Here is a 72089-nt window from a genome sequence, read left to right as displayed (position 1 = left end):
TCAAACCTAAAATTCCTCAACAGCATCCTTCTGGCAAGTCCCACGGCTTCAACACACCAAATTAGGTGTGAACTACACATCATTCCTATTCTTATAGGGTTAAAAAAAATTAGCAAAACAATTCTTATACTCACTGAAGCATTTGGGCAAAGTAACATTACATTATTAAGACAGCTACTAATATCATTAGCAAGTTAGTTTAGAAATGTCACAATGTACTTTTTAAGTCCCACACTTGAGTACTCCACAACTCATTCAGAGTAAAAAAATTGCATGTTTCATCTCTAATGCTCTAGCATTAGATTATGAGAATGGCAGAATCGTTGAGAGAGAATTTTGATGTGAGTTGCTACAAAATGTACTTTTTAAGTCCCACACTAGAGTACTCCACAACTCATTCAGAGTAAAAAAAAATTGCATGTTTCATCTCTAATGCTCTAGTATTAGATTATGAGAATCGCAGAAAATATGAGAGAATTTTGATGTGAGTTGCTACAAAATATCAGGAGAAGTTCTTGAGCTAGAAACCAATGATAGAAGCCCGCAACTCACCTTCACCATGGCCTAAACGAAAGAAACAATAAAAAATAGGCTCCACAGATTCCCTCAATATTTGACACCGATAGTAACTCAAAAATCTGAATTTGCAGTTTTAGGCTATGCCATGAACCTGGAGTTGTGTTTGTATCAGGCATTACACATGAGGATTTCTTGGTGAGATGGGATTGGATTTGTCAAATTTCATACGGCTAATTGTGTCCAATACAACTATCTTTGTATTGTTGTTAGCTGGTCATCTCAACCGCTCTTGAATGAAATTTTTACTAATAAAAAAAGATATTTTGACGTGAGTCCATTAGCATTCAAAGCTTGACATTGCCTTTAAAGGTGTTTCTGTTCCGCCAAAATGGACCGAGTAAGAAAATTTCTCTCTTAGCATCTAGAGCTTCAGGTCAATCAATGATGAGAAACACCAATACGAAGAACCCCAACTAACACCAATGAAGAAACCCAACCAAAAAGGAAAAACCCCTAGAAAATAGCTAACAATTTCCAAAATAAAAATAAATAAACAAATAAAAATTCAACACTTGAAAATATAAGTGAGAGGTGAAAACATGGTTATAAAGTAGTGAGATGGGATAGCGAGATGACTCGTCTCGGTACCGTTTGTGAAGAGAAGCAAGATTTAAAACCATGGTAAAAAGCATTTACTGGTTCATAGAAAAAGATCAAGTGCAGCAGCACTGTCATGATTGTGTACACAGAATTTTTTAACAAGGATGAAGGCTGGGCATCCACGAAGCAGATAGAATTGACTGCTAAACCAGGGACCTTATGAACTTATTCCAACATGAAACTGTCAAAACCCAATAAGAGATATCTGCTCATCTGTAAATAAAACGATTCATGCATCATAGATTGATCATCCAAGGGAATATCAAATATAATTATAAAATGCAAGATAGAGAAATATCTACTAATCCGTTTCTATCTCTCCGCAATCACTACAAAATTGAACGTAACATCTACACCTCCTGTAGATCTCTCAAAAGCCACCACTCCATTTCGAAAAGAGAAAATATGACATAAATGAACAAGAAGAGTGTTCAGACTCCCATTCCATGGATCTGTGATCAAAGAATTCGTGGATTTAAAAAAAAAAAAAATTTAATTTAAAATTTAAAATTAAAGGAAGGGGTACGGTTACCTGTAAGATCAGACGGAGGACAATAGTAGATGAATGGAGAACAGCGAAAGAAGGTCAATGATTGAGAATGATGAACAGTGGTCAGTGAAACGAACATCAGATTTCAGGTAGAGAAGAAGATGGATAAGATTTTTTTTTCCAGAGAAAGAGGAGAGAGAGTTTATCATGCACATTCATTCCATCATTCCTAGTGCAAAAATGATGGATACGGTTTCGCACAAGAATTGTGAGAAACAACCTCATGACCATTTCTGATTTTAGACAATTTTGATGCCTGATTATGAACAGCCAGCTACAGAATCAGAAACATTCATTGGATTTTAAAGTCCAATTCTTGCCCAAAATCGGATTCTAGAATCTGAACCATACACCCCTAGACCATTGAGAACAGTAACTAAAAGGTTTTGTCACACAGTTGCATCCAAAAATTCAGAGGTGGTAACATTCCTTTTTTTATGTGTATATAACGTGAACATTTACCATATATTTGCATATTTATGAGCATGATACATATGGGTATGCATATACAACGTGTTAAAAAATGTGGCGTGAGGAGAGGTGTAAGCTTCAAGGCTGAAGGCAGTACTAAGTGTAAGCCTTATTTAGAAAACAAAACAATTCTACAAATCATGAAAAATTCAAATAAAAGAATCAACAGTAAATATAAAGAAAGAAATAAGAGTTATGATCTCTTCCTCTATGATTTACCATAAAAATCACACATCTCAAGTGCGGGAATCAATCTCTTGCGACCCTTATCCATCGTCCACACGTCTCCTTAGGATTCATGCAACATCTATCTGTGTTGTTACACCTTGGCCGTCAACCATTCCAATGCTTTGCTCTTTCTCTCTTTCACTACCAAACTGCCCCTTCGAATCAAAGCCCTAACAACTTCCAAGAAATTATGGCCAGCTGAGACCTAGATGTTGAGGTCCTCCCAATTTCCACCTAACCATGAACAACTTTCCCTAAGAGCTATGAGTATCTCAGATCAAGCCGCCCCGGCTTACAACCACCTCAGATTATTCAATATTTTTTATATGCAAGCGGGTTAGTGGTCAGACATTAGTAGGTGAAGGTGGGTTTTGATCCCAAGTCGTGGTCTCAACACTCACAAACTTTAACCAACTCAGCACATTGGCACCTTCACCTTGGATTCTTAAACTTGCCTCCTCATAAATCCAAGGTATGAGCTTGTACTTACGAATACATTCAGAAGCAAGAAAACTTGGATCTGGATGCACACCCATGAACAATGTAGCTTGGATCTGTGATTTATTTCAATGCAAATCTTGAGGCATCACATCTCAAAGCTTAGAGATTTGCACCTCCCCATCCATGTTGTCATTTGACATGATGCTTGGCTAGTGGGAAGTTACCTAATTGGGATGCTACGAAGTGGGGAGCATGATGGGAGGGCAGTTACGAATCAAAGCGTAATGGTCCTCCATCATAACTAAAGACCTTCAGTCCCTCACTATAAGTCTATAATAATAGGTCTTCCCCAACTAAAGGAGTGAAAATCCATTCTCTCACTCTAGAAAACTTTTGCAACTCTTTCTCTGAATAACCATCTAACTTAATCATTGGTGTCTGTGGCAGGCGCCATTGGTAGCATAGTGGCATCATTATTAGCATAGAAGAATAGATTTTTCAGAGAAGACCTAATGAAACATCTTACTAAAAAAACAAATCTCGAGGAGTGTAAAACCAAAAATGTGCGGGGAGGGGACTGCACGTGCCCCGAGGATTAGTCGGGTGCTCTAAGAGGCCCGACGAATCCTTGAGGCATGTGCAGTCCCCTCCCCCCACACGCACTAGGTAATTTCTTGGATAAATCCTTGAGGGTGACCCCTAATAGGGGACTCAAATTCAAGACCGTTACTTGAGGCATGGTCTTGGCCACCTCACCACACCACGACAGCATAATGTGTTCATGAAGTAATAACTCTCCTTTTCCATCTAAAGATTTTTACCTGTTCTCGTAGCATATTTATTATTTATGAACTTCCAATTGAGTATATAATATACCAATATTGTATTGATCCTCGATTGGTTTGACCCAACAAGTAGACAAGGTAAAATTTTAGCAAACATAATGATGTTGTCAATCATGAAATTGATGACTTATTTTAGAGTTCATTGTGTCAATCTCAAAATCTTCATCCGTATCACAAACGCGCGTGTTTTTCAAAAAATTGGTGTTACAAAATTTTTGGTCTCTCCACAACAATACACGATTCCATTGGAAAATGCTTGTAACCACCCAAACCATACATGTCGAATTTACTAATGTTAACGAGAAGAAAAAGATTATTCAAACTTACTTCATCAACTTACGTTGGGCATAAAAGCAATAGGACAACTATTTTGGTGAAACCAAAGAGAAATTTTCAATATATATCTACATATGATCATCCAAAGCATTTGCCCGTGGAGTCTTGAGAAAGACATACGCCTTTATAAACAAGTAGAGACTTAAACCTCGAGATCAAGATTAAATGCCTCGGCTAAAGGTGTTAACCTCACAAGTCTAAGGTGGGATTTTTTAAAAATTGTGCGTTTATAACAAAACACATATGCATCAAGTAACTTGCATGAATTGTTACCACAAACCCTAAAGCCAAAAACAAAAGAGCAAGACAAAAGCAAATAAACAACAAAAACCACCCCACTAAACAAGGTGCCAACTAAGAACAAAGATCATCCCATCTAAACACAAAATTTTCGAAGAACACCCCATCAAACTCTTTATTCAACTTGCACCAAAAGTAGAGAAGGCCCGTAATATCCAATGTCACATCTCGGGTCAGCTCCTCCTTTTCAAATATGTCTTTACATGAAAAATACTCTTTATCTAGCAATGGCAAAAGGAATGATGGCCCAGAGATACCTCTTCCTGCTAGAAAAGATATTGAAATTCCACCCCCAAAAAAAGAGATTCCACATTCAAAGAAAACACTCCAACGATCTAGATAAGAGAGAGAAAGTGAACCCAAGTTTTACAGGCAAAGACACAATGAATGAAAATGTGATTACCCGATTCTCTGCTAGATTTGCAAAGGATGCAAAGATTTGGAACATAGAAACTCATTTTCCTAAGGGAGGCCCACCAAGTAAAGAAAGAAATCTTGTTAGAAACTAAGGACAACCAAATTGTGGAGACCGGTTATAGTAGAAGAAAGCAAGACAACACGATGGAATACTTTCACAGAGAATTTTTTGTACTTATTTCCACCCCACTCCCTCATATCTTCTTCATTGACATTCAGATGATGAGAATTGAGAAGCTCTAGGAGATAAGCTACTTCGACAATCTCTCAATCATTAAAATTTCTCTTGAATCCAAGTTCTAGCCGAGATCAATCCCATTGCAAGTCATACACTCCTTAACAGTCTGGGACTGCTTCAAAGAAGCTGCATACAACAAAGAGAATTGCACGGATAAAGGAGCATCCCCACACCAACCATGTTCCCAAGAGCAGATCTTATCCCCCTTACCAACCTTAAATCTGACCTCTCTAGTGAACTGTTGAGACAACTTCAAAATACCTTTCCACACCCCATAATCGTAAGAACCTTTCACCTCTCCACTCTCCCACCCACCATTCTTCTCCCCATACTTCGATTCAATCACTTTTCTCCATAAACTCCCTCTCTTCTCCGAACCTCCATAACCACTCCCCTAACCGAGCCTTATTGGTTATTTTTAATCCCCTGATTCCCAACACTTCATTTTTCTTAGGAGAAAAGATTAGTTTCCACTTGACCAGGTGAAACTTCCTATTGCTCTCCTAATCATTCCAAAGAAAGTCCCTCATTAAATTCTCAATCCTCCCTTCCACTAACCTCTAACCTAGGGATAGAGAAAAATGACAAAAAGTAAGTTGGAATACTCGCCAAGGTGCTCTTAAGAAAAACTAACTTCCCCCCTTTTAAAAGATACTTGGCCTTCTAGTTGCTCAATCTTTTTTCAACCCTTTCAACCACCTCATCCCAAATCCTAGAGGAGTTGTAGGGGGCTCCTAAGGGAAGGCCCAAATACAAAGACAGAAGACTCCCAATCTAACACCCCAACATCACATAAAACCTTTGAATCTCAGGCACATCTCCCTCTCCATATAAGATCTTTCTTGAACCAACAATTTAATATGCACTTATTTTTATATTCCTTTACAAAAAATCTTTCTCAAGCACATAGACCTCTCGAATAAATTAGTTGAAAAGCAGCAACTAACTTATTGGGTCAAAGAAAATAGGTTTGGGGGATTCTAAGTGGTGTTCCGAAAAAGAGTGGAATGTGCACCAATTGCTCTTAAACTAGCTAAAGAGGTCATTAGCTTCTAAAGACCGGATTGATTACTTAAGGTAGGGATTTTCATTCCGTCGCCCTTCACTAATCCATAGTATGCTAGCTTCTCATTTGAGTGTCAAAGTGTCATTATAGTTCCATTAATGGAGACTCTTGGAGATCAATGCTGAAGAGAAACGCATTAGAGACATAACTTGAGAAGTATAGTTAAGATATTAGTAGTCGATTTATATAAGAATTTCTCACTTTTTGGCAATCCAGACTTGTATATGACCTATATGAAGATAAGTTGATTGGTTCAATGATCATTTTTTTTATGGGTAAGTTGACCTCAAAGTTGTTATGCAATGAGTCAAACCAACTGTGCTACGCGTCTAAGCCCAGTTCAGTGATCATTTTTTATGTGCCACCTACTGGATAGACTATAAAAAGAAATTCAAAATGGTCTACATTACATTTATGGTTCAAATGGTGCTTCCTTCACTAGCATCTAGTAACGGATTCCCCACTTTCTGGCAATCCAAACTCACAAATGACCTATATAAAGATAACTCGATTGGTTTAATGATTTAATGATCATTTGATGAGCCACCAATTTGAACAGGCTACAATTAGAAATTCCATACTCCACATTACATTTAAAGTTTGAATGGTGCTTCCTTCGCTAGTATCTAGTAAAAGTAAGTTCAAGGTCCTATTCTGGATTGTTTTTAACAATAATAGTACGATAGCCTGTACCATTGACAGTAAAGCTAGAATAGTAACTTGGGTTGGTGATCATTAGTGCCATGGGTTGTCTGTTTTTTTTTTTTTTGGTGTAAGGTTTATAAGGAATTTAAAGGGGTGTTTTTCTAGGATTTCTTATTAAGGTTGGATTGTGTAGTTTCTGAAATATTGCAGGTCTTGGGTGGCTTCCGGTTGCTTTTGGGTCTCCAATATGTGTCTTAAATGTTTTTTTTTTAAATATTTTTTTTACCTAATCTTTGTCTATACTTTGCTTCCTTTTGCCATTTGTTGGGGGATTTGAAAGGGAAGAAATAGTAGAACTTTTGAGGGAAAGGAACAACATATACATGATCTCATCTTATCCATTTTAGGGCTTTGTTCTCTTGGGGGAAGGTTTTTAAAGTATTAAAAGGGATCTTTTTTGAGGATTTTGTTGTTGGGTGGTGGTTTTTTTTTTAACCTAAAGGTGGCCTAAGGGGGCTTCGTTTTCTATCTTCTTTGTTTAGCTTTCTCATTTTTCAATCAAATTTCAACTTATCAAAAAATAAATCTTTGCCTATACTTTGGGTAGATCGATTGATCTCCTTCCTCTTTGTTTCAAATAAAATTTGTCTACTCATCAAACACAAAAACTGGAAAAAAAAAAAAAAAAAAAGGTAATTTGGTTTGGGCATTGACGGTCTTCTGCCATCCAATGCCTTTTATTTTAGAATCAAGATCCAGAACGGTCTCTCATTCCTATAGAATAGGAATGGTGTCTATGTGGCATGTTTTGGTTGGACTTTAAAACACGTCGGGCTCCTAAACAAGCCATTTTCTACATAGCACATAGCATGCAGCCCAATGTGTTTTTATCTCCAACCAAAAAAATTCCACTTAGAAACCATTTGTTGCCATAGGAATGGGGATACCGTTTCTGGATCGTAACTCTTATTTTAAGTTACTAAAATGCCTCCTCTTCAGAACTTAGTCGATGAAGTGTACATCTAATTTAATTTCTTTCATCTATGAAAATTCAACAAAATCCATGCTACCAAGTTCCAAGAGTCACATTGAAAAAACCCTACGCTACAGATTGGATGTGCTAAGATTTATTGGAAATCAAGGAGAAACTAATCATATAAATAACAGATTAACAAAAATCAAATCAATCAGAAATTATTTCCCACACACTACTTTGAGGTCTGAACCCTCTAACACTAAGAAAATGGAACACACACATGTTTCTCAATCCCATTCAATTTTGGACATTTATGCCTAAAATTCAATCAGCTAAGGTGAAATTATTACTCCTAAAAAATAAAAATAAAATCTCATAGCCCAATCAATGGAGAAATTTTGGAAAAAAACACAACCATACAGCGGTTAAATAGCTTTCATGAACCCTAAAATCTTCAAATATAACTAACGTACCGAAACCGAACAATATTGAACCTAAGAAAGATTTTAGAAAACTTCAGAAGAAGATATCAAATCGTGTTAGGGTTAGTGGGAGATAGTTGGATAGCTTACTTTGAAGGAGGAGCTGCCAGACTTCAGCTCTCCAAACGAAAGTAGAGGAGTTTACAAAGGAGAGAGAGAGAGAGAGAGATTTTCTTGGATAGAGAAACGAGCGTGTTTGACTGGAGGAAAAATACTTCCTTGGGCGAATCATTTGTCACGCAAACGATGTTGAGGCAAGTAATTTTTTTATTATTTATTTAAATATTATTATTATTATTACTTTGATAAGTGTAATATATTGAAAACAAAATAAAAGAGATTACAAAGAGGACGTGAGAGCCTCACGAGGGATAACAAGAAAACGAAAAGTTACAACGTTATTGATTACATAAAAAATTCCATCTAAAAATAAAATCATCAAAAGTAATTTCCGCGAATTCTATGTTCTGTTTAGACCAAAGGTAAAGGAGGCCCAAGATCTCTAAGACACCTGCTTGAGACTTTCTAGTCTTACTATTGAACACCCTGTTATTTCTCTCGTTCTATACCCCTCAAGCAATAATCGAGGGAAGCATAACCCACATGAACCTTTTCCTGGTGTGGAAAACATTACTGGTTCATTCAATTAACAAGGAGGAAAACTTCCGAGGAAAGACCCAATTAATACGGAATAGACCAAGAAAATAAGACCAAATATTATAAGAAAAGGAACAATGCATTAGAATATGATCAACATATTCCCCTTCCCTCAAGCAAAGGGGACAACAATTGGGGGTGATCTAACCCCAGGTAATTAAATTGTCCATCGTTAGAATTCTACCACAGGAAGCCAACCAAATGAAAAAGGATACTTTAGAGGGGACTGACTTGGACCAAATGATTGTACCTGAGAGGGATCGTTCTGCAGTAGGAGTCAACCACTCATGGAAGGACCTGACTGAGAATCTCAAATCCTTCGCCCTTATCCATTCCCACTTATCCTATTCGCTATCGTTGAGATGAAATATTTGCAAAAGATCGAGGAAAGATGTCACGTCAGTTAGCTCCCAGTCATTGAAGTTTCTCCTGAACTCCAAATCCCAAGTAGGGTTGGACTTGTTGCGAATCATACACTGCCGGATAGAGCAATTCTTCTTAATAAAACAAGCGTACAAAGATGGAAATTGAGATGCCAGAGACGATATGTCGCACTAGCTATCTTCCCAAAATCTGATTCTGTCTCCTAAACCAACTTTGAACCTTATCCCTTTCTCAAAATCCTCCCTCACTTTTTGGACTCCTTTCCACACACTACACTCATACGAGTTTCGACTCGCCGCTATACCAACCTAGTCTCCTCTCTCCATACCTAGCCATTATGACCTTTATCCAAAGCCTACCCCTCTCCTTACCCAATCTCCAAAACCAGTTGCTTAGGAGCGCTCTATTAGCTAATCTAAGGCCCCTTATACCCAACCCCCCGTTCTCCTTAGGCATGCAAATCACCTTCCATCTGACCAAATGATACTTCCTTTTTCCACTATTGTCATTCCACAAAAAATTCCTCATGAGCCTTTCTAGTCTAATTTCCACGGGCCTCGGAAGTGTGAATAACGAGAGAAAGTAAATCGGAATACTCGATAAGGTGCTTTTAATTAAAATCACTTTCCCTCCTTTTGATAGATAATTGACCTTCCACATACTCAATCTTTTCTCCAATCTCTCAACAATATCATCTCAAATTTTAATACTCTTGTAGGGAGCTCCCAATGGTACACCCAAATAGGATGTGGGCAAGGTATCATAACAAGGTGTTCAATGGTAAGACTAGAAGCTCTCATGCAGGTGTCTTGGATATCTTGGGCCTCCTTTACCTTTGGTCTAAACATATCATAGAATTCGCAGAAATTACTTTTGATGATTTTATTTTTAGATGGAATTTTTTATGTACTCACTAACACTGTAACTTTTCATTTTCTTGCTATCCCTCGGGAGGCTCTCACATCCTCTTTGTAATCTCTTTTATTTCGTTTTCAATATATTACACTTATCAAAATAATGATAATAATAATAATAATAATAATAATAATAATATTTAAATAAATAATAATAAAAATTACTTGCCTCAACATCGTTTGCGTGACAAATGATTCGCCCAAGGAAGTATTTTCCCTCCAGTCAAACACGCTCGTTTCTCTATCCAAGAAAATCTCTCTCACTCACACTCTCTCTCTCTTCTGTAAACTACTCTACCTTCGTCTAGAGAGCTGAAGCCTGGCAACTCCTTCTTCAAAGTAAGCTATCCAACTATCTCCCACTAACCTTAACCCTAACACGATTTGATATCTTCCTCTGAAGTTTGCTAAAATCTTTCTTAGGTTCAATATTGTTCAGTTTCGGTACGTGAGTTATATTTGAAGATTTTAGGGTTCATGAAAGCTATTTATCTGCTGAATGATTGTATTTGATTTTGTCTCTTCCAAAATTTCTTCATTGATTGAGTTTTGAGAATTTTATTTTATTTTTTAGGAGTAATAATTTCATCTTAGCTGATTGAATTTTAGGCATAAATGTCCAAAATTGAATGGGATTGAGAAACATGTGTGTGTTCCATTTTCTTAGGGTTAGAGGGCTAAGACTTCAAAGTAGTATGTGGGAAGTAATTTCTGATTGATTTAATTTTTGTTAATCTGTTATTTATATGATTAGTTTCTTCTTGATTTCCAATAAATCTTAGCACATCCAATCTGTAGCGTAGGGTTTTTTTCAATGTGACTCTTGGAACTTGGTAGCATGGATTTTGTTGAATTTTCATAGATGAAAGAAATTAAATTAGATGTACACATCATTGACTAAGTTCTGAAGAGGAGGCATTTTAGTAACTTAAAATAAGAGTTACGATTCAATAACGGTGTCCCCATTCCTATGGCAACAAATGGTTTCTATGTGGAAATTTTTGGTTGGAGATAAAACACATTGGGCTGCGTGCTATGTAGAAAATGACTTGTTTAGGAGCCCGACAAGTTTTAAAGTCCAACCAAAATATGCCACGTAGACACCATTCCTATTCTATAGGAACGAGAGACCGTTCTGGATCCTGATTCTAAAATGAAAGGCATTGGATGGTAGAAGACCGTCAAGCGCTAATTTGAATACCCAAACTAAAATACATTTTTTTTTTTTTAAGTTTTTGTGTTTGATGAGTAGACAAATTTTATTTGACATTATTCGTCTAAGAATGGTAGGCTGTTAAATCCATCAATATTGTAATTTATTAATAGAAAGTAGAATTGTTTGTCATAATCTACATTATTTTCAAATCTATCGATAGTACATGAAACTTGTGTTGGACAGAATTCACAAAAATAGGTAAAACTTGTCAATCATATTGGAACTCAACATATAGAATTCACTACAAATAATCTAATATGCTTAAATTGACATAGACTTTAAAAAGTGTTGGCTAGAAATACATCATCATCGAAGTGAAGAATGTAATCTGTTCCTCCGTCATTTTTATCTAGATCCATGTGTGTATATGTGGATTCACCAAGAACGACTCAAGATAAGTACCAATAGGATCTGTATATAAATTTTAACTGTTGGATTTTAGGATCTCATGTTTTTTCTTTAGTCAACTAATTCGACACTATATACATTGATTATCAACTATATTCTATGGGTTAAAAAAACTGTGTATGTGGGGTGGGGGGATTATGTCAAACTTATCATCTATAGAAGAATTGTTTAGGGTGATATGGTGGAAGAATATTTTGGAGCACACACATGACCCCCTCCTTATCTCAATGTGGAATTTTCATTAAAGGAAGGATAATATGTATACCAAACTTTGTTAAATCAGAAACATATTGAGTATCTTATTTTACAAATATATGAAATTGGCTAATTCTGAGAGTTGGGTAGCTAATTTACAAACAGAAAAATTCCAAGTTGATTTTACAAATATATGAAATCATGCCTGTGTGAGTAACATCCACACAAATTCAAACAAAAATTACTAAACAATACAAGCAACAATTCGAACAACAAAACAAGCTTCAGAAAACGCACCTAAAGAACCCAGATGAAGATCAAAGGAACCTAGTCGACCAATTAATCGATCTTTTCAAGGAGAAAAACCGAAACCTTTAGAGAGAGACGTGGAATTACGTCTGACAAACAAAGGGAAAGAAGAAGAAGCAGTGTTATTAGTAACGAGAGAGATCGAGTTAGGTTGCCGAAAACAGAAGTGAGAAGGAAAGAGATCGAGTTAAAAGCGTGTGGGTTCTGTCGACAGAGACGAGAAGAAGAGAAGCTATGCGATTAAGAAACTTGTGCGAGAGAGAGAGAGAGAGAGAGAGCTGTGTGGGTTCTGTCAATGGCGTCAATCGGAGATGCCTGCCGTCGTCAATGACAACCTAGAGGTGTCTGTGGGGTTTAGGTTGAACGAAGACGAGAGAGATCGATTGGGTTCTGTTTTACACAGTCGGACTTACGTTGGAAATATGTTATTAGATGAAGGGTATTTACGTCATTTCACTTCGACGTTTTTTTTTAACTCAGTTGTGAGAAGCTCCTTTCATCCGCTTCTCAAAATTGCGCTTAAAAAACAAACACTAGGGTGCTGTTTGTTAAACTGAAAAAAATAAGTGCTGAATAGCATTAAGCGCTGAAACTCATAAGCGCTGAATTTAAGTGCTGAAAAAGTTGTTTGTTTAGATGCTGAATCATGTTTGTTACACATTGCTGAAACTGATAAATTGTCTTTGTTACCCTTACAATCATATTATACATTGTTTACATGTTTCAAATGCTTATTTATTATCAAACACAATAAAATATATTATTTCTTATAAAATTAAAATATAATTTATTTTTAAATAATAAATAATACTCAAATCTTCAATTTATAAATAATAATTTCTATTTATAAAAGCCCACAAATTTCAAATTAAAAATAATAATGTCATACAAGTCACCAAAATTTGAAATCAATTTTAAAATAACTTAATTTTGGATGAATAATATTCGATGGAAATGAAGGATGTGTAATTATAAAAGCACCCTATGAATTAATAAGGGCAACCCACACTATAGCCATTTTTTGTTTTGTTTTATATGGATTAAAGTTTTTGGAATGAGCAAATTTTTAGTAAGGATGGTTTATATGATATAGAGATCATCCTCACCAAAAATCAGCCTATTTTGAAACTTCTAACTTGTTAAAAATAGTTTTCAAAAAAAAAAATGAACAATTTATGGTTCTTGAACTTGTTTTGATAAGGTTAGAAGTTTTAAGATGTGCTGATTTTTTGTGAGGATAATCTCCTCATTGTAGAGATCATCCTCACCAAAAATCAACTCATTCCAAAACTTTTAACCCATATAAGACAAAATAATTTAGCTATGGTGTGGATTTATTAATTTGTAGGGTGTTTATATACTTATCCATGGGATATAAGAGGTAATATCCTTTTAAGAATAAGGGCATACTTGTCCATGCTCAAAAAAACAAAGGGCATACTTGTCCGTGTTGAAAAAAGAGAAGTGCTTACCGCTTCAGCACTTTTTTTCAGCATCAAAATAGTGCTGAATTTTTTTCACTTATTTTCAGCAATAAGCACGAGTAAACAAACGCGCTATTTTGACAAAAGTGCTGAATTTAATTTTTTTCAGTAATAAACGCTGAAAAATAGCGCAAACAAACACCACCTAGGGCGATTGATTCAGCTGCCAAAATCTGCTGTCAGCTTCTGTTGTCAAAATCTGCTGTCAGAATCTGAAAAGCTGAAAAACTTGTTTGATAGAGCTTTTTAAAACTGTTGTACTGTTGACTAGAATCTGGTAATTACTGTTTGATACAGCTTCTAAAATCTGCTGTAGTAGGGTAAAATGATCAGAATGCCCTTAAGGTTGATAATGCAACCAGAATGCATAAAAATTACTAGAATACCCCTATAAATATATAATTACACTAAATATATATAAATATAATAAAATTATATTAAAAAATTAAAAAATAATTATTTTAATTTTAAAATGTTTATAATTCTAAAAAAAATTATAGAAACATTTATAATTCTATATAAATTTCGACAGCATCTCCTCTTAAAAATAGACATATAAAAGCTTTCTGATAAATAAAATACTTGCATAATACACAATCCAATATAATGTACGCATAATGCATCAAAAATTATTAAAATACCCTTATAAATATGTAATTACATTAAATATAAATAAATATAATAAAATTCTATAAAAATTTCAACAGCATCTCCTCTTGAAATTGAACATATGAAATTTTCCTGATAAACAAAATATCTGCATAACATTCAATCCAAATTTCACATTTTACATAACACATCCACATTACATCGTATATACATAACACATCCACAACCATCACATTTAGATTCTGACATCATTTAAACATAATAATCATAGTTAATATAATAAGTAAAACTGAAATAAATAAAAACATAAAAAATATACATCCAACAAATGCAATACAAAATATATTTTTCATTCTTCTTATTTGACTTCGTTACTTTATCTTGAGGAACATTATCATTGATAATGTCAACTACATCTACCTACAAAAAAGACCCTACATGTCTCTATAAAGTAAAATAATATATAAATTAATATCAATGTCACCAAATATAAATACGCACCCAACATTAATATCAATATCATATTACCTACCAAGATGGACACCTATAAAACATCCTCCCATAATTTTCTTTTGTTTTAGTTGTGACTAATGTCATCACTCAACCACATGAATAACATGGTGGATACGTATAATTTGCCATCAATGTTATTCATCATACACAAAGACAATAAATAAATAAGCATAGAATCGTCGAAATATACTTAAAAATAGTATAATCTTTATTCCAACATTGTTTAACCGTATTTATAATTACAATACAAAATAAAAAAATTGAATATGAAAATACATTAATGATTGTCAGTAAAAATGGCATCAGCTATTAAATCCCTATGTATTTTCATTGTTTGTTGACTATGACGACCTACTAATGGGGGAACTAGATACTCTTGATTAGTGATGCCTTCTTCTTCTACTCCCGTTGATCCTTCTTCTTCGAATCGAGCAAATTCTTCATCGACGATAGTATGTTTTTTGATAAAATTGTGCAATGTCGTGCAGGCAATAACAATGTTTCGTTGTTTGTCCAAATTATATGAATGCATCAACTTCAAGATTGGCCATTTTGCTTTCAAAACCCCAAAGGTTCGTTCAATCACGTTCCAAAGTGAAGAATGTAAATGATTGAATAATTCATTTCGACCATTTGCCCGTGATCTCCTATAATCTTGTAGATGGTATCGAACACCTCGATAAGGTGAGAGATAATCATCCATGAGTGGGTACCCAGCATCTACAAAATAGTATTTACCTATTATCCAAAAAAATATTAATTTATAAGATTGAATATAAACAGATATAATTGAAAAACTTTTAAATACAGACCTGGTGGAGGATATAGAAAATTTAAACTGGGAGTATTCAATGTCTCAAGGAAGACACGTAAATCATTAGCTGACCCTTCCCAACCAACCACCACATGAGTGAACAACATGTCAAACGAACATGTTGCCATTACATTTTGTGTGAGTCCATTATGTCCTCGATATCGTATTTGTTCCGCTATTGGTACAAATGCACTAACATGCGTCCCGTCTATAGCTCAAATACAATCCTACATATTTTTAAGGTATATTAATATATAAACATTAATGAAACAAGTATTTTTCAAATATATATATTACCTTAAAATATGGCAAAAAATGAGGATTGTTACGGATGTGCAAAAAGACTTCATTGAGGTCGGGAGGTACAATTAAGGACATTGATAAGTTCATCATAGCCAAAAGAACTTTGTTGAAATACTTACTAACCGATTGAACTGAGTGATCAAAATTCTTTGCAACTAATCTTTGTCCTTGATTATGTCCTACTATCAATAAAAATATCGCTAGTTGTTCTTGAATAGTAATGTAGCGTTCCATCTTCAATAGACCTCGAATTTTCAAAAGACTATACAAATTCAAAAATACGTGTCATTCCATTCTAAATAATGAATGACACGTCGCACGATTATCATCTAGTGTTTCTCGCACAAAATCAATCCCCTTTAACTGACTATTATTATGTGGTTCCCTATATAAGAAATTCTCGCAATAAAATGAAGAACATAAGACGCCTCTTGTAGTGACCATACTTAAAACACTTGAGTCGACAGTATTGGTGGAATCATCATTTGAATCGATAGTATCAGCCGTATCAACTGAATCGATAGTATTCGTGGTATCAACATCTGAATCCATGACCTGCTTATGAATCCATATTAGTAGTATATATCTATCTAACAACAAATAAAATATCCATTTAATAGAAAATATTAATCACAATATCCATCTAATATCAAATAAAATATCCATCTAACAGAAAATATAATATGCACAATATCCATCCAACAGCCAAAAATAACCAATGTATATTGCACTCTATAAGTGCATCATAAAACCCACAAAAATATTGTAGTAACATATAAAACATGTCTAAATGCCTTTTTTCCAGTCATAAAATTAGACATCTCGCCCTCCAACCACTCAAGACGAACATCTGTTGATTGTAATGCACAAAAAACCTCTCTGAATTGTTTGTTCTTTATAAACATCTTCAACTCATAACGATAAAGATCACTATTGTTGGGTACATCTAGTAGCTGGTCTAAGAGCTCGATCGACTCTTGAATACTGTCTTTCTTAAGTGGAGTGGGATTGGTATAAGCGGATATCTGACTGTGGACTACATCTGCGAGCTTCTCCAATGACTGGCCAATTTGCATAGCAGTAGTCATCTTCTGCCTACGACCTTGAGGTGGTAGAATATCACCACGTCTGTGTTGAATGTGGGCTGTGGGTGAGGGTACAATAGGAGTAACATCATCCTCAAACTCATCAGCAGCATCAGGAGTAAAGTCTAGAGGTATCTGAGACTCTAGATGCTGGGTCGGCATGACATCATCTAGATCATCCTCATCAAGATTCTCATCCTGAGGTACTGATGCAGATGGCATTGTACCAGATGCAGGTGACCACATCCGACTACCAGTGGCATATGTGCCTCCAAAGATGAAATCTAATTGTTTCGCAAACTTAAGAGGTTGCTTTCGAAATATTGCATCTTTTGGATAATGCTATAAAAAATAAAAACCCTATTTTACATAAAGAGACAAAAATCTTAAAATAAATAAAATGACAAATTAACAAGAAATGTACCTCTAACCACTAGGGGTGCACATTGGATTGGATAAATCCGAGAACCGAACCAATCCGAAGCTTTTGGATTGGATTGGTTCGGATTAAATACACCCACGGTTCGGGTACGGTTTGAAAAAAAAAATCCGGTTAATTCGGTTCGGTTCCGGATTAAGAATATAACAAACCGAACCAATCCGAAATCCGAACCGTAATATATATATATATATAATTATATATAATATATATAATGATTTAAAAAAAAAATTATTTTCTTAATTTCTCTTTCTCCTTCGCATCGAATTTGGGGGAGGTCTGTAAATCGAGAACGAGAACCCTAGCCGCCATCTTCGCCGGTCGTCTCCCTCGCTCCACCTCGTCGGAAAACATAGAGGACTCTCTCGAAACATCGCCGCTGTCTCCTTCGCTCACCTCGTCAGAAAACACAGAGATCTCACACAGAGATCTCTCTCTTTCGCTCGTGAAACCTCGCCGCCGTTCTCGGTCGTCTCCCTCCGTTACCTCACCTCGTCGGAAAACACAGAGGTAACTCTCTCTCTCTCTTATTGCCGTTATTCTCACTCGTTTCGAAGGTTCTATCCTTCGCTCGGATTCTCTGTGTGAAATTCAAACACAAAAATTTCTGATATATTCGAACAAACACAGTCAAAGAAAAATTTAAAAATAGACAAACAGAAGTAAAAAAAAAATAGTTTATTCGTGGAAAAAGATGTCGAAAGGTAAATGATGCTCTATCAGTGTAACTATGACAAAATAAAGCTTCATCGGAGCTTTGCTTCGTAGCCTATAACAAATCATCGTCATTTAGAGATCATGTCCACTAAATCTTTACAAGAAACACAATTTAAAAAAAAGGACACAGTAATTTCTTGGAATGTTAAAACATTGACTCTTTGGAGTTCTGAAAACATATTGGATATATAAAACTCCATAGGAAAACTATGGAAACTGACACCGTATATTTCCAAAAATGAAAACAAATTACACATACAGACAGTGTTGCTGAAATCCTTCTGTTCAAAATTCAAATCCTATGATTCAAATTGAATCTTAAGAAAATATTTGAATCTTTCACATGAGCCCCTTCAAATACAAATTCTAAAGTTTCTATGTGAATCTTAAAATTTCAGCACAATTCACAATTCAAGTTATACAATTCTTTTAAATCCTATTGAAAAGATTTAATGATTTTTATTACTATTGAAAATATTAAGTATGAGAACCGAGAACCAATCCGAACCAAGATTGGATTGGATTGGATCGGTTCTATAGGGTAATTGGATTGGTTCGGTTCCAAAGTTGTAGAACCGATCATGTTTGGTTCGGTTCCAATTTTGCCAAAATCCGAACCAATCCGAACCATGTGCACCCCTACTAACCACCCATCCCATCACTCATCACTTGCATCTAATATGCCATTATCAACATCATAAGAGACGCTAGTATTCGTGCAAATCTTATTCCAACGTCCCCAAATGCCTTTTTGTTTATCCCATTTGTTCTTCATTTGCCCTCTATCGTAATAAACATTAGTTCTTTTATTAAACTCCTTAACTAAGAAATCATAACCAGTCCTGTCAAGCACTTTATGCGGTCTCCTCCCCTTCTTAACTAATTCATAGCAGATCTCGACCCAAACTTCATGTTGTTTGAGTGTCCAATCTGCTTTTGCATTCTTTGAATTGTTATCTTCCATCTACCAATGGTAATAACAAGAGACGATAGTAGAACGGAATATTAAATGGTCTATTTCAATTAATCATGTAAATTATTTGATTACTTACACCATCTCAACCTACAATTTTTGCACAGTGTATAATCAAAGAGAGAAATCAGGAGGCAATGTCAGGTTATCATATAGATAGTCGGAAGAACGCACAGTTCTCAGTCCCACGGTGAGGGAGCCATGTGTTCTCAATCTTTGACTGTACAAAATACAGTAATTGTTGTATGTGTGTTGTGTGTGTGTGTGTGTGTGTGTTCTCAGTTTCACGGTAGTTATTGACTTGCACTGTATTTTACACTTGGAAAAATAAATGTAAATGGAAAAAAACCTAGGACTACTCATTTTAATTACTATTGAACTAGAACCAACTCTCATGTTTTGAACTAACAATCAACAGATGAGACTGAAAAGTCACCAATTATTTGCACGTAACTAACTAAAATTTAAATTTTATCGAGGCCAATTCATAAAGAGATACAAAGCTTGTAATATTTGAGATAAGGCATTACTATTGAAATCATGTTGAAATCACAGTGATAATTTCATTACTATTGCATGTAATCATTGTACCCGTTCAAAGTTTTCCATTAAAGTAATCATTGTACCTATTAAAAAAATACCTTATTAAAGTAATCGTCCACTTGGGTGCAATTTTTCAAAGCTTTTTGGATCACAACTTTTCAAAAGGTAATTATTGCAACTCTTCAATATGGTACACAACATTTGAAATAAAAAATGTCACTTTCAAATATTATTATACATCTTACAATCCCCCAAATATTTTGTAATATTAGAAACATAATCATACTGACATTATTATGCATATGAAAAGGTATCTTTCGATTTAAACCTTTAGTTAGTGTAAGTATTTCAAAGTTATAATGAATATAATGGTGGCCTAAGCTTAATCCAAGTTTTCTTAATGTCAAAATCGGAAACATCACACACATTATAATATTTAGTTCTAATAAGAAGTTCATATCAATTTTAGTACTATTATGACCTTGTATTACATCCCAGTTTCATAATCATTTACAAGAATAAACCCCGAGTTCTTGTTAGAAGTGGCACCACTTCTATGTTCATATAAATGAAGTTTTTAAATATATTTCTACTTTAAACTTTATTTGCTAGAAGAAATATACAAGTTGACTGTGTTAAAAGAACATAAATTGAGATAATGAGAGTGAAACAATTGGATTTCAATTGGATTGAGATAATGAATTGAGATAATGACTAATAAAAAATTTGATTGGTGACTTTTATTTCAATTGATTCCTGTCTCAATGCGATAACCATGCACAGAAACATGTTTGAGACCATACTGAACTTTGAAACAGATTGCATTGAATTTTAAAATTACTAAGAAGAAAGTTTAATCCATGTGCCAAAGAACAAATCAATGTGTATCAATACAAGATTCAAATAACAGAGTTTGGATCCTATTATAAACAAATCAATGTTTTGTTTAATCCAAATGATCAGACCATTGAGTCCTCGTAAACCAATTGTGGTTGAGAGTACAATATGAATCATCCAAAACAACAAATCTGATTAGAATCATCCAAGATAGCAAACAGCCCATGAAAACAACAACCCAATCAAACACATACTAAGAGTGCAAAAAAATGAAATTTGAACATGATCAAATAGCCCATGAAAAGTGGACTAATGGTACAAAAGTTGAACGTCACATTGAAGAAATTCAGACTACGATGTAACGTCACATTGAAGAAAAATAACAACTCAGTCATCTTGTAATTATGATTTAGATTAGTTTTGAAAAATAAAAAATTTCTATAACTCTCATCGAGAAAATTAAAATAAGTAAAACCAAGTTATTTTTCCAAATAGGAAAATTCCAAGTTATTTTTACAAATTCATTTTATAAACAGAAAAATTCCAAATAGAAAAATTCCAATTTCATTTTATAAACAAAAAAATTTCAAATCGAAAAATTCCAAGTTCTTTTTACATATTCACACAAATTCAAAGAAAAATTATACAAAACAAGTAATAATTCAAACAACAAAACAAGCAACAATTAAAATCAACAACAATCATTCACAAAAATTTCTAAAAGGCGTTAATCAATGCAATTTCTAACAAAAATTGCTTGTTTCTAACAAAAATTTCTAAAAGGCGTTAATTGATTTCAATCGATGCAATTTCTAACAAAAAAATTTCTAAAAGGCGTTAATCAACAACAATCATTCACAAAAATTTCTAACAAAAATTTATTTTAATAAAGACCAACCAAAAAATTACAACCCTAATAGAAAATTTTCTGTTAATATGCAATTTCGTCAACAATCACACAAATTGAAATCGATGAGAGAGAGAGAGAGAGCTCACAGAGATTGGAAAAGGCGTTAATCGAAGAAATAGATCAAACGGAGGGATTTATTTCGATCTAACTTTGAATCGTCGTCGTCAATGTCGTCGGATTCAATAGGGTTGTTAATGGCGTCAATTTTCGTCGGTGTCTTGATCGGGGTTGGGTTCAAAGATGAATGGTGTCGATCGACGGTGAATTTTTCAAGTCGGCGAATTTCGTTAGACCGAAGCTAACGTCGTCGTCGATGGGTTTCGTTTGAATAAAGATACCGGTGTTGTCGTCGTCGTCAAAGGGCTAAATCGGTGCTTTAGTGGTCGTCGTCGTCAATGAGATCAGTCGACTGGTTGTCGTCTTCAATGAGATCAGTCGACTGTAGAAATCGAAGGGTGAAGTGTAAACGAGGTTATAATCGCGGACAGTGATGGAAATTTTATAAAAGTCGAAGGGCATAACAGTCATTTCACATCATTGCGTTTTAACGCTGTTGCGCGAAGCTCTTCCCATCCACTTTTCAAAATAGCGGTAAAAATTGGAAATTTGCGTTAAAATTTTCAAAACGCCAGTAAAATTGCGTTTTGAAACACAATCAATTGCCCCCTTCAAAACGCATATTTTTGAAGCGTACATTGCGGCATGTAATTGCATTTTAACACCAAAAAACAGTAAAAAGCCATTTTTTGAAGCGGAATCAAACACCCACTAAATGAATCTTGTTCCTTTATTCCATTCTGTCTGAAGCCAAGTCTTTTATTATTAAGAGTAAGTTTTGTCACAACAATAATAACAAAGCCTTATCTAAAAGATTTGGGACCGGTTAAACAAATCATGTTCCTCTATTTCATTCTATTCAAAGCCAAGTCTTTTGTTATTAGGAGTGATGTTCACTGGAAGAATTGCCCGCGAATAAGGACTTATATTACGTGGCTAGATTAAGGGGTTTGACTGGGATCCAAAACCTTAGGAAAGGCCCATCAATGAGACCATCCTGCTTTAAATAGAGGATCCCTCTCTTTCATTCTCTTTGCTTGCTTGGGCAACGGATGCCAGCCTAGGTGTCAGTGTTAGGTAGGCAAGGTCGTTGTCCAAGGCTAATCACCTTTCTGATGTCAATGTCAGCAAGAATGACATGTTCCTTCTGCGACAGCAAGCCTCCCTAGGGATTGATGAAAAGGGTGTCAGCAGAACTGACACTTTCCTCAGGACAGCAACCCTTGGGTACCGTCATCCTTTGATCCTGACAACCTTGACATGCCTCTCACCTTATGACCACCAAACCCTAACCTCAGACGCCTTCCCTTTTTGCCTGCTTCTGACTTGCTTTCAAGTGCCAACGGCTCACACATTACTCCGTATACTTCTTGGCGTGCAGGACGTCTCCCATGGCACCTGACGTCATGATGACATCGACGTTGACAGTAGAGCTATCACATCCCTACACCAATGATTGTCAGTATGCAGCCCCGTTGACGTATGTACATCCCAACTAACGTCCTCGAGATACATAATAGAAAATGCCTATCAACAAGTGACTTTTGCAACAACAACAATAACAATAACAAAGCCTTATCCCAAAGATCTAGGGACTGCTAATGAATCTTGTTCCTCCATTCGGCTGTGTCCATTTAACCAAGCCTTTTGTTATTAAGAATGAGTTCATATTTTCTTTTATTATCTCCATCCAAGTTCTTTTGGATCTTTCTCTCGCTCATTGAGGACCTTCAAATTGAATATTTCATCTAATTGGTTCTGTAACCGGCCTTCGTTGAATATGCCCAAACAATCTTAGCCAACTTTCTCTTCGTTGATCACCTATTGGAGTTATATTCCTACTTTTTCCCCATGCATTTGTTTCTAATTTTATCTTTCCTACTCTTTCCACTCACCCATCTCAACATCCTCATCTCTACTACACTCGATTTAGTAACAAACTGAAGGCAAAGGCAGAATGTAATTTTATTACCAGAAGAAAATAAGTGAAGCTTGTTATTTTCTTTTCGCAAGAGGGATGTAAATTATTTGTGTAGGGTAGTATGTGGTACATTATTCTTGTATCCAAAGTAGTAGTTTCAAGATATTTTGTGTGAAACATACTTATAGAGCTCTCTTTTTCTCTAAGAACTTGTGATCAATTTGCACAGAGCCAATGCTGACAATGGGTAGCATTAATACGGTTACATGGGATGATACATGAACGATTGTTACGGAAGATGGAAGCCTTGCTGTGCAGTTTGAGCACACCATACTAATTACCGAAGACGGGGCTGAGATATTGACCCAGTGTTAGAAGCTCGCGTCCAGTGAAGAGGAATATTTAAGAATATTCTTCTCCTAGGACACTGAAATTTCTTACGACAGTCTCATTAGTAATATATAATTTGTATATGTCTATACCCTTTTAGATTATTAATATTATTATATTTCCACACTAACTTGTTTGTATAACACACCAAAAGAAAGGGTTAAGGCAAACCCAAACTAGCTGCACTTCTTAAAGACCTCACTCCAGACTACTTTGGAAAAATTACACTCCATGAAGATTTGGTTCGTGTCCTCATCAATCTGCTTGCAGAACACACAACGAGCATCCTATAAGAACCAAAAATAATCCCATCTTAGGGATTAGCAAAGTTATTAATTCGAGATGATTAAATCTATACTGATCTGAATCAACCAAATTAATTTGAGTTCGACCTGGTCCATAAGAGGCTCAGCCCCCATATACGATTACTCAAAGAGGTTTGGCCAACATGGCCGATCCCCTATAACATGGCATTTAGAGGGTTTGGCCAACATGACCAATCCACCCCACCTCACCTAGTCTAAGCTGACCCTCTTTAACGTGACATAGAACTTTGTTTATGATACATTTTTTTTAATTTTATTAACATAGTGGGTGTTTTAAGATATTTTTCAAATAATTAATTATTAAGCTTTTGAGTCGTTTTCTGACGCCCCCTCTCCCATACACTCCTTGACGTGGCAGAGTTAGAACTATAGATTTTTTCATCGGGATAAACAATTGTACATCCCCATAAATATATGTAATTGTATATCCCAAGGAAAAATCTATCATTCTAGCCCATGCTACGATAGGGAGCGTATGTCAGAAAATCCTTATTCTAAGCTCTTACTTTGAAAAGATAAAAAAACATACTTTCCTTACTAAGTTATTTATATATATATATAGTAGTATGAGCTTTTCATTGAAATCTAGATGCATGTAGTATTTGATTCCCACTATGGTGATCCATATGGGCAATGAAACTTAATTTATGTGGGTATGTATTGGTTTATGTTTGTGTGACTTTATTTTTAGTAATGGTATTTTATTTTTGATAGTGAAAATGAAATTTATTTATTTTAATTAAGATTAGAAGTTTATCAAATAGGTTACATGGGTCAGGTTACCTACTTAATATATGTATTGAATTTGGTCTAAGTTTTTAACACGATTATTAAATGGGTCAAGATTGGGTTTGGTAAACTTTTATAACACAACACAAAACAAACATGACCCAACCCGACCCAGTGTTAGTCCTACCCAAATCAACTTGTATGTTTTGAGTTGACCGAACTTGATGGATAGTTACTCAACGCTAGTTTTCTAGTGCTAAAACTATGATTTGAACCTATCTTAACAGGTTCCTTACTCGAGAGCAGACCCAGTTCAGAGAGGCATTTCGTAGCGATTTTTAAATCCTTTACGTTAATCTCATAGTAAAAGACTTAGGTTAAAATAAGATATCATCAGTTTAAAATAAAATGGTATCTTTAATAGTAACCAAATCATGGGATTTTAAGGGTTATTTCTAACATAGCTTTGATCTGTCTTTATTTTTATTTTCACTTGGCAACACAAAGGGTTAATGGTAAGCGTGAAGGTGGACTCATCAAGTTTTGAACCTAAGTTGTAAGATAGATGACATATAATTACTTTTAAGCAGGGTTGACTCCACATATACCCAGAATCGAAACTTATATAAAATCTCAATTTTGGTTCCTATTGCATTCGATTTTAGGTATGAGATCCTTGAAACTAGAATCAACTCTAAGACCAAAGGTAAAGGAGGCCCAAGATCTCCAAGACACCTGCATGAGAGCTTCTACTCTTACTATTAAACATCCTATTATTTCTCTCGTTCCATACCCCTCAAGCAATAGTCGAGGGAAGCATAGCCCACAGGAATCTTTTCCTGGTGTGGAAAGCATTACTGGTCCATTCAATCACTAAGGAGAAAAACTTCTGAGGAAAGACCCAATTAATACAGAATAGACTAAGAAAGTAAGACAAAATATTATAAGAAAATGAACGATGCATTAAAATATGATCAACAGATTCCCCTTCCCTCAAACAAAGGAGACAACAATTGAGAGTGATCCAATCCAGATAATTAAATTGTCCATCGTTAGAATTCTTGTAACATCCCGAATTTTTAATTCGTATCTCGAGGAAAAAAAATAAATAGTGGAATTGTAAGAAAATCTTGAAAGTGGGACTTAGGGTAAAACTGTAGGACCTTGTTCTGATCATTTTTAATGGAATCTAACATCACCATTAGATTCAAAATAATCGAAAAATATAGTTTAGCCTGTAAGCTCACTCAAATGCGAGTCCGAATATAAAAGTTGCAAAATCCTCAATTACCAGATCGGACCAGGCCAAAATAGTGACTTTTTGTTAGAGAAAGAATTAGTAAGATTCGATTACACCATTGGATTCATAACGAAAAATTATTCAACATGGACTATTTATTTGTCATTTTTGGAGATCAGGAAGTCGAATTATCGTCAAAAACGAAAACGACATCAAGTTTAGGGGTCACCTCAGGCAAAAATTGTAATTTTTTGATGAAGACATAATTTATAGAAATTGACTACACCATTAGATCCAGAATGAAAAATTAGGTGAAATAGAGTATTCATTTGTCAGTTTTGGAGTCCGGATGATCAAGTTATCATCGATCAAAACAATAGGCGAAATACCGATTTCGTCCCAATTTTTATATAAATAAAATTTAATTTTTTTTTAATATCTCATCTTCCCCAACTCGTCATACAGCCGAGACATATACGAAAAAAAAATTGTTTTTCTTTCAAACTTCCACCTCAGATTTCGTACAAACGGTCTACTTTCGACGATTACCGCAGAAGAGAAAAAGATCCGCAGCCTCGACATCTACAAAACCCACCTAATCTCTTTCCATTTCACTTTCTTTTTCATTCAATATCGTCAAAAATCAGCCGTATTTGGATACGAAAATTTCGAAACTTTGACTTCAAATTTCGTCCGTTTCGGGGTCAAACCATCTTCCGACGCAGAAGGGAGAAACGTCCGCAGCCTCGTTCTCTACATAACCTACCGAAATTCCTTCCGTTTTCTTGCCTTTTTCAACCCATATAGTCAAAAATCAGCCGTATTTTTATACGGAGATTTCGTAACTTCGACTTCGATTTTCATCGGTTTCGGGGTCAAACCGTCTTTCGTCGTAGAAGGGAGAAGAGACGAGCACATCGAGATCTTCGAAACCACCAGGTCGATTTCAAAAATCAGTCGCTTCAAAATTCTATCCATCTCGATTTCCGTGCCGATCGCCTCGATTTTCGTGCACACGCTTTGATCATTTCGCCTAGAGATTGTAAGGAACTCTCAATTTCTATTAGTAATCGTAGATTGTGAAAATTGCATTTAGGATTTTATTAAAAATTTGTGGTGAGTTTCCAAAATATAGAATTCTTATGTTATTTAAAAATTCACGCCAAAAATTGCATGTTTGATATGTTTAATTGTATTTTTAACAAATTATACGTGGGTATGATATTTTATCGGGTTATTTCTGCCAGTTGGGTCCTGTGCACCGCTCGAACCCTGTTTAATATAAGTTTTGTATTTTTTTTCGAGGTTTTTGATAGAAATGAATTTCATAGTTAGAAAAACGATTTACTATTCAATTAACTCATGTTAAGTTGATGAATATCAGAAAATGGATGTTTTATTGAAGAAATTGAAAATTGTAAAAATCGGAAAAAGGGAAAAATGGTATGAAACGGTAAAATGTCAGAGTCACACCCGAGGGGTAATGTCTGCATTTTACGTTGTTGTGCTGTGTGTAGGTTGGTGAACAGATATCCAGGGATAATATTATTGGTTGCATGTTTATTTCCTTTCTGTTAGCGCGAGGTGCTGTTTACGTTTCCGTTATGTTATTTATTTTAGGCCGGGTGGCCACACTTGCATGGTAGGAAACTGGATATCTATTCTCAACCTTGTATTGTTGATTTCTCTTTTGTTTTTCAAATGAAAATAATATATATATGTAACTATTTTGTGAGCTGTTAAAGAGTTTGTGAATGCCTAAAGGGATAGTGCGTCATATCATCCAGAGTGATGTACTATCCTGGGATGTACGGTAGGGACCACCAAGCTCATACGTGGTATGGGACGCGTATGAGAATGGAGTCATAACTGGAATCCGAGATATTCCTCTCTATCTTTACCAGTGAACTTGTAATGTAAAGGTGGTCGTATACGAATGGTTTGTATGTTTGGGAATCACATGTACGCCTGATAGGCATAGACGAAGATGATTGGTCAGTGATCACTAACAATCTATAGTAGCCGAACGTTCTGACACATCGAAAAGAGACCCATTGCTTACGGTCACGTCAAACGGCCAGCCTGAGCCGGATAAATGGTCAACCAAGCGTGGTAAACAGCGACCAGCAAAAAAATCTGGAACTAAAAGCCAGAAAGGAATTGTAACATCATGTCCCGACTGGGAGCGATCCAGTCGTGAATCCCAACTCTCTAATTCCAATACTCTACCATTGTGTATTATGTATCTGTTGCTTATTTTGATATATAAAATGAAATGCATGTTTATTGTTTCCATTTGATCAATTAGATTTATATAGAAAGAGAATGTTATAGTGAGTACTGCTGATCGATGTAATGTGAGTTTTAAAATGTTTAGTTGCTCATCCTTGGCTATATGTACCAGTTAATCGTAGTTTTCTTCTGTAAAATTTTATTTATTTTAAAATGATTCAGTATGTTTATTCGTTCATGTTAGGAGAGGTTATTGGCAGAAATTGTTGCTTCCTTACTGGGTAACCATTGTTACTCACCCTTTCATTCTCCATTTTTTAGTTTCAGATCTGAAGTTTGCGAGGCAGGTATAGAGCATGAGTGAGAATCATCTGGTGGGTCAGATAGACAGCCAGAGTTCATCACTTGGTGAGTATTGGGGTTACACCCCCTATTGGTGTCGATTATTTCAAGAGTATTATAGATGTTGTCTTGAGTGTTAGGAATTCTGTTAGAGTGAGGAATTTTGTGTAATCCTGTATATAGTTTTTCTTCTTCCGCACTCTGATTTATCGGACATTATTAGACGTATATAGGCTTCCGCTAGTATTATATTTTGTTTGTTATATGCAGGATTGTATGTCGTTTATCAGGTGCAGGTTGAATCGCCTTGGAATGCTAACATAAACAAAGGAGACCATGCCGAAATTTCGAGGTGCCACCTCGTACCTTGAAATCTGACATGGGGATTTGTGTTAGCGTTCGGCGGGGCGCCACAATTCTACCACAGGAAGCCAACCAAATGAAAAATGATACTTTAGAGGGGACTGACTTGGACCAAATGATTGTACCTGAGAGGGATCATTCTGTAGTAGGAGTCAGCCACTCATCGAAGGACATGACTAAGAATCTCAAATCCTTCGCCCTTATCCATTCCTATTTATCCTGTTCGCTATCGTTAAGATGAAATGTTTGTAAGAGATCAAGGAAAGATGTCACGTCAGTTAGCTCCCAATCATTGAAGTTTTTCCTAAACTCTAAATCCCAAGTAGGGTTGGACTCGTTGCGAATCATACAATACCGGATAAAGCAATTCTTCTTAATAGAACAGACGTACAAATATGGAAATTAAGATACCAGAGGCGATATGTCGCACCAGCTATCTTTCGAAAATATGATTCTGTCCCCTAAACCAACTTTGAACCTTATCCCTTTCTCGAAATCCTCCCTCACTTTTTAGACTCATTTCCACACATTACACCCATACGAGTCTTTCGACTCGTCGCTATACTAGCCTAGTTTCCTCTCTCTATACTTAGCCATTATGACCTTTCTCCAAAGCCTACCCCTCACCTCGCCAAATCTCCAAAACCATTTGCCTAGGAGCATTCTATTAGTTAATCTAAGGCCCCTTATACCCAACCCCCCGTTCTTCTTGGGTATGCAAATCACCTTCTATCTAATCAAATGATACTTCCTTCTGCCATTCTTGTCATTCCACAAAAAATTCCTCATGAGCCTTTCTAGTCTAATTTTCACGGGCCTCGGAAGTGTGAATAACAAGAGAAAGTAAATCGGAATACTTTATAAGGTGTTTTTAATTAAAGTCACTTTCCCTCCTTTTGATAGATAATTGGTCTTCCACATACTCAATCTTTTCTTTAATCTCTCAATTACACCATCCCAAATTTTAATACTCTTGTAGGGAGCTCCCAATGGTACTCCCAAATAAGATGTGGGCAAAGGTATCATACCCACACCCCAAGGTTGTGACCATCAAATGAATATCATTCACCTCCCATACCCCAAAAAGTTTACTCTTCTGCAAATTAATATGTAATCCTGACATAGCCTCAAAGCAGCATAATAACACACGAAGCACTCTTACTTGATCTCTTGAATGTTCCAAAAAAATTAGTGTATCATCCGCAAATTGTAGGTGAGAGATTAATGGTCCATCATTCATCCTAAACCCCGAGAGCTTCCCTAAGTCGACCGCTCTTCTAAACAATCTACCCAGGGCTTTAGTTAATATATGAAATACTTATTGTTTTACATTTAAAAAATGCTTAGATTTATTAAATAATAAAATAAAATATTAAAAAATGCTAAAAATAAAATTAGTCTGTGATTTTAAATGATAATATACGCATTTATATATTAAATTTATGTAAAAATATTTTTAAATTTAGGTTTACTACCTAAATTACAAAATGCTAAAGATAAATTAAACTTAAAAATGATAAAATAATGTTTAAACAAATTATTTTTAAATAAAACAAAAAATAATTGAAAATACCAACTTCTACTCTCTTTTTTTCTTTCTAAAAATAAATTAATGCGTGATTTGTATGATACTATATTCATGAGTCATGCTGGAGTAACATTAAAATGTACATCGACTATCACATTGCTGATGTGGAGGTGCACACTCAACTATAGTTGCTTTTCACTTGTATCTTGATGAAAGCATCTTCGATTTCATACATACATTCACATCAATGATGTGAGAATTGATGTACATTTTAATGTTACTTCAGCATTTTCTTATATTTATTCATATATTAAATCAATTTAAATGATTTTTTTTTCCTTTAGATTAGCTACCTAAATTAAAAAATTGTTTAAAAAATGTTAAAAATAAATTACACTTAAAAATTGATAAAATAATGCTTTAAAAAATGCGCTAAAAATAAGTACTATTAATACTATTTTTTTTAAATCTAAAATATAATTATTTTTTTATTATTTTAAATTAAATTAAAAATAAATAAAAATTACCATCTTCTACGTTTTTTCTTTATTTAAGTTTTTTTAATTAAACTTTATTTGTAATTTAAAATGCTAAAAAAAAAAAAGAATTTTAACAATTGTACAATTAAATAGATATTTTTGTAGTTTTTATTACTAACCACCTATATTATAGGGATTATGAAGTAGAAAGTTGCAATTTTATTGGTTTTTGACCAAAATGACTGATTATATTGAGTTCAAACGTAAATTGTAGGGGTATTTATGATATCCAAATTTTCCACTCATGTGGCAAATCGTTTTCCTAAGGAGGGGGGAGGGGAGAGAAAAGATTTGCCGCTACATGAGGTAAATCTGGTATGACAAACACTGGCTTTTAGGAAAATGTTTTCCACGGTGATTTGCTTGCAATCAAACATGCCATTGGGTATGTTTGTTAAGGCTCTTTTTGCATGTTTTTGGCGCTTTGAGCCGCAAAAGCCTCGTTTGTTAGAGATGCTTATGCTTCTCTCACTTTTTTTGGAAACACAAAATCATGTTTTTTTAAGTGGGTCTTGGGTAGCTTTTGCGTAGAAGCTAATGTGGGAAGCCAACACTGAAAAAATGACTTTGACGAAATACCATTTTTACCCTCGTTACTAAAACACAACTTATAGAACTGCGAGTTCATCTGCTCGGTTTTCATCATCCTATATGTTTGTGCTCACATAAGCTTTTTGGGGTTTAGGGCATGACCTTCAAATGAGTCGAGATATCCGATTAAACTTTGATCGAATTCCTTCGCAATTCTAGAGAGAAACTCTTTCATTTCTTGTATCAACTTTCTCAAGAAAGGGGAAAGAGGGAAGGAAGAGCAGGGTTTTAAAACTTGGTTTGCCGTCTCGTCTCATCCCGTCCATGAACTAGACCGAGTTGTCTTGGACAAGTCAATTCGTCTTGAACAAGATAAACCATTAAACTCGGTTTAGGATGATTTGTTTATATATTTATATGATTATAAATTTTTTTTTAAATAAGGTTGATTAGAAGATGTTTAATCCTATAAAATCATGTTTTATTTATATAATAAATATAAATATTTAAATTCTATAGAAGAAATAATTATTTTAAATAAAATATAAGTCCCAATTGATTCGGCTGAGTTTTACTATCTTGGATGAGATTTTCAAAATATTATTCGAGTCATCTCGCGAGATTTGGCATAATTGAGATGTTGTGTTTATTTGTATTGTTCATGGACGATATCGAGATGACTTGAGTGAATCATCTAGGTCTTCGAAGAGATTTAAAACCATGAGGAAGAGGACATGGTTTTAAAACTTAGTATTTGGCCATCACGAATTTAAAGTTGAATCGCCGCAGGTCATCTCATCTGTTTATTAATATATATCTATATTCAAATAAATAATTATAATTTATAACTTTATTTTTCTTAGACTAAGATAAATTATAAGATACTTGGTCACAATATTATATTTCTATTTAAATGATCAATATGTTTCATTTAAATGATCAATATTTAATTTATTAAAATTATTTATTTTATAAAAATATATATATGAAAAAAAAACTGGTTGACATAATAGAGTTTTCTTGACTTAGTTGATATTTTGAAGAATTATTCACGTTGAAAGTCCCTCTCATTGACAAATGATATAGAGATGACATGAGATTTAGATGCAAATCTCAAACAATACTTCAAAGTAAGGGTATGAATAGGTACCTGGTTACTCGATTACCCAATGGACCCAAAACTGAATTGGTCAATTTTGGGTCTACAATTATGGACCTGATCATTTTCGGGTCCGGTTCAGATAGTTATCTTAAGGCCTCGATAAGAATCAAGTCTCATTCGGGTACTCGACTAGTAAATATATTTTATTTGTAATACTTATAATAAAATTAGTATTCTAGTGAAAGAATTTTTAGCATAAAAAATCCATAGGTTTAGCAATGGTAAAAGAAGGCCATTTTTTTTTTTTTAAGTACTTAAAATCGGGCTATTTGCTATAGTAACTCATGTTTTTCTGGAAAAAAAATGCCTTCACCTATAATTTCTCTAAAAAGTCCTTAATAAATAATCTTCTAAATTGTAACTTCCTCCCACCCAACATTTTATACCATCGAAATAGAGAGAGAGATTCATTCTCTCTACCAAAAAGTCATTGGAGTTCACCAAAGAAACTCTAGATTTAAGGAACTATAGCGAATCTTGTAAATCTATGCACTCTTGTGTTCGATCCATGATCTGTTGAAGACTTTCACGAAAAGTTATCAGTTTCTCCTCTATTTATTTTATTTTTTAAAGTCATTTATATATTCTTATAAACTTGATACATTTCTCTTCCATAATTATATAAAAGGAAAATAGTAAAAAAAATTTATCCATGTTGAACCTCGACATTGAAATGTATTATGATGTTGAGGCGCAACGGTACATGTTGTCAAACCTAGACAAAATTATTTAACAGAAACTTTTGTAAGTGAAAAATGTTCATAGCATCAAACCTCGGTGATAGTTATTGTTCAGCCTCAATGCTATAATACGATATTCCAATGTCGAGGTTCAACACTAGGTAAACTTGATAAACAAAATCGCAAAAATTCCGTAAAATCAAATTTTCCCCTACCAATTTTCATTTACATAATTATGGAAGAGAAATGTATCAAGATTATAAGAAAATATAAATAATTTAAAAAATTGAAAGAAATAGAGGAGAGATTAATATTTTTTGGTGAAAATCTTCAATAGATCAGGAATCAAACATAAAAGTGCATAGATTTACAATATTCACGATAGTTCCTTAAATCTAGAGCTTCTTTGGTGTACTTCAATGACTTTTGGTGTACTTCAATGACTTTTTGATAGGTTTTGGTAGAGAAAATGGATCTCTCTTTTTCATTTTTAATAGCATAAAATGTTGCCGGGGAGGAAGTTACAATTTAGAAGATTATTTATTAAGGGTTTCTTAGAGAAATTATAGATAAGGGCCATTATGTCCAAAAACATGAGTCATTTTAGCATATAACCCTATTTTTGAGTATTAAAAAAAAGTGATCATTTTTTGCCATTGTCATATTTCTATGAAATTTTTATACTAAATGTCCCTAATTAAATACTAACAAAGAGAAATCTTGAAATAAAATTAAAATATAAGGAGAATGTGACTTCTTTAATTTTTACCTTTTCTCTACATGAACCTCAAATTCATTTTTATATATTACACAATTTCAACAACAAATAAATGGTCCATACACTATTTTTCTATGATTTTATTCTCAAAAACTGATTTCCTTGAAGAATACATTGTTGATCGTAATTTTCAATTAAGGAATTATAAGTTAAATTATTATATTTATAAATAATTATTTATTTTATTTGATCCTTATCTTTTTTTCCTCAGTAAAAAGATAAAATATCAATTTTAATAGGGTATCTGATGAATAACCGATGGGTATCAAGTATTTGTAGGGTCGGTTCTGGTTCCAAGGATCTCATAACTAAAATAGAATGCAACAGGAACCAAAATCAAAACCAGAACTGGAACCAAGATTTTATATAGGTTTGGGTTCTGAGTATATGTGGAGCCAACCCTATATCATCTATCTTACAACTTAGGTTCAAAACTTGATGAGTCCACCTTCACGCTGACCATTAACCCCTTGTTTGCCAAGTGAAAAGCAAAAATAAAGATAGTTCAAATCTATGTTATTGGGTTCGCTAATGTAACAGCGAACTATGAATTGGTACGAATCAAATAAATACGAGGTTCGTAGTTGGTTCATCAAAAACATTGAACCTAATGAAACGCCCTTGTTTTGGTGATTTTTAGAAAATTCTCCATGGTATGGTCAAATATTAGAAAGAACCCTTATTTTGGAAATCCCAAGATTTGGTCACTATTAAAGATACCATTTTATTTAAAGCTGATGACATGTTACCTTAACCGAAGTCTTTTTCTATGAGATTAATATAAATGATTTAAATATCGCTACAAAATACCTCTATGAACCGATCTCCTCTCCCAAGGAACCACTTATAACATAGGTTCAAATCATAGTTTTAGCACTAGAAAACTAGAGTTGAGTAACTATCCACCAAGTTTGGTCAACTCAAAACATACAAGTTGATTTGGGTAGCGGTAACACTGGGTGGGGTGAGTCATGTTTGTGTTGTGTTGGGTTGAGATAAGGGTATTATGAAAGTTTACCAAACCCAAACTTGATCCATTTAATAATTGTTTAAAAAATTTAGACCAAACCCAACACATTTTATTAAATAGGTAACTTGACCTGACCCCATATAACCTATTTAATAAATTTCTAATCTTAATTGGAAAAAATAAGTTTTATTTTCACTAGCAAAAATAAAATACCATTACTAAACATAAACCAATTCCTACCCACATAAATTAGTTTCATTGCCCATGGATCACCATATTTGGGAATGAAACACTACATACATCTAGATTTCAATGAAGAGCTCATACTAAAAAATATATATATATAAATATAAATAATTTAGTAAGGAAAGTGTGTTTTTTCCTTTTCTAAAGTAAAAGCTCATAATAAAGATTTTCTGACATACACTCCCTCCCTGATGTAGCATGGGCTAGAACGATAGATTTTTCCACAAGATATACGACTACATATATTTATGGGGATGTACAATTGTTTATCTTAAAGAAAAAAAATCTATGATTTTAACCCCTATCACTTTAGGAAGTGTATGAGAGAGGGGGCGTCTGAAAACGACTCAAAAATTTAACCATTAATTATTTGAAAAATGTATTAAAACACCCACAATTTTAATAAAATTTGAAAAAATGTATCATAAACAAAGTTCTATATCATGGGCCTAGAGTGGGTGAGGTGGGGTGGATTGGCCATGTTGGCCGAACCTCCTATGGACCAAGTCGAACTCGAATTAATTCGGTTGATTCAAATCGGTAAGATTTAATCATCTCGATCTGCTAATCCCTAAGAAGGGAATATTTTTGGTTCTTATGGGATGCCCAGTGTGTTCTACAAGCAAACTGATGAGGACACGAACCAAATCTTCATGGAGAATAATTTTGCCAAAGCAGTCAGGAGTGAGGTCCTTAAGAAGTGCGGCTGGTTTGGGTGTGCCTTAACCCTTTCTTTTGGTGTGTTATACAAACAAGTTGGTGTGGAAATATAATAATATTAATAATCTAAAAGGGTATAGACATATACAAATTATATATTACTAATGAGACTGTCGTAAGAAATTTCAGTATCCGGGAGAAGAATATTCTTAAATATCCCTCTTCATTGGACGCGAGCTTCTAACACTGGGTCAATATCTCAGCCCCGTCTTCGGTAATTAGTATGGTGTGCTCAAACTGCGCAGCGAGGCTTCCATCTTCTGTAACAACCGTCCATGTATCATCCCATGTAACCGTATTAATGCTACCCATTGTTAGCATTGGCTCTGCGCAAATTGATCACAAGTTCTTAGAGAAAAAGAGAGCTCTATAAGTATGTTTCACACAAAATATCTTGAAACTACTATTTTGGATACAAGAATAATGTACCACATACTACCCTACACAAATAATTTATATCCCTCTTACGAAAAGCAAATAACAAGCTTCACTTATTTTCTTCTAGTAATAAAATTACATTCTGCCTTTGCCTTCGGTTTGTTACTAAATAGAGCGTAGCAGAGATGAGGATATTGAGATAGGTGAGTGGAAAGAGTAGGAAAGATAAAATTAGAAACAAATGCATGGGGAAAAAGTAGGAATATAGCTCCAATAGGTGATAAACGAAGAGAAAGTTGGCTAAGATTGTTAGGGCATATTCAACGAAGGCCAGTTACAAAACCAATTAGAAGAAATATTCAATTTGAAGGTCCTCAATGAGCGAGAGAAAGATCCAAAAGAACTTGGATGGAGATAATAAAAGAAAATATGAACTCAGTCTTAATAACAGAAGGCTTGGTTAAATGGACACAGCCAAATGGAGGAACAAAATTCATTAGCAGGCCACAAATCTTTGGTTTGTTATTGTTATTGTTGTTGTTGCAAAAGTCACTTGTTGATAGGCATTTTCTATTATGTATCTCGAGGACGTCAGTTGGGGCATACAGATGTCAACGAGGCTGCATACTGACAATCATTGGTGTAGGGATGTGATAGCTTTACTGTCAATGTCGATGTCATCATGACGTCAGGTGCCATGGGAGACGTCCTACACGCCAAGAAGTATACGGCGTAATGTGTGAGCTGTTGGCACTTGAAAGCAAGTCAGACGCAGGCAAAAGGGGAAGGTGTCTGAGGTTAGGGTTTGGTGGTCATAAGGTGAGAGGCATGTCAAGGTTGTCAGGATCAGAGGATGACGGTACCCAAGGGTTGCTGTCCTGAGGGAAGTGTCAGTTCTGTTGACACCATTTTCATCAATCCCTAGGGAGGCTTGCTATCATAGATGGAACATGTCAGTCTTGCTGACATTGACATCAGAAAGGTGATCAGCCTTGGACAACAACCTTGCCTACCTAACACTGACACCTAGGCTGGCATCCATTGCCCAAGCAAGCAAAGAGAAAGAGAGAGAGGGGTCCTCTATTTAAAGCAGGATGGTCTCATTGATGGGCCTTTCCTAAGCATTGGATCCCAGTCAAACCCCTTATTCTAGCCACGTAATATAAGTCCTTATCCGCGGGCAGTTCTTCTAGTGAACATCACTCCTAATAACAAAAGACTTGGCTTTGAATAGAATGAAATGGAGGAACATGATTTGTTTAGCCGGCCCCAAATCTCTTGGATAAGGCTTTGTTATTGTTGTTGTGACAAAACTCACTCTTAATAATAAAAGACTTGGCTTCAGACAGAGTGGAATAAAGGAACAAGATTCATTTAGATGGCTTTTTACTGTTTTTTCGTGTTAAAACGCAATTACGTGCCGTAATGCGTGTTTGATAACGCTTCAAAAATCTGAGTTCCGAAGTTTTTTTTTTTTAACCACAATTTTGATAAGCAGATGAAAGGAGCTTCTCACAACTGCGTTTAAAAGCGACAAAGTGAAATGACGTAAATACCCTTCATCTAATAACATATTTCCAACGTAAGTCCAATTGTGTAAAACAGAACCCAATCGATCTCTCTCGTCTTCGTTCAACCTAAACCCCACAGACACCTCTAGATCGCTCTCTCACGATGGCAAGCATCTCCGATCGACGCCATCGACAGAACCCACACGGCTCTTTCTCTCTCTCTTACGCCATCAATTCTTCGTTCAACCTAAACCCTACAGACACCTCTAGATCGTCATTGACGACAACAGGCATCTCCGATCGACGCCATTGACAGAATCCACACAGCTCTCTCTCTCTCTCTCTCTCTCTCTCGCACAACTCTCTCAATTGCATAGCTTCTCTTCTTCTCGTCTCTGTCGACAGAACCCACACGCTTTTAACTCGATCTCTCTCGTTCTCACTTTTGTTTTCGGCAACCTAACTCGATCTCTCTCGTTACTAATGGCCTAATCCTTCTCCATCACTATTTCTTCTTCTTTCCCTTTGTTTGTCGGACGTAATTCCATGTCTCTCTCTAAAGGTTTCAGTTTTTATCCTTGAAAAGATCGATTAATTGGTCGACTAGGTTCCTTTGATCTTCATCTGGATTCTTTAGGTGAGTTTTCTAAAGCTTGTTTTGTTGTTCGCTTAATTGTTGCTCGTTTTGTTGTTTGAATTGTTGCTTGTTTTGTTTAGTAATTTTTGTTTGAATTTGTGTGGATGTTACTCACACAGGCATGATTTCATATATTTGTAAAATCAACTTGGAATTTTTCTATTTGTAAATTAGCTACCAAACTCTCAGAATTAACTGATTTCATATATTTGTAAAATAAGATACTCAATATAATTCTGATTTAACAATCCTTCCTTTAATGAAAATTCCACATTTAGATAACGTGGGGGTCGGTCATGTGTGTGCTCCAAAATATTCTTCCACCATATGACCCTAAACAATTCTTCTATAGATGATAAGTTTGACGTAATCCCCCCACCCCACATACACACACAATTTTTTTAACCCTTAGAATATAGTTGATAATCAATGTATATAGTGTCGAATTAGTTGACTAAAAAGAAAAAACATGAGATCCTAAAATCCAACAGTTAAAATTTATATACAGATCCTATTGGTACTTATCTTGAGTTGTTTTTGGTGAATCCACATATACACACATTGATCTAGATAAAAATAAAGGAGGAACAAATTACATTCTTCACTTCGATGATGATGTATTTCTGGCCAACACTTTTTAAACTCTATGTCAATTTAAGCATATTAGAACATTTGTAGTGAATTCTGTATGTTGAGTTCCAATATGATTGACCAGTTTTACCTATTTTTGTGAATTCTATCCCACACAAGTTTCTTGTGCTATCAATAGATTTGAAAATAATGTAATTATGACAAACAATTCTACTTTCTATTAAAAAATTACAATATCGATGGATTTAACCGCGTACCATTCTTAGACGAATAATGTCAAACTTTTTTAGGAACAAATACTCAATTATAAGATGATACCAAAAAAGAACTATTCGATACACTGTTTTTAGTTCATAGTCTTTAAAGAGGATCTGTTTTCATTTTTTATGTGAAGAGGTTTATTTTTTTACCATTGTCGGATGGAAGATATAAATTCAAAAGGTACATAAGGGTATTCTGATAATTTTTTATGCATTCTGAGTGCATTATCAACATTGCGTGTTATGCAATATTTTGTTTATCAGAAAAATTTCATGTCCATTTTTAAGAGGAGATGTTGTCGAAATTTCTATAGAATTATAAATTTTTTTTAAATTAAAATAATTATTTTTATAAAATTTTAATATAAATTTATTATATTTATATATATTTAATGTAATTATATATTTATAAGGGTATTCTAGTAAATTTTTTTGCATTTTGGGTGCATTATCAACCTTAAGGGTATTTTGGTCATTTTACCCTAATACAGCAGAATCCAAAAGCTGTATCAAACAATAATTACCAGATTTTGGTAAACAGTACAACACTTTTACAAAGCTCTATCATGCAAACTTTTCAGTGTTTCAGCTTCTGACAGCATGTCCAACTTTCCTCATGAAGAGTTTTACTTACGAAAAATGAATCATATAAAGCAATACAATTGGCTAAAAACATGAAGAAATAATTTACAAAAGCTAAAAAATGAACCGTGGAAATGTATTACCGATTGTGAAAGTTTGACCCAATACCATGCGCCCAACATCATTGTTTCCTGTTGAAGGAATAAAAGAATTAGTTTCAAATGGAATTTGAAACTTTGGAAGGCACCTTGAGAATATGTTAATAATTACACATGCCTGAGGGGCACATCTCAATGTGCCGGCACCCAAAATGAGAGGCATTGACCTTGTGATCCTTTTTTTTTCTATAGTTATAGGTTTAGGTTAAATTACCCGTATAATAACAACAATAATCTGACAAATAAGCCATTGTAGCCAAATTTGCTCCATGGCCTCCGTACACTAAATGATTATTAATGTTTAATATGAAAATCTATAGAAGCTTTACTCTCTACAGCTAAAGAAAAGTATTATGAATTCCAGTTTTTTTAAGTTTCGGACACTTACTATAATGTAGAATAAGTGGATGAGCGTGCAAAGCTCGTCCCACCCCATGGCCAAAAAACTTCTGGACAACACCATAGTGATATTTATCTGCATGATCACTTCAAAATGTTTTTTTTTTTTAAACTTTGAGATAGGAGAACGATCTCTCAAGTATAAACATGGAACTAAGAATTCAAGTACCCAAAAGGTTACAAGTACAACTAGCATTCATGAGGCAACAGAAAAAAAATTTAAAAAACTGAGAAGGATTTTCACGGATAGTTTGTATGCTTAAAAGGTATCATCGACAAATATCAACGTGTCAATTGCTCATTGGGCTCTAAAAAACAAGTTTAAAGGAGTCCATTGGAGTTCCAATTTTTGAGAGATTTAGTCATTTTTGCACTTTGGCTTATCATTCTACTCATGCTTCTTAAAGTAGACAGGAAAATCTATTGGAACATGAAATTAAACCAACTTTGGCTGGTGTTGCTTTACAACCCAGGTCCTTCAAGAAATGAGTTATTTTCTCAGATGAGAGAGAGAGAGAGAGAGAGAGAGAGAGAGAGAGATCATGTTTTCTCCAAACATGGCATGAATAAGTGAAAGAATTTAACATCACTATAGAAAGTTGGCAATAACAATATTCTATTGATTAAGATGTAGAAATCATCACTGGAAACTTGTAACTAATAAATTACCCAATCTACACCCTAGCTAGGGGGGGGGGGGGTGGAATTAAGACAGAGGGATAGGCTCAAATAATCAGCCCCTTTTTTTTTTTCTTTACAAAATCAACAAGTTTTTCAAAATATTCAACTATTTTTTGAGAACTTTGGTATTTTTTTTTAATTTATCCAATAAATCGCCGATTTTTTCAGTTAACCCCCTTTCTGGTTATTTTTTTTCCCAAAATTTTCATTTGGTAAATTTTGTGACAGATCTACAAACATATTCTAGTTCAACTGATATGCTAATGTGATCTTAAGTCGTAACAAAAGGAAGTGAAAAAAATGAGTCTAGCAATTTTTGGTAAAACAAAGCTGAATTTACTGAATCAAAAATAGGAAAAGGGATAGCAAGAAGAACATCACTATTCTCCACCTCATAGAATCATTTCTACTATCCCCCTGTAAAGTTTCTTGGCCAAAAACAAAAATGAAAGAAACTATTGAACCAAGAACAAAAACTATATAACCAATAACTTACTGTATTGTTCTGCCAATTGTATTGAATTCCACTCCTGGTGCACATATTGATATTGCCTTATATAGACATTCATTAGTTACCTAGAGGACGAAAACATAAAATCATTTCACTTGAGTATAATTCAAATAAGGAACCACAGAAAAGCAACTTAAAGATAAAAAAAAATCAATATTTTAATCGTCATTATTGTTATGCACCCTAAACTGAAATTGAGCTATTTGATAAGAACATGTTATAAAAGATGACTCCATGAAGAATTTAAGGACAAAAAAAAGTGACAAATAGAACAAGGCTATGCAAATCATAGAAACCTGGCACATAACAGAAAAAAGTAACAACTGAGTGCATGGCTGCATGCAACACAAATCCACGTCTAAGCTATCATCTTAAGGCAGAAGATATCATGGTCAATCCAACCAATGGCCTGGATAACGTTTGTATGATACCATATGGTTGAGGCCATGGCACCAATTTCCTATATTTTGTTTTTTGATGGGTACAATGGACTTGAACACACGACCTCTGTGAAAACTGAATATTGGATTTATTCTTGATTTCCGATGGATTACAATCAACCCTAATAGGGTTTATATAGAAAAACAAACCCAACAGATCTAATCAATCAAAGCCCTTATAATATGTTCTTAATCTATTATGAGATTTATCTTAATCTCTATATAAATGATTTGGTGTATCTTTGTACACCTTATTACAATGCATTAATCTAATATTCTAACTCCCTCCCTCAAACTCATGGTGATTGGGGATCAACAATCAATGTGAGTATGCTGAAATCAATGGCCTCGAAGAACAAGATCGCCGAACTAAATTTGCCAATGCCAAGTGCATGTGTTGGTGAGATTATGAGTTGCTGTTGAAATTTGCCTCGTCAAATGTATAGCACTATGAATGTCCTGCCCATGAAAATGTTGTATCCGTATGTGTTGCCCATGAAAATGTTGTATCCAAATGTGTAGAAGAGAAGGATGAGGAGCAAATAGCTCAACTCAAATGGACCATGATTTGTCCATGGTCAGTTTAGGCTAGACCGAAACCTGTATTTTAATCCAAAATGTGAACAGACCTCAATGGGCCAAGATGACCTTGATCGTGAAGGATTAAGAGGCTCAAAAGTGATAGAGAGCTTGATCATTGTAGATTCAAAGACTCTTTAGAGTAAAATGAGCTTGATAACTGGGGTTCAGAGGCTCCAGTTAGGAGCCTTGATCACTAGGGATTTAGAGGCCATTTGGGCTAAACGGAGCTTGATCACTATGGATCTAGGGGCTCGTTGGGATAAATAGGGTTTTTGAGACTTCTTTTTTAACACAAAGAAGTGTTGATCATCAAAGTTTGAGCTCATTGGCTTGGTTTCAAAGACATGAGCTTGTGGTTTAGTGGACTGGGCTTGATATTGCCTATGAAAAGCAAAATGGGGCTTAAAAGAAGTTCCTGTGTGTTTGGGTTGAATTGACGTAGAATCGGCATACAATGAAGCTGTAGCATAATCATCACAAACATCAAGTTTGGTTGTATGTAGATACACCAAAACAAACCCAACCACATGGGTTTGGGGCATATAAACTCCACAAGAAAAATGTTTGTCTTCAACTTTCAACCAAGATGTCTAAAGTCCAAAAAGTATTGTCATTTTCAATGGAGCGAACAATTCGACAGCATTTGAAGCATTGGTGACGTCAATGGCAATTTGAGAATGTTGGAATAGTTATGAACTTAGGTAACCTTGGAAATTTCAGATCTTGCCTAATATGAATGTTGGAGTAGCAATTTGCCTCTTCTCTCTCCTGATTTGAAAACATAATAAGAATTTTTTTTTGGAGAACTATGAATATAAGAGGGTCATGGAGCTTAACTGGGGTATGACACATCCGAGAATGGAGGAAAATATACACTCGACAACCTAAAAGTTGTTTTGCAATGTGTCAAACGAACTGAGCTATGAGTCTAAGCCCACTAATTTCCTATATGTGGCCAACTATTTAATAAAACCCTAATTGTTGGACTGGATGCATTGTTTCAAAACTCGACCAATCTTCATTTGAAACATCAAAGTTAATTGGTGATCAAAAAGGATCAGGATTTAAACCTTTCTCTCAAACCCTAAGCCCATCCCCTCTCACATCCTTTTTTTTTTTATAAGCAAAGGGGTTTTATTGAAAAAGATGAAATAACAAAAAAAGAAGCAAGAAGGGTAGCTTAGATTCGGTTGGGGAGACATACCAAAGAAGCAAAAAACCCTAACAAAAACAAAACAAACTATAATCTCTATCAAGAAGCCAATGCCTAAGTCTACCTGAACAATCTAGCAATGACCAATCAAAAAATCAAGGAGTCCCATCAAAATACAAAACCCTCAAAATATACCCACTCGAACTCCTGTGGCTTGGATTATAACATGTTTACATTAATATCCAAGACTGTGACACTAATATTCTTAGTTTCCTTCAAAGACTCGCATTCTTCACTTTCCATATACCCTGAAAAATTGCAAATGTAAAGGCTCCAAAAGATTCTAACTCTAGTATTAAACATGTAATTGGACCAACTGCCAAACAAAACCAATACTAAACTATGATGAATCCAGTACAAGTGGATGAACAGAAAGAAATGATCCAGGCAATTGGAGTTGTTGTATAATGAAGGGGGAGATTAATGCTTTCCCTACATCTCTTACACATGATACTTTAGTTCATAATGATTTTTTTGCAAGCAATCAGATGATCAATGGTTAGAATTCTGTATAAAGAGACCGATAAAAAAAAGAAACTATTTTAGATTGAATTATTGACCCTGAATAAAAGACTTTGGAAACTAATGACCTGAAGAAGGGAGCAGAGAGGTATAAAAGGTCTATTATGGTTGTTGCATTTTTTTTTTTTTTGCCAGATATTATTGAAGAGCTTTTTCTTTGGAGAGAAGAGGATTCTCTTTGTTGATTTCTATTTTCCCAGTATCATTCTTGCTTTCTTCTTCACCTTTATTAATTGTTTATGGCATCATTCTCATTAACTCCCTAAACATCAAAAACCCTCATATTCCCCTTAATTTCCCACTTATCAAAAAGAGAACTCCACTAATTTTCATTAAATAAAGATTACAAAAGAAAATTAAAATTAAAAAAAGAATGAGACTTAGAAAATTTGTATGATAAGAAGCATAAATATACTACAATGTATAGAATATTATTAGGTTTAAACTTCCATAATTATACCTGAACCAGGCTCTTGGCTTCCTCATCAACATTTCCACAATAGAATGTAGCTGCTGTATCGCCATGATAGCCCTGCATATAATAACCAGGTTACATTGTTAGATATAATATATAAAGAAAGTAATACCATTTAGGAACACAACCAAAATCATACATAAACTTCAAACACAAGTTACAAGAGAAAAAAAGAATCCATAGTTGAATTGAAGCCTAGTGGAAGATTTTTCTGTTCACTAAAAACTCATAATTCAACATAAATACAAATATTAAAAAAAAAAAAAACTCACATTCAAATAAAGAGTAACGTCAATATTGATTATGTCACCATCCTGCAAACCAAAATATGTTAAAGTAGATTTTAATTTGATTTATAGATTCAATTAGCTGTAATGAAAAAGAAATTTTATTGTTTATGTGGGAGTGACCTCAAGTGCACAGGAATCTGGTATCCCGTGGCAAATGCATTCATTCACAGATGTACAAACACTCTTTGGAAAGCCACCATAACCAAGAGGAGATGGATATGCTCCATTGTTAATAATCATTTGGTGAACTTCTTCGTCAATTTCATCAGTTTTTATGCCTGGCTGCCAATGGAACCAACAACAAAAGAAATTATAAGTGTCAATTAAAATTTTCAGGCGAAAGTAAGGTGCCCCGTATGATCACTTGTAATTATCTGATAGGATAATTTACTAAAACGTGCACCAAAAATTACAAATTTTTTTTACCAAAATGGTGCACTATTCAATTTAATTACCAAAACGGTAATTTACCATTTTGGTAAATAAGTTATTTTATCAAAATGACAAATTTTGAAATGAACAGTAATTTTTGTAATTTCCGTACCAAAAGTACCCTTTCAGCTTTGTTTTATAAAATAGCATACATGTCCCTCATTTAAGTAAAACGATAGAAATATCACGGAGAAGTTAGTACAGTGATGTTTGCTTCAAAAGAAAAACATCACAATGGAAGAACTTATATGACACAACAGTGATATTTCTATAAGTATACTTAAACAGGGGATATGCATACTGTTTTATAATAAAAAAATTCTATAAGGGTATTTTTGGTATGAAAATTACAAAAATTACTGTTCATTTCAAAATTACCGACATTTTAAAATAACTTATTTACCAAAACAATAAATTACCATTTTGGTAATTTTCTCTAATCTGATTTCTAAACCTGAACAATACCACCAATAGTTGCAAAGAAGTGAAACAAGTCACCTTGACTAAAGTCCTTGCATACTCCAAAACCTGTGCTGCAAGCTTTCCAGAGGCTTTCATGTGCTCCTTCCCCTTCTCATCATGCATTTCGGGTAAATTTGAAAGTTCAAGTGGCTGTTGTGAATTAACGTAGGGTGGCCTCGGTATATGATCTGGCACAAATCGAAGAGGAGAGACTTTTCCAGGCTGTAGTTGTTTGCGTTTACTGTGTGGCAAGTCATCTTCAAATTATAGGCTGTTAACCAACCAACTACTCCAAAAGACCGATCTGTTGGAGAGGGTGAAAACTATGAAATAAGAGGGTCATGGGGCTTAAGTGGGGTATGACACACTCGAGTGGAAGAAAATATACACTCAACACTCCCCTTCACCCATAAGGATTGAAACAATTGAATCTGTGACCTATACGAACCTAGCACATTGATACCATGTTAACCAACCAACTACTCCAAAAGACCGATCTGTTGGAGTGGGAGAGAACTATAAATATAAGGGGGTCACGGGGCTTAAGTGGGGTATGACACACCCGAGAGTGGAGGAAAATATAAACTCAACATAGAAAATATTTATAAAGCATATACAAATATAATCATACAAAAACACACAAAAGTTTGTAAGGAAAAATATTTGTGTTCTTGTTGTACATATTATGATTTGCTCTGATTATGGATAATGTCTCACATCATCAACTCAGCATCTCCGGTGTGTGAGTGCGTGCAAGCATTTGTGTGCGGTGGGGATTGGGCATAATAGCTGCAATAACAAGTTACATGCTCTGCCCAGCCCTAGTATCAATATTTTTAGAGAGAAAAATTAAGTGTGAAACGATTACGAAAAGACAAATGATGCAAATGTACTTGATTTCAGTGAATGTCATCTTGCTTATACTAGAAAAATATGTAGCATACCTTTTATTGAATAACAGATCGGTTAAGCTAGAAAATGTTCTTGTTAACCGCATTGATACCCGTTCCGTTCCTGCTTGCATGAATAAAAACAGACCAAAAGTGAGGGTACAAGTTAGTTTTATAACTAATTTCAAGAACATTCATTCAAATTACAACCATGATTCTAGGTTTGTAGTGTGTGGTGCCGAGAAATTAATATTTCGACAGCATGCTTGGGTAGAATGTAAGGCCAACTTTGCCAGCATTATAATCCCACCTGGAGAGGGTAGATTAAATTTTCCAGGTTCAAATTTATTTGTCTATATGAAGAAAGAAGTTCCTACAATTGTAGTTCTTCAGATTTGCAACACTCCCATGCTTAAAAAATAACACAAGTATAATTAATAGTGTGGCTTACATAATAAAAGATCATCATCATCGTTGAAGCCTTATCCCTAAGATTTGGGGTCAACATAATAAAAGATGAATTCATAAATTAATATTTATTTTATAATACATATGATTTCCACATAATGAAAGAAAAAAAACACAATAACAATGCTTCAATTTCAAGACTGGATAGTAACTGTTAAATAACTACCAGCTGTGGAGGAATCACTCCCTGGTATGTAGCATGAGTGCTACTGTGGCTCCATTTAATGCCCATAGGTCCAAAATTTGGGACTGGTGTTATGATTGTTAGGACTGTTTTGTTGTGCTGATATGTTTTTTTTGGTGGCCTCTTTTTCTTTAAAAACCATTAGTGATCTTTGGGATTGGTTTTTCAACCTCGAACTCAATTGGTTACGCAGTGGTTTTGGGACTGATTTTGGCATCAAATTGAGGACTGTTTTTATGGTATGAAGCCTGATTGTTGGGACTTTTTATGACATATGCGGGGGCTGTTTTCGTGCTAGTACAAAAGGTTGATTTCGGGTTACAAAAATGCAAACTTTAAAAAGATTTAGTGTTCGTAAAATTATTATTCTAGTCAAATTGGTGTGACCAATCAGAGAGTGCGAAAATTCAAAGTTTCAAGAATGTATGACACAATCGATTCGATTGATCCAAGGTCTGCTAGAAATCTCAATTGCATATTCATTTATTGAGTTGACATGATAATTTGGTATTAGTTAAAAAATATATGAGTTGATGTGGTAAAGATGCATATCTGGCCAAAAGTATTGATTCATAGCAAACCCATACAAAATTATGATGATGATGAAGCCATGCCCATATACTAGGACTTTTGACGCTAGTCCTGTACAAGGTTAACCTTAGTAAAATCATTGGATCGTAGTGGAGACCAAATGTAAAAGTTGGGCGGATTCCGCGCTTAACACCTTCTGGGATCCGTAACTTGACTCCCTAAGGGCCCGTTTGGATACAAAATTATGATGATGATGCCATGCCCATAGACTAGCACTTTTGACTTTAGTCCCCTACAAGGTTAACATTAGTATAGTCATTGGATCGTAGTAGAGACCGACTGTAAAAGTTGGGCAGATTCCACGGTTAAAACCTTCCGAGATCCATAACTTGACTCCCCAAGGGACAGTTTGGATACAAAGTAGAAAGTAGGTGTGAAGAAAGTAACCTTGAAAAAAGTACTTTTTGAAAAGAAAAAGTATATTTGGTAAACACTGACTTTTCTGAAGTCAAAAAATGCCTTCTGACTTTTTGACATAAAAATCCTTAGAATTAGGTGGTTAGGAACAATCAGTCAGTCAATTTCAAACAAATTCACATATAGAGAGACACTGCAATCGGAACAACCAATTCACAAGTCGAAGGAAAAAAAAACAAATGGCGGCCCAACTTTTACTTATTACACCCCAATTTCTTAAATTATTTTATCACACCCTAATAAACATTAAAATACATCATTCAAACATTACAAAAGTTTGGTTTAAATTATTACCTCAACATCTTTACTATTATAACGAGAGAAGGTGGAGTACAGGTGGTTCAACATCAAAATTTGAGTGGTCATAAATGTCCCCACTTTTATATTTAAATTTAATATTGTTGATAGATGTCCTCAAGAAAATATCCCAAGGACGCCAATTGGCGTTCACATGGGCATAAACACCCCTAGGAATCAGACCTGGAAGCAGGCGTCGGCGTCAACATTGCAATGGGCGGCACAACGTGGGCCTCTGTTGCCCAAGATAAGGGATACGGCACCAAGGAGGGGGGAGCTTCAAGGTGTAGGTTTGGTAGCCATGAGACAAGGAGCGGGCCAGCGTCAAGGACAATGGGAGACAATATCCGGGGCTTGGAGTTCTATGAGAGGTGTCAACCAAACTAGCACCTCTCCTTATTAGAATGTCAATAAAGCTGACGTCCCTTTTATTTATCAATCCCTAGGGAACCTGTCACTGCCACAGGGGTGTCAGTCCTGTTGACATCCCTTTTGTCAACCTTAAAGGAAAGCCTACTGTCTAAGGTTGACCACTATAACAGAGAAGGTCAGCCCTAGATAGCGAACTAGCCTACCTACCCCTAATGTCCGGGCTGGCATCCGTTGATCAGACAAGCAAAAAGAGGGAGGGATCCCCTATTTATACTAGGGTTGTCCCTTTGATTGGACAAAGATCAAATAGCTCTAGAATCAGCACTTGCCCAAAAACCAACCAAAGATCTCTATTTGTCTTCGTCTCTCCCTTACCACCACCTAACCTCATCCCTTTTCTTTGCTACCGGAACAGTTCAATTGCCCCAGGCCTAAACTTCAGGCAAAAGTGCATGAGAAACCACATGCTTGGACCCACTATTTCCTAGTCCTTTTCAACACCCCTCCTGAATCTAGCTACTTACTATAAGTCCTTATCAGCGGGAAGTTCAATTTCGTGAATATTTGGCGACGCCACTAGGTATGAGAGACCTAGAAATCAGAGGGGATTCCCAACTCTTAATCAAGCAAGTCAACGGAGAGTTTGGGGTGAAAAGACCACGATTGGTGACCTAACGGGCTGAAGCTCAACACCTGTTGAAAATTTTTGAGGGGTCACTACTAACCCATGTTAGAAGGAACTCAAATAGATATGCGGAAGCTCTGGCTACATTGGCGACAAAATTGAAGTTGGAAAGGGATGACGCAACTGTCCACGTCGAGAGAACAATGCCACGAAATTGAGTAATAGCACCTGCGGCGCAAGAAGAAAATGACTGGAGTGAAACAATGCTTAAAGAACTAAAAGACCCAAATACCAATCCATTGACAACAAGCAAATTTTCTCGCATGCAGGGACGGTTATACTTTCGAGGAACCAATGGCGTTCTCGCGAGATGTGTCACAATAAGTGAAACAAAAGAGATATTAAAAGATATACATGAATCCTCATGTGGGCACACAAACGAAATTCCACTCCATCGGCGAATTCAGAGGCAAGGTTATTATTGGCCAAGCATGGCAATGACTCGAAGGCCCAACAGGGGTCTTGCCTAGAATGCCAAGATCCTCCTACACAAGCCGAAATATTGTTAGGGGAATCGGATTGGACGAGTCCTTATGAAAAATATCTCAAGGATGGCGTACTACCAGAGGATAAGATCAAGGCTAAACTACTCATTCAGAAAGCAGGCAGATTCAAGTTGATAGGAGATTGTCCATTTAGAAGATCGCTTAAGGGCTCCCTGTTAAAGTGTATTGGAGAAATGAAGGAGAAAAAGTATTGGCAGAAGTGCACGGAGGCGACACTGGAGAACACCAAGGTCGGGAGAAGCTATTCCAACTACTCCATTTGGGGTATTACTGGCCGACAATGCAAGAGGATGCCTCCCTCTCAGGACAGAGGTGCAAATAGTGTCAGTTGCACGGAAATCTCATCCATGCCTTGGCAATCTCATTGCATGAGATAGCGGTGCCTTGGCCATTCCACACATGGGGAATGGACCTCATAAGACCAATTAATCCAAGATCCTCTAACAGGCACATCTGGATCATCACCACCATAGAGTATTTCACCAAGTGGGTAGAAGCAATCCCAATCAGGACAACCACGGGCGGTGTAATCGCGAATTTCATCAGAGAAAATATAATCTGTCGTTTTGGTGTCCCGAAGAGGGTAATTACTAATAACGGAACTGCATTCGAGAACAAGTTCGTGAGGGAGGTAACAGAGAGATACGGTGTCCGGCACTACAAGTCTACACCCTACCACCCGAAAGGAAATGGACAGGAGAAGGCCATTAATAAGATCTTACTAAATATTTTGAGCAGGATAGTTTACGACCATCACAAGTTCTAGCATGAGCAATTGCCACTAGCCCTGTGGGCGTACAAAACGTCTCCTAGGAGCTCCATTGGCGCCATGCCATTCGAACTAGTTTATGGCGAGGAAGTTGTTCTACCTCTAGAGATCAAGATGAGGTCATTCCAAATTCTACAAGACGCGGCACTTGCGAAAAGTGAGAGGGCAAAGGAAGTACCAGTGCTGAACGCAATGGGCGTATGAGAAGATGGTGTGACAAAGACAGTTTAAGGAAGGCGATTTGGTTTTGAGGGTGGCACTGCATATCAGGAGGAACCTAAGTGCCCCCAAATTCACCCCCAACTGGAAGGGGCCTTACTCGGTCGAGAAGGCACAACCAAGTAACTACTACGTTCTAAAGACAAAAGAAGAAAAAATCACAGAACCAATCAACACCAAGTGGCTAAAATTGTACTACCCATAGATGTTTAAATTTTGTATTAACGCTTGTACCAAAAAGAGAAGCATGATGAAGGAAAGCAAAGAGAATTTCTCATTCAAATTTTAACTCTTGTACAATTGCAAAAATCTATCTATCTACATTTGCAAATTCTTCATTACCCAGAAAATTGCAACCCACGGCCTTAGAATCACGTTGCTTAGTTTTCAAAATTACAAAAATATCCTTTTTTATTATCTAATCTACAAAAACCCTTTAATCAATATTTAAATAAGCCCTTTTGATACATGTGCATTTTGCACATGCCACCTTTTAGTTACAAATAATTATAACACATTCAAACAACTTCATCAGTTGTTCACAATTAGGATTAAGCTCATATAAATTCCTAAATCTAAGAAATAGACCTAAACAAAAAAAATGACACAAAGAGTTTCTATTGGCACTCCAACTTTTATACTTTCTCAACCATTAACGTTTTTTACCTTTTAATTGGGGATGTAATAAGTAAAAATTGTGACGCCAATAGCAATTCTATAAAAATATCACCAAAATAAGAAATTGCAGAAACCCAGATTTCATTGAAGTTGTGGTACATCAGAAAATCTGAATTTCATATTAGAAAATAAAGAAGTGGTGTCTTCCGATTTTAATCCTACACCGCCTATTCTCCTTATCCATCATCACCTTCAAACCCTAACCCTAATTTCAACCCCACCACCATCATCATCAAATCTTCGTCAAACCCATCTCCAAATCCAAATCCCTCAATCTCCACCTTTTCACCACGACAGCCCATCATCAAAATTACCACCACCAACAACAACAAAAGATATTTTGATTGATTTGCAAGAATAATGGTGGGAAGAAAAAGAGAGAATACTATTTTAATTAATTTGCAGAAATAATTATGGGAAGAGGGAGAGAGAACTTACTGTGATATGGAGCTCGAAGAAAGGATCGAGAGATTTATGTCGAAGAGAGGATCAAGAGTTTTATTGTCTACTTTTGAAAGTAGAAAATAGTTTTTCTTTACTTTTTAAAAACTAAGAAATTTAACTTTTTAAAAGTTGATTTTTTAGCTAATCCAAACGAACTTTTTATCTTTTTGACTTTTGAAAGTTAAAAAGTTACTTTTTAAGTTGTATCCAAACAGGGCCTTACCAATAATCTCTATCGTAGATTGACCTAGATCCAATTCGAAGTCAATCATGGTTCCTAGACCTAAAACTAAGTAGAGACTCCAACCAAATTAAAAGAGTCCAAAGCGGATTCACTCACGGAACGAGACGCTTCAATGGCAACTCTGTTATGGAAGTCGCTTAATTGATTTAGTTTATGACAAAATTGGTGCATGCTCCGACTCGAAGTGGTACAAGGGTCGATTCTTCATAGTTTTTTTATGATTTAGGCATTGAGTAATGGATTACTTTGACATATTATTATCATTTGGTTGGATAGGAAACATGACTCATGAGGTCTCTTTTGAATAAAACGTTGTGCAAGCAGATCTCATCTAATATCTGATGTCTTTCTTTTAGAGGGGGGTTTTCATAAGGAGAGACCTCACCGGCAAATTCCTTTTTGGAGGTTGGAGCAACTGTATCGACCATGATATTATCCAAATTGAGATGAGATTTGTATTTGAAGCCTTTAAATTTGTAAAGTTGAAGAATTTCCCTCGAGTAATAATTAGTTCGGACTCTTCTTATTCTATCAATTGCATTCAAGGTATTGTTGAACCATCATGGAAGTATGCTTCTATAGTTTGATATATTAAATTGAATTTTATTAGCGAGAGACTAACAGAGCGTTTGATTTCTTACCCCAACTGGATTCTTCATTTGATGGTTTCTTCGTTAGTGATGACAAGGGGGGTGTCCCTAATGAGTTGATAAATATTATCTGTGATGATCTTTATTGTAACTATATTCTTGTGTAATTTTTCCAGTTTGGAATAAAGGGCAGAGTCCCATTAAGCCCAACTTAACGATAAACAGAAATGAAAACTAGTTTAAGCAAAAAAACTCTAAATTCAGATTGTGTCATCACAAATTGATGCTATATATACTCTCCATTGAAGAAGACCAACACTTTTCTAGCAAGAGTTAAAGCACAAGAAATTCCTATTGGAGAGGAACTACTGCCCATGTTGTAATAGAGTACTACAAGGCACATAGAAGAAAACTACCTCTCAATTAAGAGAGCAATACCAAGAACTCCAGAACTCAGCATATGCCTTCAAAAACTCAAGTTATACATATTCTCATACCTCACTATAGCCTATTGTCAGAGGTTTTAGTTCTTATGAAAAATGATAAACATGTTTACATGAAGTGCTAACTTAGCTAAGTTGGTAAGATGTGTGGAGAGTTGTTCACATGTCCTAGATTCAAAACCCTTTGAACCCAACTTCACTTTGCTAACTCCTAATCTTTTACCTATCAAAAATGTATACATGTAAGACGTAAATAGATGTTCTATACTTTTTTTTCACAAGGGTACTTCTATCATTACATAATGTTCTTACCAATCATTCCCAAACCTCAACCTGATTCATCATCATCATTGTCAAGTGAATTTGCATAATTTATCATGACCTCAAGATCATCGATGGAACACAAACCCATCTCTTGATGTTGTTATCTTCTAAGCTTCTAGGCACCAGTGCGGTACCTGCCAAAGAGTCTTCCATGCTAAGTTAGAAGATAGCTTAAAAAATATAGAATGATCAAAAGTCCAGTAACAATGGTTTACCTTTTATATTTATAGAGATAGCTCTCCTTAAACCTTAATTTGGCAGTTTTCTTCTATTAGCCTCCTACCATGATCAGTGAAATTAATCATGATCCAGTTTCAGGATTAGCTTTGTAAATTATGTTTGTGGAATATTTTCCCATCAAGGAAGACGAATCCATCAAACGAGTGAATCCCACCATTCCTATGGAGTTGGGTTATCCATGCAGTATCATTTCCCATCCCAAGGTATCACATTTTCCTATTTGTGTTGAGCTGACTAGGTCAGGAGTTTGTCCTTCCCTTTGATCAATACAAATCTCAAGGAAATACATGTATGCTTATGAGTAATTGCATATTTTATCATACACAACCATCAAAGCCTTATCCTAAAATTTTGGGATCAACTAAACAACTCTTCGTCCTTGATTTAAATTTTGTCCAAAGAATAACATGCTGGCATTCCGTCTACCCTAATGCTAAAAGTTCAGCCCAACTTGTGAACTTTAGTAATAATTCATTTGATGATGATCGATTTAACCTATTATCAGTTCTTGTGGCTTTGTTATTGTTGTTGTTGTTGGTTATGTCTCACTTTTCAATAAGTTTGGTAATGAGCATAAAAACCATTGCAAAAGGAAAAAAGAATTTCATGTTCCTCCTTCAAGGAAGGGAGTTTATAGTTAATAATAAAACTTAAATAAATATTGTTATTAACCCCACCCAAAATCATTCCGATGCTTCAAATCGGATAGAGCCCAATCTGTTGGCAAGGCAAGCTCACACTCCCAAAAATATGATCAGTCAATCAACCATGGGATGATCATTGTTCAATTAACACTCAATCAGGCCTACCCATTCCCATGGGTTCTCCTTGATTATCACAAGACCCACTAGAAGCTGGACTTGTGGGTGGCCCGTCCACACCACCATCTTTGGAGTCCGGCATCAATTCGATCTCCTCTCCACCCGAGGGTGAGAAAGCAGCTGATGTTGCGTGTGTGCTATTGATGTGGCAATAGAACCATTGATCCCATCCGGAAGATGGATTATGAAGAAAGGATTGCCACTCTCTCATCGATACCAGCTTTTATACGAATGTGTAGGGGTTGGTTTAGAAGATCAAAGAGAGGGAGAACAAACAGTTCGGGTCCTGAGCCTAGTCATGAGGAATAGAAAGAGAAGTTGTCCAACCTGGCAACCCCCTCTCCCGGCTTTTATAGTCAAGTGCTTCAGTCCCCCTCCCCTATAAAGCAAGTTATTTGTCTAACCATAGCTGCATGTTCATTGTTCTTAGATAAGTAAAGAATATTCAAAAACCCAAAACCTTCATCAATTTTTAGCATGTACACAAGTTGAAACTTTTGAGTTTTGCTCTTCTCAATTTCGTAGGCCTTGTATGACTTGTGAAACTCTGGTTATTCAAGGGAAGCTTCTTGTACCCATCTAACCAACTTTAGTGTTTCGAAGTTCAAGTACATTAGTAAGCATATAAAGATAAACATAACTCATTTCATGCAATATATGGTTCATCATAATTTACACCTTATCCCACTTTCGAGATATTGGTGTTGGCAACATTAATCCAAATTTCTTCATTCAACTCTATCTAGAGATTTATCTTTATTCTCAAGGCGTGTTCAAGCTAAGGTTGTATTCCAAATATTAATGGGAAATTTCTCCCTCAGATAAATGGTCCATTTTGAAATCTAAATTTCACCTATTTTTCAATCAATCACATAAGGGTTCCCCTCTTTCTTTAATCCAAGACAATGGTTATGTGTGTTAAGATATTTAAGCCACACCATTCAGGTAAAATAGTTAATTTGTATAGATAAGAACTCAATTTCACATTTTTTGAACCTTAATCACATATATTTGAAAATCAATTGAGAATGGGTTTTCATATTTTTCCCAAAAATTTAGACATACAATCACACATCCGAGAAAAAAAATGAAAAAAGATCAAAAGGGTATAAAAAATTTCATATCTTGAATCAAATACAAGTGACACAAACCAGTAAAACAATCTAAAACCTCCACATAGATAGAATTAAGAGAAAGCTTTAAAAAGAGGTAAGAAAGCGAAGCAATGAAGCAAATAAAGCTAAGCACCTGGATTGTAACGAAAGAGATAATGGTGAAGATGCTGTGTGGGATGAATGAGACGATCACCTAAGAGAGAAGTGAGGAGAAGAGATTGGAGAGATGAAGTGCGCTTCATTTTATTTTCTTTCTTGGAGATTTGAATCTGTTAATAATGTTCCCAAAACATATGAAGTATAAACGAGTTCTTGCCTTCTTGGTGGACAAATTCTCTTCCCAAACAAACCTTTAATTCTCTTCTTCATGTCATGACTCGGGCGGAGCTAGTAAGGAGCTGGTGGGGGCGATTGCCCCACAGAACTTTGAGACACCCCTATATTTTCAATTAATTACATGCCCTTTTGTCCCCACTCCCTCACCTCCCTCCAATTTTCCCCCCACAACCTCACCTCCCTAGAATTTTTGCCCCCGCCCCCTTCAATTTTTAGTTTATGGCATAGCCTCTCGACCAGGCTTTCTCATATATTAATTGAAAATGACCTAAATATCTTTTTCTTCAATTTCTAATAAAAAACTTGTGAATTTCTCCCTAAAATCATTTATCTTCAAGTTCTTCAACTATACAACTAACCAAGGGTGGATTTATATTGGGGGCAATTGCCCCCATAAGACTTTTTGAAAACTACAGGAGATAGTCATAATTTAATTTAAATAAAAAAGTAAATAGTTCTATTAGTTTGCTATTATAGGAATTTTGAAATTTTTTATATTAGTAATTTGCCCCTATAGAAGTTTTAAAATAGTTGAAGGATTTTGAATTAATATTCAATTTCTCTATAGTCTAAGTCTCTTCTCCACAACTCCAACTCCCTCTCTCACGATCTCATCTCTTACAAGCCCTAGACAACTCCGTCTCCACCACTACCAGCTGATAAGGCGAAAAGAACCCCTCGAATTTGAACCTCGAAGAGCTCTTAACAGGCAATGTTTCTTTCGTTGCTTTTAGGTATGTAATTTCTCTCTCTCTCTCTCTCTCTCTCTCTCTCTCTCTCTCTCTCTCTTATTGTGGATATCGCTATTTCGTGAGAAGTCTCTTTGTATATAAAGGGGGTATTCAAACCTTGGATGAAAATTAAAGAGTTTATACAAATTTTCATAGGAACTGGATTTTGGGAAGGGTGAGGATTGATGGAACATCTTCATTATAAGATTTGAAGTCTCATTTTGGAGATTGATTTGGTTTTCTACTTAGGATTTGATTTTTGGATAAGTTCATTCATGGAAGAATTTTTTAAAATCTAGGATTTCTACTTGAATTTTTAAAATCAAGTTAACATGTTTGAATGAAATACACTAATCCTTTTCTTTTTTATTTTTTTATTTTATTTTATTTTTTTAATTTAAAATGATGTATTTTAATATAAATTTGGATAGTGTAGGATAGATATTTTCTGATTTTAGTAGTTTTCTCTTTAATTCAAAGCCTCATAAGTAACATTACAATTGTTAGTAGTATTAGAGTTTGATTCTTGTGTTACGTCAAATATGTTTGATGATTAATGTAAGAGAATAATTTTTTTTTTAATAGTAACTAACTTTAGAGATAAACCGACTTTGATGTTGGAATCTTTTATCTTGAGGTGTGTGTGTGTTTACAAAATCTAAGTTTAGACCATAATATCATGTTCTACAATTGGAATTGAGATAAATCTTACTAAGTTGTTAATGAATACTCCTTTCAAATGTGTTGTGTTTCCTTGTTATCATTACATAAGCATGTGGTGTGATAAAGGCACTGGTGCGTTAATATTAGTCTTTTAAATAAATTGTGTGCACATTTCCTTATTTAGTGTAGAATAAATAATTCAATAAATTGGTGTGCTACCAATAAAAGTTAGTATTTATATTTTGACAATTTTTCGTAATATTTTTCTTAATTATTTTTTATATTTTTTACTTACCAAGTATAGTTTTGTAGGAATCTTTCAATTTATTACATAACCTAAGCCTCGATCATTCAACGGTCAAAACTCTTCCAATTATGTTATTCAAATATCAAAATTAACTTCAAACTACAAAGGCACCCATTTTAAACTTACGCCATTATTTCTTTTTATAAATGTATAAGGGACGGAGCCCAATTGTTAATTTAGTAATAAAAAATTTGTATTCCTTTTATGAATATACAGGAGGGCGGAGCCCTATTATTTATTTATTGATGAAATATTATTATTCCTTTTATGAATATGTAAGGGGGCGGAGCCCTATTGTTAACTTATTGATACAATATTATTATTCCTTTTATGAATATACAGGAGGGGTGGAACCCTATTGTTAACTTATCGATACAATATTGTTATTCTTTTTATAAATATATAGGGGGGCGGAGCCCCATTGTTAATTTTTTTATGAAATGTTGTTGTTCATTCTATGAATATACAGGGGCAGAGCCATATTTGTTGATTATTGATTATGTTTATGAAATTATGATGTTATTAACTTTAATTTTTATTGTTCATTAAAATTATTGATTATGATTGAGATTGTATTAGTTTTTGTTACCTTTCATTTACATGTAAAACTATTTTTTAACGTTAGATTACATAATTTTATAGGATAAAATAATAAGTATCTTTAATATATAGAAATATGTTGAAAATTTTGATATTTAACTACATAAATTAAATTTGTAAATCAGATATGGATAAATTTTTTATAAGAAAGTCTAATTTGAAACAACTATATATTACTTGAGTAAGAAATGATCTTAGTAATGATGACATGTGGCGATGTTCAAAGCATAATCGTATTGAAATCAACCTGAAAGATCTTCTTTTGAATCCTAGGTTGTGAAACAAAATTTTAGATTATAATTCTAATAATCGAGATGAAATTCGTAGAACATACTTACAAAAAGGCCCATGTCAACCTCTGAAATCGCCTCAACCCATTTTCACTAAATAGTTCGAAGGGGTCCGATTTATTAAATGAGGGACTTTTGAAAATGGGAGTCGCCACCTAGTTTAGGTCTTAGAACCATAAATAATTCCAAACGGATATGAATCGGTCCACGGATCAAGGATATGGGTAAGAGGTCAGATTACGGGTTTCGAAAGGTGTTAGGCACCGAACCCGCCCGATCAAGATGATCGGTCTTTACTACAATCCAAAATCATCCTATGGTCAACATATAAAGATTACGGTCAAAGTCACAGTCCAATCATCATCATCAATTCATGTTGGATTTTCCAACCAAATCCCATGGCTAAAATTTATCCCAATTATCACATGATTCTTCTTTGAATTCCACAAAGTATGGGAGGGTTTGAAAAAGCCCTAATCAGCTCCATGGCCTGAAATCAATTAAGAAAGTCCACCTGCAAGTATTCCTCAAACTGTCCAAGATAGAAAATCATGAGAATGTTTTGAATGGGAAGATTACAAACAGAAACCTGTCAAATTGGGACTTATAATATTTCCAAATTAGGAACATAAAATTTCTTAAATCAGAATTCAAGAGATATATGAATTTCCAAATTAAAATTTTAAAAAGATACACTTTCTAAAATAGAACATTCCAAAAAATGTAACTTTCTAAATCTGAACCTTCTAAATATGATAATGCAAAATCTTTTAAATTGGGAAAATTTTGAAATATGAAACTTCTAAATTAGAAATCTGTGAATGTACATTCTCCCAACATTGAAAAAATCACACAATCTCATGTTAGAAAGTTTTCGAATGCAAATTTTCCAATGATCCACGAATAACCTCCAAAAGAGAGAATTATATAAACAACGAAGTCCCAAATTAGAAGATTATGAACTTGCCAAAAATCACTAAATTGGAAATTTACCAAAACAGAGAATCCATGTTATCACACTTACCAAATTGGAGATCCACAATTACCAAGCATACACAATCTCAAAATTTGAGGAAAAATCATACTCGGCCAATCTTCAAAATAATAGATGTGCTTGAATATCATCACAAATCGTACGAATCTAACTCAAGCATAATGATCATGATATTTAAAGAAAAAATCCCCTAATTCTACTAACATACAAAACATAAAAAAAAATAATAATAATAATAAATAAAATACCTAGAAATCTGCATAAAAAAAACTAAATAATAAAAGATTCTTCTAACCCTATTGAGATAAAAAAAAAAAACAAATAAAAACATAGAATAAAATACATAAAAAAAAAATATTCTATCAATCCTATCAATATGCAAAAAGAGATAAAAATAAAAATAAAAATAAAATAAAATGCATAAAAAAAAAAATACTCTATTAATCCTATTGCTATGCAAAAATAAATAAAAATAAAAATAAAAATAAAAAAATGCATAAAAAATATTCTATTAATCCTATTGCTATGCAAAAATAAGAAAAATATATATAAAAAAAATTCATAACAAAATTTTTCTAATCTTATCGACGTGTAAAAGTAAATAAATACATAAAAACAAACTAAAAAACGACTTACCTATAGAATAAAATAATGTTGAATTGATTCCTTCAGGTACGATCCTCAAAGGAACGTGAGCACCCGTACGCGTGAAGATGGTGATGGCTGAAAAAGATGTTGTTCTGTGATGTAAATGCAGTGAAACCGTTGAAGGTGTTACAATGGAAACGATGAGGGTGAGATGAGCCGTTGTAGGATAGAACGTGCGAGAGATGAATGGCTGGGGGCGCTATATGGCAGCCACGAGTAGAACAAGGGTTGGGCGTTATGAGTGCTGCAGCAGTGGGCTATGTGGTAGGTTCAGTCAAAGAAGATGAAGACAAATGGGCTGTTGAAGGGTAGAACGTGAATGAGGGCTAGGGAGAGCAGTTGCAGGCATTAATGGAGTGGGCTATGTTACAGGTAAGTGGAGATGATGTAGGGGACAGCAAGGGGTCGTTCTAAACTGGAAAACGTGAGAGAAAGGGAGAGAGTAGAAAGAGGATGTGGGGAAGGATTGAAAAGGAAATGAGTTACAGGTTTTAATGGGGGAGGAGACAATGGACAGCAGTAGGACGTGAGACAGAGAGGTGGAAGAGATGAATTGTGAGGTCTATGGAGTGCTACAGCAAGGGAAGACGTGAGAGAGGAAAAAGAGGGCTGAGAACGAGATGGCCTTCAATCTTAAGGACGTTAGAGAGAGGAGCTCAAAGGAGGACGTTTTTCTTTCTCCTTTTTCCTCATTGTTCCTTCCTTCTTCCTTTCTTTGTTGCTATCCAAGAGGATGTGAGGGAGAAAAGAAGGAGATCAGAGAGATGAAGATGTCTGTCCAAGGATGTTAGAGAGAGCCGAAGAAAGTGAAAAGAATCCAGCCTTTTTGGCGTAGAGGAGAAGCCGTGAGTGAAGAAGCCGAACTCCTAAAGAAGAAGACGTGTTCTTCTTCTTATAAATACTCAGTTTCTATTTTTTAATTTTTTTCTTTCTAATTTTTTTTTTTATTTCCTTTCTCTGTTTTTTTTTTTTTTAGCACGTCCTTTCCTTTGGGAGAATGGTGGTGGGGGGATCCCCCGCTACTCGCACTACATTAATAGTCCCTTATTGGCCAATAGTGATTAGTCAATTTAAAATTTTATCATTTGATCGATTTTTAATTTGTTTAATTTTGGTTTTATTCGTTGACGGATTTTAAATTTGAAAATTTTTTGGTTGATTAATTAACTGAAATTTTTTTATTGGTTGAAAATTTTTCTTTGATTTTATTGGTTGATCGATTTTAAATTTGAATTTTTTTTAATTGAATTTCGAATTAGATGTTAATTGTTTAATTTTAACTTTTGATTGTTTAAGTTTGAATTAAATGTTAAATTTTAATTGTTTAACTTTGAATTGGATTTTAATTGTTTAATTGTGAATTAGATTTTTATTTTGAATTAGATTTTAATTGTTTAATTTTAAGTTTTAATTGTTTAATTTTTTAAATTTAAGTTTGAATTATTTGGAATTGTTTTATTTGAATTGTTTACTTTTTTAATTTGAATTTGGATTTTTAATTAGCTTTGATTTTGTTACATTTTCCTAACGATCGAGGTCTCTAAGTTGAGTTTGGAAGGTGAGGGGCATTTCAGTCATTTTTATGATTTTTTCTAAATTTTTCTGTTTTCGTCGATTTGGATTTCGTTAGACTCGACATCATGTTCTGAGTGTAATGGAGGTATTTTCGAAGTCTTTCGAAGGTCCGAAATTTATGAGGGGTATTTTCGTCATTTTATCGATTTTTACGGATTTTTATGAATTCTGGCGTGAGGTTTCTTTTAGTCCCAACATGATTATTTCTATGTTTCAAAGTCGTATTTTCCTAGCGCAGTGAGGTCTCTAGGTTATCGAACTGTGTGGCGAGCCTAAGTGTACGTGCTTGCTAAATCGGGTGTGATGTGTGACGATCCTAAGCGTGCGTAAATTCCTATGTCAAGTTGTAACAAGTAGGGAAGATGAAAAGAGTGGAAATAGAGGGAAGGATAGTACTCACAAGCCTTCGAGTTCTTTGCGCTCATCATTAGGAATTCACAGTAACCGGATGACGAATTGTCGAATTAGGCATATGCAAAAAGTGGGTGTCTACAACCTCATAAACATAATTTCCCACAAAGAAAGTTTGGAAGGTCTCACGTCATTTCAATTCAACTTGGTTTGATGATTTTGAAAATTGATTAAAGTATAGTATTATAAAAGACGTTGCATTTTGTTCATGTTGTTATCTAATGAGAATTGATTTTAAAGAGCAAGTCGGTTACGACTCTTTCATTATCGTGAGATTCACACATTGAAAAAAGAATGACATATTTCAAATCCATGTTGAAGGCCCAAATAGCTCCCATAACAAAGTTTGGAGGAAATGTCAAGATTTAATGAATCAAAATCAACACATTGAAGTTGTTTATTCTCGACAACCTAATCAAGTTAGGAAGGAATATCGGATTCGTTTGACTTCAACAATCAATTATACCTGATTTCTTTTATATCAATGATTAGCTTTTCGACGTCATGATGAATTCTAATATTCAAGAAATCATGAAAATTTTATTGAACTTCTATAATTTCTTTCAAATCATAATGAAATTATCAAAAATGTTGTATTAAAGAATACTCCTAAAAAACTGAAGATAATATCTTATAATACACAAAAGGACATCATGTATTGTATTGCAAGTGAAACTACCAATACAATAGTTAATGATCTTGCAGATGATTTATTTTCTATTTTGATTGACAAATCTCATGATGTATCAATCAAAGAACAAATGGCAGTTCTAATTTTTTATGTAGATAAAAAGGGATGTGTTATTGAGTGATTTCTCGGCATTGTTCATGTTAGTGACACAATGACTTTATCATTGAAAGTAGCAATTAAAGCGTTATTCTCAAGACATGAGTCAAATATGTCAAGATTACAATGGGACTAGTAATATGAGAAGATAATTTAATGATTTCAAACGTTTCATCATGAAAGAAAATCAATCTACTTTTTATGTTCACTGTTTTGCTCATCAACTTCAACTGACACTTATAGCTGTTGAAAAAAATCACAGTCAAGTTGCTAATCTTTTCAATATTTTCGTTAATTTTTTGAATGTTGTGGGAGTTTCATGCAAATGTCGAGATATTTTAAAAGAAAAATGCGCTAGTAATATTATTCAAACACTAGATAATGGTGAAATTTCAACTAGGCGTGGTTTGAATCAAGAAACTAACCTCCAACGAGCTGGTAATACACGTTGGGGCTCACATTATTGTATTTTGATGAGCTTGATTTCTATGTTTTCTTCTGTTGTTGACGTGCTTGCTATTATTGAAAAGGATGGCACAAATTCTAAGCAAAGAAATGAAACAAGTACCTTATTAAATTCGATTCAATATTTTGACTAATGAAAATTATTTTGGGAATTTAAAATGAATTATCACAAGAGTTGCAGAAGAAAGATCAAGATATTATAAATGCTCTGACTTTGGTTAAAGTATCTAAGCAACGATTACAAACGACGAGAAATATTGTATGAGAATCTTTCTTAAGGAAGTTTCTTCTTTTTGTGAAAGACATTGTATTATTATTCCGAGTATGGATGATATGTATGTAGTTCGAGGCGGCCACGAGGTAATGTTGAACAAGTCCCCAATCTACACAATTATCATGTTAAATTATTTTATACAGTATTAGATTTGCAACTTCAAAAGCTTAACAATCATTTTACGGGGGGAAACACAGAGTTACTTTTTTGTGTGGCATACTTGAATCCATGTGATTCATTATCTACTTTTAATAAGGATAAGTTGATTATTCTTGTTTAATTTTACCCATCAAAATTTTTTAACGTGGAACTCATGACACTTGATAATCAACTTAAAACTTATATACTTGATGTGTGCTCTAATAATGAATTTTTAGCTCTTAAAGGAATTGGTGACCTTACAGAAAAGTTAATTGAGACAAAAAAATTATTGTATATCAATTGATGTATTTGATTGTGAAACTAGCTTTGATACTACCAATAACAATTGCAACCGTTGAAAGAACATTTTCAACAATGAACATAGTAAAAAATTGATTAGGTAACCGAATGGGAAATCAATAGATGAATGATTTCTTGATTACCTATATCGAGAAAAATGTGTTTGATACCATTGACAATGAGATGATCATTAAACGTTTTCAAAATATGAAAACTCGATGAGAACAATTGTGAAGATTTATGTATATGTATCAGTGATTGGATTGTTTTTTTTAAATGATGTGAAAATTTTGTGTATATATTACGAGTTTATATTTTTTATTAGTGTCAAATTATCAAAAATACATATGTAAAAGTTATTTTTTGTATATTTTAAAAATCAAAATTTAATATTATTAATGAGTTCATAATTACCCTCACGAAAACAAAATCCTGGTTCTACCCTTACAATTAACCATAATTTTTCCCTACTAGAAGAAAATCCTGGCTCCGCCCCTGTCATGAGTCATGATTCATTAAGGTAATTTAGATATGCCCCTCCAAGTTTATGAATATATTTGACATACCCATTGTTTTCAAGCTGATTACATATCCTTGTAGGAATGGACCATAATTATAACCGAACCGACCCACCAAATAAAAACAAGAGTCGGAGTATCGACCAAATTAACCTAAGAACTTGTATTTAGTTTTTTTGTTTTTTTTTTGTTACGAGATCTTATAAACCTGCTTCCAAATAACATATATTTTAATAATAAAAAAAATGATTAATAAATAAAAATTTAATATGTATCCTAACTCCTATGCATTAAGCACAATTAAATGATCAATTATGCACCATATTCCTTCGTACTCCAATCCATAAGTTTAAGCATAGAAAATAAACTTTATTATTAAAAATTTAAACTTAATTACTAAAAAAAATAAAGATATATTTTATTATATATGATTTTGGAATAACAATTTACCTAAAACAATAAATAAATAGACATTTGAAAATCAACCAATAAGTTCATATCATATTCATATGTAATGATTATAAACATAAAATGTCATCAAATACAAATGAGACAACTTTACAAATAAATAAAATGTGGTTTTGTTAACATGTGCCCTAAAGGTAAATACACTTTGGGAATAAGCATCTAAGGGTATTTGGTAAAACATTATTCTTTTGAAAGCATTAAAAAAATCCAATAAAATGATATAAAAATTAAAATAATATTTTTTTTAATTTGATTATGGTGGTGTTTGGACTTACGTATGACTAGGGGAACCGGATGAGCCAGGACCAGAATCAAGGCATATGGGACCCTCCCCCGAGTACATGCAACGCTCGCACATCACACGCACTGAATAAGTTAGGGAACACCCCCGCGAATGGCCCCAAGGAAATATTGCTCATATTGGGTATTGAACACACAACCTACGTACTCTCATCGCTTACTGGATTAAAAAATGTCATTGAGCCACCCTCTCAGGATTAAAAAAAGTGTCATCAATTGGATGTGGTGAAACACGTAACCAATCTTATATGTATGAAACCCAGATATAACAATCATATATATATATAGGGAACCGTTCGGAGGTCCTAAACAAATCCAAGCTCTTTGCCAAGTTTTTAAGGACGTTAGATCTTGGCAAATCCAACGGTCTCAAAATGTTTGACGGTTTTAAAGAGAAAAGTTTACATAATTAAAGACGGGCCCCTGTTCATTGGTTTTTTTTCTTTAATATATCCATCTCTACACTTTTCTCTTACTTTCTCTCTCTCTCTCTCTCTCTCTCTCTCTCACGTTACAGAAAGGAAATCAGGGTTCGAACAAGGGTTTCATCAAGATTTTTGAAAATCTTCGTTGTCTTCACCACCCTCGTTACAAATTTCAAATGAAATCGTTATCTTCACCACCCTCTTCTTCTTCACACTCTCTCACTTGAACGAAACCCGAGAGAGATCGGACCTCTATTTCTCTCGCAAGCATCTCCTTCGCACAAAGCTCCAAAGAAATCGTCGTGTTTTCCACACTCTCTCTCTCTCAAGTTATAACAAAATCCCTCATATACAGCAAGTTACCACAATCATGGTAATCTTTTGTCGGTTGTTCTATTCTACAAGTCATGAAAGTCATGTTCGCATATACATTCTTGGTAATCTGCTGTGGGGGTCTTTCCATAAGGGATGAAAGTCATATTAATGCACATCTTTTTGTTCCTGAACCTTTGTTCAACTGGGATACGAGATTCGATCTATAGTCGTCCATGACCAAATGCTTCATATGTGGAAGAGCAAATTTGAAGTGAAAACAATTCCAAAAGCCAAGGTATTTTACCATAATAATCCACCATACTTTTTATCAATTTTAGAAATAAAGAAAAAATTTGCATTCTTTCAAACTTATATTTCATGGAGTAAATCTATTAGAACCAGCAGTGGGTTTTTTTTTTTTAAATTTAATTATCGGAAGAAAATATTATTCCTAGATCATCTAAATTTTGGTTTATTTTGGCGACTAAGTTTTTCCAACCCTGTCAAAGTTTTCCATTCTTTCATATAGTATATTGAATCCTGAATCTTTAGGATAAGGCTTTGTTTTATACTGATCCAGAGGGTTCTATCCTTGTTTGGAAACCTCGCAATCCAGGACAAGTGCAAAGACTCTTTTTGGAGGATCATTTGGATCATCTTAATTAATTTATTTATTTCATCATTTATAATCAGAAGGCAAAATGCCCCTGAAGTAACCCATATTCCTAAATCGTAATGTACCCGTGTTGTACCCATGTTCTTAAATCAATATTGCATCTTGTTTGGTGAAAAAAATCCTTATTTCCCTGAACTGAATTATATACAACATCCCGTGCATATGGATAGTAAATACCAACATCCAAGTATCCAACTTTACATAATGGCATCAAAGGTTCAAGCAACATATGCTGTTAATGAGGCCTAGGAGAACAATCGACAAAACATAGAAGGTGTAACAGCAAAAATGGATGAAAATGACAAGTATGTTGAGAGATGCGACGTTGGTGAGGAATTGGAAGATATTGGAAGACAACAACTTAGTTGTAGGACTTGAAAATGAGAAGCTAAGTGACTGGGAAGCAATGAGATATGGCTTTATGGCGGCATTGTTACTACGAGACATCAAAATAACTTGAAGTTTCAGGGCTGTTTTCACACTAATGTTGCTAATATTAGCAGATTCTAAATTTTTTGGGATAAGGCTTTGATGACGATGAGGATTAGTTAAATACGTACGTTTGGTAACTTAGAATGATTATCAAGGTCTTATCATATTAAAATTGTAATTTTTTTTACATAATTTGTGATTTGAGACTCTCTTGAAAGCTTGTGATATAGGATTTCCAAACTCTGAAAATGGTATTCATGTGAGGTTTTTTGTTTCAAGCCAGAAGGATATTTGGTGTCTTCTCATAAGATCAAAATAGTCTGTTTTGGTATTTAAAACATACCAAAACAAATTCACTTCAGGTTACAAATTGGTTTAAAAAAAATTCATTTTTATGTTTTAACAGTAAAGATAAATTACCAAATAATTACAAAAGTTATTAATATTTTCGAAATGTTGCTAACGTTGACAAAGTCATCACATAATATTGATATTTTTGAAATGTTGCTAATGCTGACAAAGTCATCACGTAATATTGACAATTTATTAACATTTTGTCAACATTACATTATAGTTGTGTCAACATTTTGGAAATATCAAAAACTTCGATAATTATTTGGGAATTAACCCTTTTCAAAATGTACTCTTAGCTTCATAAAAAAAAAAGTCACAATATTACACCAACAGCTGATGAAGCTTCCAAAGTTGCTATCTTAAAGAGAATTACATACTCTAAATAAGCATGAAAAGACATGGAAGAACCATTAGGAATTATTGCAGGTGAGAACAAAGGCTTGTTGGTGCCAGACTATGCAATTGAGTCCTCCACTTCATACTAAGGAAATTCGACATTCTTAGTGATGCTCTGGGGCTAGACAACTTGCAGCCAAGTCCAGTTCATGTTCATGCCATAAGAAGTGTACACTTTTTGATAAAGACGCCATAGAACTTATGTATAGCGAGATCTAACTTTCTGGTTTATGCCTATTTAGCAGAGCAGGAAAGCAAGAAATAACATATTAGTTGTAGATCTCAAATCATTTCATAATACAAGTAATGGATACCTTGGTAGGCGACTGAGTGTCTTCTTCTCCAAAGCCATATCACCTATCCACTCTGAGGATATCGTTCTATATGATACCACTAGTTACTGACTCTTTCTGGGGATTCGTCCTCCACTGCCCATCAACAATGAATTTTATCTGATCATAGAAACTGGTCCATCCCTATATGTCAGGTTCATAAAATATTATTCCGACTAGTTTTTTTTTTTTCGAAGATTAAAACTTCGACTAGCATTGGTTTACACAAAATGGGTGATTCATTCTTGGACAACGATGATCGAACCCAAAGAAGAGGACATGGATCTCATCAATAACGAAAGGAAGAACAATATCTAAAGAAGAACAGATTATCATAATTGAAACACATGGAAAATGGAGAAAACATTTGAAAACTTAAAACTATGCATTATTGCATAATTAATTAAGAGAAATTCTCCAAGCAGAGATGATTTGTGAAGACAAGGCAAAGTTGAAAGCAAGTACTTTAGCTTACACATGAAAAATCTATCATTAAAGCACATCACTTAGGTAAATCAGTAGAAGTGTGTAACTCATAAAGCTCAAGATAAAGCCATAATACCGTTGACCATAGTTGGGATTTCTTGAAATAAGCAACATTATTAAAGTACACCACCATTCCAACAATGAAGGCTAAAGAGATACCTGTACAGTGGAAATCACTTTGGAGCTTTGCGCGAAGAAGATGAGCGAAGGAGATGTTTGCGAGAGAGACAGAGGTCTGATCTCTCTCAGGTTTTGTTCGAGTGAGAGAGTGTGAAGAAGACGAGAGAAGTGAAGACGACAATTTCATTCAAAATTCTTGACAAGGGTGGTGAAGACGATGAAGATTTTCGAAAATCTTGACAAAACCCTTGATTGAATCCCCTGATCTCCTTTCTGTAACTTGAGAGAGAGAGAGAGAGAGAGAGAAAGTAAGAGAAAAGTGTAGGGAGGGATATTTTAAAGAAAAAATGAATAGGGGCCAATCTTTAATTATCTAAACTTTTCTCTTTAAAATTGTCAGACTTTTTGAGATCGTTGGATCTGCCAGATCCAATGTCCCTTAAAAACTTGTCAAAGAGCTTGGATCTGTTTAGGGCCTCCAAACGGCTCCCACACACACACACACACACACACACACACACACATATATATATATGGGTGGCGATCGCGGGCTAACTTTTTAGCGAACGGATTGGCTAACTTATTTTAACCGTTCGATAAAATGTAATCTGACGGCTAAGATCTAATCTCACACGAACGTTATAACATTTACGATTTTACAGCGCCGTCCCTAAAGTTATGAAAAATCTGTGCTTCCTCCCTCTCCTCTTTAAACCCGAGAGCTCTCTGGTTTCTGTTTTTTTCTCTCTTCGAAGAGCTCGCTGGTTCTCTCTTCTCACTCTCTCTGGCTCACTCGCTCTCGCTCTCGCTCTCACTCTCTCTCGCTCTCACTCTCTCTCACTCTCACTGCCTCTCTCTCTCTCTATTCCACGCTGAAACCCTCGCACGAACGGCTAACTCTCTCATTCTCTCTCGCTCTCTCTCTCACTCACTCTCTCTCACTCTCGCTGTCTCTCTCTCTCACTCTCGCTGCCTCTCTCATTCACTCTCGCTGCAACTCCATCTCACGAACTCGAACGGCTGCAAATCTCTCGCCCTATTTGACAGAACTGTAAGTTTTTTTCATTTTTTTTTTTTTTGGAATTTGTGATTTTAGTAAGAATTATTTGAAATAACTCTATTGAGAAGATTGTAGTTCTAGTGTTTAAATTAAATTCTTAATTGTTATCCATGTGAAACCCCATTTTAAAATTGTCTAAATGCTTAACTTTGTGGAGAACCATTGATTTGTAATTTTTTTATAGTTTGTATCAGTTGTTTAATTCATTTTGTAAATTTGTCTAAAATATCTGTTAATTATGCAATGAAAATTTAAACTAAATTGATGTACAAATTAAATTACCAAGTTTGTTTGTGCCTTAGTTTCATTAACAGTGAGTGGGAAATTGAAAAGTGCAGAGTAAATAAATACAATTGATCTGTGACCCAGATAAACTCAATGGTGTAAACAACATACCAAAGGAGACTCATCTTGCCATAGTTGACAGCATTGTGGACGTTAAATTTTATTTGTGAAAATTCTGAATTTGTTGGGTACCTAAGAAAAATATTCCTTTAATGCATTGATTGTGATTTAATGTATCAGTGAAAATATTTCATGGATACGATTGGCGTTGACAAGTGTGGGGAAGCAACTATTGGTGAAACTATGGAATCTTCATCGAGAATCCAAGTAGATAGTGGAGAACGTGTTGATTGCCAGAGTCCTATAAAAAATGTTGCAAAGTTGGATATACCGTATGTTGGGATGATCTTCGATTCAATTGAAGAAGCCAAGAAGTATTATGAAGATTACGGGCATCAAGAAGGATTTTCTATTCGTATTCTAACAACTTCTAGGTGTCGACGAGGTTCAAACGAGATAACTGGAGTGACATATGTTTGCATGCATCAAGGCAATTATAAGGCGAAAGAAAAAGAGGTTGAAGCAACAAATGTGAATGAAAAAGCAAATCAGATAATCAGAAGAAGTTCTTCAACTGTTAAATGTGGATGTAAGGCTATGATGCGTGTTACGCACGATTACAAATGGACCGCAAAATGGAAAGTGTCCGTTTTCGACGATAGCCATAATCATAAGGTAGTC

The 72089-nt window shown here is 34.6% G+C and overlaps 3 protein-coding genes across 9 annotated transcripts in view; 1 reads left to right on the top strand and 2 right to left on the bottom strand.

Annotated features, from left to right (window-relative positions):
* Positions 1–12653, bottom strand: part of LOC147404940 (DNAJ heat shock N-terminal domain-containing protein) — a 14575-nt gene extending 1922 nt beyond the window's left edge. The window contains exons 1-2 of one of the 3 annotated variants that reach the window (XM_086441066.1): positions 12246–12653; positions 1216–1392 (exon numbers count right to left, since the gene is read on the bottom strand). The gene's annotated coding sequence lies outside the window, so the exon portion shown is untranslated. The remainder of the gene's footprint in view (positions 1–1215; positions 1393–12245) is intronic. The other 2 variants (XM_086441065.1, XM_086441064.1) reach the window with 2 other exon arrangements.
* A 22469-nt stretch (positions 12654–35122) lies between these two features.
* On the bottom strand, positions 35123–57064 carry LOC147404939 (methionine aminopeptidase 1D, chloroplastic/mitochondrial-like). 5 transcript variants are annotated; one of them, XM_086441058.1, is made up of 11 exons: positions 56793–57060; positions 54472–54617; positions 47307–47376; positions 46399–46603; positions 45589–45750; positions 45451–45492; positions 45164–45235; positions 41932–42011; positions 40744–40841; positions 40341–40388; positions 35787–36564 (listed from the first exon to the last, which is right to left on the bottom strand). In XM_086441058.1, exons 2-11 carry the CDS (start codon positions 54476–54478, stop codon positions 36419–36421), a joined length of 930 nt encoding a protein of 309 aa, XP_086297184.1. In that variant the 5' UTR covers positions 54479–54617; positions 56793–57060; the 3' UTR covers positions 35787–36418. The 5 variants fall into 5 exon arrangements, with proteins under 5 accessions (XP_086297185.1, XP_086297184.1, XP_086297187.1 ...); XM_086441059.1 differs by lacking the exon at positions 54472–54617 and having other exon boundaries at positions 35123–36564; positions 40325–40388; positions 56793–57064; XM_086441061.1 differs by lacking the exon at positions 54472–54617 and having other exon boundaries at positions 35788–36564; positions 46399–46666; positions 56793–56828.
* Positions 57065–71600: 14536 nt separating this feature from the next.
* The window catches only part of LOC147404938 (protein FAR1-RELATED SEQUENCE 5-like), a 2619-nt gene continuing 2130 nt past the window's right edge, over positions 71601–72089 (top strand). Inside the window, exon 1 of the mRNA XM_086437938.1 lies at positions 71601–72089. This exon is cut by the window's right edge and continues 192 nt beyond it. Coding sequence (XP_086294064.1) covers positions 71601–72089 — 489 coding nt within the window.

The sequence above is a fragment of the Akebia trifoliata genome, chromosome 4 (genome assembly GCF_017979445.1).
Source record: "Akebia trifoliata isolate Shusen 1 chromosome 4, ASM1797944v1, whole genome shotgun sequence".
NCBI lineage: Eukaryota > Viridiplantae > Streptophyta > Magnoliopsida > Ranunculales > Lardizabalaceae > Akebia > Akebia trifoliata.
Note: the sequence above shows the minus strand (reverse complement) of the source record. Positions and strands in the feature narration are given on the sequence as shown.

Coding starts and splice junctions, on each gene's coding strand:
- LOC147404939 (XM_086441057.1), bottom strand. CDS start 56,901: ATGAAGCGCACTTCATCTCTCCAATCTCTTCTCCTCACTTCTCTCTTA. Junction 45,236..45,450: donor ACGTTACTCTTTATTTGAAT/GTGAGTTTTTTT, acceptor TATTATATGCAG/GGCTATCATGGCGATACAGC. Junction 42,012..45,163: donor AAGCCAAGAGCCTGGTTCAG/GTATAATTATGG, acceptor TTCGTCCTCTAG/GTAACTAATGAATGTCTATA.